At 37.3% G+C, this 72089-nt stretch overlaps 1 long non-coding RNA gene across 1 annotated transcript; it reads right to left on the bottom strand.

Moving 5' to 3' along the window:
- Positions 1–36599: 36599 nt before the first annotated feature.
- On the bottom strand, positions 36600–66999 carry LOC136991687 (uncharacterized). Its single transcript, XR_010883907.1, has 3 exons — positions 66962–66999; positions 62548–62644; positions 36600–36629 (listed from the first exon to the last, which is right to left on the bottom strand). It is a non-coding gene; the product is annotated as an uncharacterized lncRNA (long non-coding RNA).
- Positions 67000–72089: the final 5090 nt, after the last annotated feature.

Here is a 72089-nt window from a genome sequence, read left to right as displayed (position 1 = left end):
CTTCTTAGCTCATCCTAAGCTCCTGAATCTCTCCCATTCTTTTGCTTCTCACTCATTCCCTTTTCCACCCTCTTATGCTCTATATTAGGACATAAACCCCATTCACCTTTATGTCTTTCTTTTCTTCAGCAGCTTTGACCATTTCTTCTTAAAATCCTTTCCACTATATATTGCCTCTACTGGACTCATCCAGATTGTCTTGTATTAGAATTATTCTGTTAGAATGCCCTTGGTGAGAATATTTCCTTTCCCTTTCTCTCTTCACTTTTTCCCAGCTTCTTCTGAAAGTCTTTTAGTGCTCTATCTTTGATGTCCTTCTATTCTCAATTCCTTAAAAATAGATATTCAGCCACCATCTTCATGCAGCCAGTCCATTCATAAAGTTCTCAGCTTCAGAAAGAGGTGTCCATTGGTTCAAAGTGAGATTTTGATTGCTCTCTCTGACATCTTTACATTTTAAGCTCTAGCCAGTAAAAATCTGTTGTTCCCTTCCTTTGAATCCTCGCTCCCTGTGGCCAGTTTTCACTTCTGGTACTCTTTTTCAGTAACTAGATAAAATTATCATATTGTATGTGCCTTGTTTATGGATTGCATCCCACATACTTTTATAGGGATTAAATAATGCAGACTCACTCAAAGAAGAAGAGAAAGATCACCAGTCACCCTGCCAGAAACAACCGTGCTTCATATCTTCCTAAATTATTTTTGTTTTTACATAAGTACGAAATAACAAGTACACTCATACATGAAAGTAATTAAAAACTGGTTATTTTCCAATTTTTTCTCTTTATTAATATGCATCACTCACTGACTCTTTGATCAATGTGTAGGAGCTGTCATTACACATCAATTGCTAGCATAGTTTACAAGATGTTGATTTTTCTGGTAAAGCTTTTCACTGTATGTGAAAACCTTTTCACTGTATGTGTGTAGGATTGACTTTAAGTATCAGCACTTTTAAAATTGATATAGGCTTAATTGTATATTCTATCTTGGATGTCAGAAAAAACTGTGTTCACTGACTTTGCAGTTATATAGGAAACCATCTGATTTATAAGATAGTTGACCATTCTGCCTATTTTAAAGCATGACTTTTTGACATTTTTATCTTTTTTGTTTTGGTAGCCCTGAACTAACCAAGTCATCCTATGATTGCTCCTGGAAAGTGATAATTTAATTTCTGTTGCTCACTAATCCTGGATATGTAGTAAGCATGTTTCTTTCCTGATACTCCAGTAGTTTGTGTGTGTGTGCATACATGCGCACATAGAGAGAGGGAAAGAAACAGTATGAGCAAACTTACTGGTTATCATCTCTTATGCTGTATTTTTCTCACAAATCTACTTGTTTTTTCCCATGTGTGCAAACATTAGGATATTACTTCTGTTCCCACTTGAATATCATCTTATGTTTTCAAACGTTTTAAATTTTGAACACATTTTTTGGTTTGTTGGTAACAGCTCTTCTGGGTAGCATTCAGTGCTTGCCTAGCTCCGTGCCCTGTCTCTGATAGAGACATGTAGGAGGTACTTAGGGAAGAGCATAACAACAGGGCAATCATACAGTGATCTTCCTCATGGAGTACCTTGGCATTTTTAGGCATCTGAAGACTAAGAACTTACTGTGCCAGAGTTTTTGCCAGTTTTCAATAGTCCTTGGTGCAATTTTATTCCTTTAATCATCTCTTGAACTCTCTAAGCTTTCAACTTCATAAATGTCCTGCAGGAATGAGTTGCACAGTGTCTGTGTCTTCTTTTAAAAAGCAAAAAAGAAATTAGGCAGCCCGATAGCATTCTTTTTTCTTTATGAGTCTGCTTTCAAAAGATTTTGTTTAACTCTCCAAGTCCTGTTGTTCTGGACAGTATAAAATAGTTGCATTTTATTAACTTCATTCATGATCATATTTATGATTTTATTGCCATCTGTAATATCCTCCCTCAGCTATCTCTTTCTTAAGCTGAAGAATTCTTGGCTGTTTAATTTTTCCTGAGCTGTTTCATACCATTGATCGGCTTTGCTGCCATTCTTTGTACCTTTACTGTCCAACTATATTTTTTCCTGAGAAAGTATTCAATGCAGTATTCAAGATGCAAAGACACCAGAAATTTATTTATTTATTTATTTATTTATTTATTTATTTATTACTGCTGCTGAGCACTAACATTTTCATAGAATTATTTCTCTCATGAACAGTAACAGGTAACTTAGAGGTCATCATATCATAGATATCGTTCACTTGTTTATTTATTTCCCCCATGTGCAGTGCTTTTTGTATATTGACTTTGGGTTTCTTTTCCCTTCCCGCGGACTGTGTAGCTACTTATTCCCAGCAAATGTTGAGAAAAGTGGAGCTGCAATAGAGATAGGTGTAAATAGCTAATGGAGTGAAATAAAAGAGTCTCCTACTAAAATAACTCAGCTTTTTTCTTCTGGGAACCACCTGCATAGAGAGGGAAAAAAAAAAAAAAGAAAGTATTATCCTACCTGTTTTAAGAGTTATCTTTCCTTCTTTAATGTTTTAATCCTCAGTGTATCTCAACTATATACAACATATAGATGGAGCTTTGAAAAATTCAGTTTACATTCCGTGCAGTGAAACATTTCAGATAGTATATGAGTGTGGGTTTCTGCTGTGTTTTTCACTAACTCTTTAATCACGTTTATTTAAAATCCTTACAGCTTTTTGCCCACACCTGCTTCACTTTTCAAACATTATCTAGTTTGGCCTAAATTTCTTCAATGATTCATACCTCCAAAATTGCCCATGTGTCATTTCTTCAAAGACTGCAGCTTTGCTGAATTTTTCTTGTTAAAACAACCTAAACCTTCCAGTTTTAATATAAGACCAAGCAAAATATATTGATTTCACCTGAACTGCACTTTGGCATTTCATTTGCTGCTGAACACAAAATTAATATCAGAGCTGATGTGAACATCCAAGTACAAAAAGCTTGACAGAAAAGGCTCTATAACCTCTTGCAGACTAAAAGCATCAAGTTGCACACTGATTTATGCACACTAAGTGCTGAGCACCTGCAGTATACCTTGGGCCCAGTATGGGGTAGAGTCTTTTCTTTCGGCTGCTTCTGTTTCAGAGTTTCAAAGCAGTCATTGTTTCTTGAGAGCAGGTATCTTTTTCTGCCTCCTCCACCATCAATCACAAAGCAGGATAGAGACCTGTCTCTTTCAAGTTCTCTTCTAAAGTAGCACAAATAAATAATTGAAATAGGAAAGAAAATGAAACACAGAGTGTTGCCAAAGAGCTTTGCCTTCCATATTCTGAATTGGCACAAAGCTACTGCAGAGTGGGTCCATGCATGGTAGCGCTGTCCCTGGTCAGCAGAGGTCCCCACCGCTGGCACTGGGGAGAGGAGTGTGTGGTTTTGGAGAGGTTTATAATCTGTGCTGAAAAGCAGGAACCTGAGATGAATTTTATTGTCGAAAAGGTATCTGTGATTCATTGAACTCTTGTACCTCAGAAAGAGTCACCATTTCAAGTTATAAAGGACATCCACACTTAAAAATGTATGGGAAGTGCCAGCTACTTCTGTGCAATTTGTTGGGGACTATTTTTTCAGATCCTGCTGAAAATAATTCCTTCATTGGGGAATAACTCTTTTTTCCTTCTATAACAGCTTTTCTCTGTTGAGGATGGCAGGTTCTGTTTGACTTGTAAGAACTTTCTGAATGGACTAGAAGTAGTGGGCACTGTTTCGCCGTAAGGAGGATGTGCTTCTAGGCTTCTGGAAGAAACTCCCTCCCTTAGAAGCAAATACTATATATATAGTTTAAGGAACAGATTTTACAGTGAGACTTAGCCCTCCATTCCTCCTAAATCCAGTAGGGTTACAAAGACTTAATTAAGAACAAAAGGGACCAAAGAGTATATTTTAGAGTCCAGTGTATCATCCTGGTATACCAGTATGAACATTTTGTACTCAAAATTAAAGGAATCAAACTTCAAAAGAATGGCAAGTTAAAGAAAGCAGAAAATAGATTCATTACACAGAAACAAGACATTGTTAAAATGAAAGAGGTATTATAATTGTGAACCAATTTGGAACTAGAATACTGTATGCACTGCTTGGATGAAAAATGATCTACAAATAAAGGAATTTCAGCAAATGTACAAGACGTTATAGAGAATCAAAGGAGAGAGGAATAAAAAAAAATGAAGCAGAACAGAAATATATTCTAATACAATGAAATTAATTTTACATTTTGATTTTGCTGACTAATGTGTTTGGTTCAAAGAGTTCCTGCATTTCTAGCATTTCCTGCATTTGCTGAATCAAATATTTTTCTTTATTTGAGAGTGCTGTGTTTATAACAGATAAATGTAGTTATTTGGATAAAATGAGAACTGGCCCGAATATTTGCCTGTCCTTCCATACCAGAAAAAAAAACTCAGAACTTTTTGAAGAAATACTGTTGTTTATTTTTACCTTTAATCTTTGTATATGTCAACATTTTGGGAAACATTTTAGAAAGGAACATTTCGGAACCATGGTTTTGTTTTAATGTTCTCATTAAACTTCTATATACTTATGTATAGATTCACTTTTCTGGCATAAGCATGGCATTTTTGTTCCTGATCTTTTCTGAGTAACAGAATAAGCCTTTAGATACAAACAAATATGACTTTAGACACAAACAAGTCCATGCAACATTCAAAATCTCTTTAAGTAAATCAACATTTTATTAACAAATAAGTCTCCTGTAATTTAAAAACTAACACATGCTGTACATCTTTTGTCATTAAATTACTATGAGATATCTGGTGATATTCAATTGGTGATTGACCCCAAACCATAAAAATCAGTGAAAAATCAATTGAGTCATGACTCAAATCTTCTATGGTTAAAAAAAGTACTTTTTAAAGCCTTTCAAGTTTTGTACTGGCAAAGGAGAAAAAAATGTTGTAAAGATACAAACAGAAAAGCATTGTGGACTTAACTTTCTGTCTAATTAGTTTTTAATGTGGCTTTTAAAGAAAGGTACTTCTCATTTTTGTAGAATGAAAGCCTACCACTTCAGGAAGAGGAAATACCTCCTTTCACTGCACCGTCACAAAGTAGGTGAATTTGTATTTAGTAATATGGTTTCTGTTAAGTCTAATAGTTTCAAAATGAGAATCTCCAAACTTTAATCAATAGGAGACAAAAAATATGCAAACAAATGTAGTTAAATATTGTGGCAAGTGTGTTTTTAGTTATTATTTATTTTTCATAACTCAAGTTAAATACATTTTAATAGTTAATTGAATTACATCAATTCATTTGATAATGAAAGATAAACAAAGAGAGGCTATAGAGTTTACAAAGCTCCTCAGTTTCATTGAGAGTTTTGATAATGTAATGTTAGCTTGAGCTTATTCCTAAGATAACATCATGGATCTATCTACACTAGTAAATAAAAAAAAAAAAAAAAAAAAGGAAACATTCTCTCACCCTGAAGCTAAGTAGCAAAGCACGACTGGTTTCCATACCACTAAACTCTCTTACACCTTCTCTGCTCCCACGCAAATGTGCATGTACGCACAATAGGGTAGCTGCATCCAAAGCACATACTGAATAAATTTTCTAGCTCCTATTATCCATGTTCAGGCATTATCCAGGATAGTGTTAGATGGCATGGATTAAAGCCAGGTAGGGCCATTACTAACAATTTTAACAGAATAGAAGATTGGGGGTCACATTACTCCTGTCTGTGCCCTGGTCCTATTTAGTTTATTATCATAGATGTAGCCTTAGAATCTGTGGACTATAGATTGGAAAACACTGAGCTAGACAGCTTTGCTTTCACATCAAGTGTGTGCTGGACATACTTTTTAAACTGGAGTTGATTCCTGGAAGTATTGCTGATGAGAAGTAAACCTTTAACTCTACAAGAGTATACCAAGGACCTTCTCAGCAGACAATATGATTAACAAACAAATATTCAATTATGTATTTCTATGCAGCACAGAAAGTCACAAATCGTAGCATACTGGCCTTATGGTGTATTTGTGCTTTTGATTTAATATTAGTATTTTAGACTTTTTGTAACAGTAATAGGCTTGAAAATGTGTAAGCAAGCAAGCACATCTAACTGAATATGAAATAGAAAAGTTACCAGGGGCATATAACATGCATCTCCAGGTACTTTTGTGTGAAAGGAATGGGAATGAGACCTTTTTAAAGGTTAGTCTCTCTCAGGCAGGTTGAGATTTTAAGTACCCATCTATCTCTCACTTCTACTTCTCTGTCTACAGTAGCCAAAGGCTAAGACTCCAATTGGCTTCCAGTTTCTAATATGAGCTAGATCTTTTCTTCACCTTAAACCAGTTGTCACCACTTTCCATACTTGAAAAATCTATCACCAACTGAATGTGGAGATATCTATTAAGAACTGATGAATGAGCTGATCATGAGCTGATTTAGAGGCCAAAAATTTTCAGGAGAAGAACTGGTTTGAGATTACCCTTCTCTTGTTAGGTTAAGCTGACCCAACAGTTGAGATTTTGCAAGTTTTACCTTAATTGCTCCAGCTTTAAATGCCTCTTTTAGTGGAAATAAAGTTCAGAAATTTATTAAGGAGCCTTTGCTGATTTCTTTCTCAAATTTTTCCCAATAACATTCCTATGTATTTTCCTGACATATGTCTGAATGTCTTGCTGGACATCTTGTTTGTTCAGTCTCTAGTGATATTCCTCATGCTACATCCCAGAAGGTTTTCTTCTTTGTGACTTTTGGCATGTTCAGAATTAAGCAAATCAGAATTAAATTCAGTTCATTCTGGAAAAGTTGGTTCAGGTATTAGAAGCAGTATACACACATTGGCCTGCAGAGATTAAGAAAACAGTCTGTTTCTTAGCAGGCTAATAATCCTGACCAGAGTGCTGCAGAACAGTATTTTGTGTTCCAGAGCTAGAGTGTTCAAAGACACTCTTTGATTCTGTATCCTTATCCTATTTTCTGTGAATGAATCCCCAGAGTCACAAGAATGCCTTGCCAACTCTAACCAAGAATGGTATGTAAACCACTTGACAGTGTAACTTTGACAGTCAGCCCCACTATCGCTGTTCAAGTGTTCACAGCCTTGTACCAATGCTGTGTTTGGAAATACTGAAATGTATCTTCTTCCATTTGACTATGCTGTACAACCTTCCAATGCCTGAAATATTTTTAAATAAATATGGCAATGTTTCATCAAAAATTAGTATAGATAGACACAGATCGTCCCTCACAATCAATCCATGCCATCCCAGTATAACTTAAAAGGCAGCCCAAATCCTTACTTCAACTTAAATTTCTAGGCTTTGTATTTGACCAACATCTAAACATTGAATGTGGATTTGAATCACCTCCTCTTTCCTACCTCACTTGTCCATGTCTCCCTCATAATTCAAAAATGATTGGAACCTACTGTGCTTCTCTACTCTGCATGATACTTCATGATAGTCAAAGTGCTACCTTCTAGATCTGTAAACTATTCTTCTGCCATAAAATGTGCTTATTGAGTAGTAATTATTACTGAGTAGTAAATATTACAGGAATCCTTCACTAGTGTACCTAATATTTTCCATATTATTTTTCATAAACATGATTCTAATACTGTTATCTTCGTGGTAGGAAAGCAGATTTCTAATGTCTTTTTTTCCTGCTGAAAACTTGCTCACTACTTAAATCATAAACTGAATATTCATATAATTAATAGGAAAATACATAATATAGCAATTTATCAAAAATAGGAATATGAGATTCAAAAGAAGTAATTCTAATTATATATATACATACATGCATATGTATACATACATATATACATATGCACACACACAGAAGCACTTAAGGGTCCTATTCAATCAAATGTCCACTCTAAGACTATGTGGTTCAGCACATTAACATGATTAGTGCAACGCAGAATCCACCTCTGCAGTCAGTGATACAAGAAAGTCATTATATCCAACTGCCATTGACTGCTCTGTGTGACCATCTAGTAATCACTTATAACTAGATTGTTTACAAGTAGTCTTTTCCAGTGAACAGACCAAAGCATGAATTCATGGTTTAGGATAAGTGACAAATAATTCAACAATTTAGCCATTGTTCCTTTAAAATAACAATGGTTAAAGCAACACACAGAGATAATTGATTCTGAGCTTAAGATAAAATACATTGCAAAGTGCAGCACAGATGAAATGAATTAAAGCTGCTAGCAAAGAGAACATATACCTATGTGATTTCACATATTTATTATCCTACTTAGCAATCTCTGTAAATTGCAATTTTTTATGATATAGTATCTCTCATATCAGTGTTTCCAGAACATTAGATACAATTAATGATGGGCTTTGATTGGTAGTACTCATGTAACATTTGGATCCTTTACTTACATGATAAATTACCTTAGCTGCTTATGGTGAATCCCTTGGTCTCTTCCTTTTTCATCCTCAGCTAAATATCTAATCCAGAAATGTTCCTGTTGCTTGTTGCAAAGTTTCTTGGAGATGTCCAGGAGGTGATTTATCCTGGGCTGGTACTACGTCAGTTTTAAATAGGTCTAATTTCCTAACTCCCTGCTTCATCAGGATCATAAAGCTTTTTAGCATTTCACTTGCTTCACCAGGAAAATTTATCCCAGGCTGTGGAATATGACCTTCAAATTCTTTCATGCATATACTAGCAAAGAATTCATTCAGCCTCTTGGCAATATGAACCTCATTTGTCATTAACATCTCACTTTTGTCCTTCAATAGTTCAGCTGACTCCTTGTCTACCTTCCGGCTGATATTGTAATTGCAGCATTTTAATCCATTTATTATTTCAGTTGTCATAAGTGTTAGAACCAGGAAACCTAGCTTGCTTTCTTAGGGTTTTTGTTTTGTTTTTTTGTTTTGTTTTTGTTTTGTTTTTTGCAGACTTATCTTGCCTCAAAGGAATTTTTCCTCCAACACTTTGAGAACACCTATTTTCTTGCACTATATTAGTAACTGTGCAAAATAAAATTATGCAACTTGTTTGCTTCCTACAATACTGTCCTTTCTGACCTCTGTATCTTTCTTATTTTCCTTCCTTTCTTCTTTCTTTCTTCCAGTTCCTTCATTTTATCTGAGACCATATCATTTTTCAAAACAGACAAAATAAACTCTCTAGTATTATTCTGGACTCTATTATTTCAATATGCATATTTCTCTCTTCCTTTCTATTCCCAAATCTTCTCAGATTACTTTAAATGGTCAGCCTTAGATTTCTATCTTTTTCTCCAAGAATGACATTCTGATAAATACGAACTCAATGTGAGTTTTGCCATTAGCTTCATTAGAGACAAGTTTTCACTGAAAGTATTCTTTGTTTGTAAAGGTTTATTCGTTAAGGTGTGTGTTGCTTGAAACACAAAGACTCTAAAGGTTATATGCCTCCTATCTGTGTGTGATAGTGGCAGCAGCTAGATATTTTCTACATCAATAGGAGACACCAGCTTCTTGCCCCCAGAACTTAACAGACAAGCATGACAAGGTCAAATAAAATGAGAAGTCATTAAAAGCACATTTGGATTTACTCTTCCTTCTGAATTGTCTTGTAACATATATATATATATGTAAAATACCTTCATTTTCTTTCATTGTATAGTAAATTCAAACATTACTCTTTCACTCCTGTGGTTACCAAGGAAAAACTTAAGCCTTTTTTCCTAATATTTCCACACACATTTTTAGTTTTGAAATTAATAGCTCAGTAGTGACCTGTACTATAACTATACCCAACACAGTCTTCTTCCTTTAAGCACAGGAAGAATGACTACCTCAGAATATGCATTCCCTACATGTACTCTACACAGCACAACAAACCTCTTATTTGCAGTAAATATGCTGCTTCTTGGTGGTATATTCCAGCTTGTCTGTTCAAAACCACATAAAACCTTTAATATTAATCTGGGATAATTTCCCTTTCCCAAGCAAGTTTTGATAATTTTTCCCAAATCTTTTTTCCCCCCACTATTTCTACTTCTAAAGATCATCCCTTATCAGCTGTGTCATTCCATTTTCTATTATTTTGGCCATGTGGAGATGTGTTGCTGAATGGCTGTAATAGACTGATTTTGGACTGCCACAGTTTGCCACCCTTGGTTACCTGGCCAACTAACACAGACAGACAGAATTTTTTCAATTATACTTTTACAGAGACTTTCAGTTATAGGAAGGGAGTAATATCTCTTTGCAGAAAATTTTGGTAGCAACATGGTCCCATTAAAGGATATTAAAAAAAAAAAAAACCTCGCACAGGAGAAGTGATATGATTTGTGCTTTCCTAGAAGTTTAAGTAATTTAAGGCATAAGTAATGAGTAATGAGTGCTATAAGGCATAATGTAAGGCAGTAACAGAAGGCATAAGATAAGGCAGTAATATAAGGCATCATAAAAGGCATCATACAAGGCATCATACAACGGCAGCTCAAACCTAATACAGACCTGCTAAGCAATAAATGCATGACAGAAAACAACACAGAATATATTCACAATATTATGAGGAGAAAATGTTATTTCTGCAGCTCTCATTCAGTACAATTCAGATATGAGAGACTAACAGAGGGCTAACAGCAATTAGAGATGTTAGGAATACAAAAGTTTTATCCATCCTCTTCAAAGGTAATTTTTATTTCAGGGATGGAAGGTGGGGAAGGGAGGAGAGAGTGAGAGAAAAATATCGAGTTGCCAATTAGGCAAGAACTAATGGTTAAGGGTATTCAGCTGGCACATGGAGATCTGATTGAAGTCACTAGTCTGAATTAAGCAGAGAGAGAAAAGACCATTCCAGTGCTTGGGGCACAGTCTACTAAGTAGAGGCTGTGCATTCCTTTTCTGATTTTGCCTAGAAGTTTCATCCTTATTATACAAAAACCTGAAAAGAGTTTTATTTTTTATTAATGTTTTGTAAATGGTATTCAAAAAAAAGATATCTGCAAGTCCAATTTGTGAACCAGATGTCCTATGCTGCACATTAAACATTAGAGTAAGTAGACAAAGGGAATTATGTAGTTGTTACTTAAAGGAAATGAGACCAAATGACGGATGATGCCAAGATGAATTATTCTATCTCTTCTTTGCTTGAGTCTTCACAGAAAAGTTAATTTGACCAGATATGTAGCCCATTTTAAGTAACGGGAGAAGACCACAGGTCAAGATATAGGAAAAGAGATTAAAGAATGTTCCAAAAGTTCATACGAGATGTATTCATCAAGTCAACTCAGTCTAATGAAATCCACCTAAGAATATGTTAAGAGCTTCCTACAGCACAGACATATTTCAGCAGGAATCAAGTGGTAGAACAAACATTATTTATTTCTAAAACCAAAGCATCTGTTTGCCAAAGAAACAACCTGAATTATATCTTTTATATCTCATTTCATCTACTTTGCATATTAATTCCCTAGCATTTCTTAACTGCATTAATGAATGTTTTAGGGAGTTATGTGGATTAAAATTATTTATGTAGCAAATAAATTATCACTTATTGCTATATTACCATGGTTATATTATTCCTGCAAATACAATGCCAAAGAACGGCTGTTCCAGTATACAGCACAAACATTCAAGCTTAACAGAAATACCATGGTTGAAGTCAATGGTCTGAATCAAACAAGGCAGGAATAGAATATCCTGTCCCCTGTGCTAGGGACTATTCTGTAAAAAGCTTCCATTTCACGTCTCTGATTTTGGCAAGAAATTCTATTCTCACCAAATCGGTCACATACAAAGTTGCAGAAAGATTATTTTCATTATTCAGTTCTAAAAGATGTTTGAGAAAGTTATTTGCAAATCTTAATCATGAATTATATCTAATAAATAGATCGATAAATTCTTGTGATAGTTTTAGTTCTATTTTTCAGTTTGGTTCATGTAGATCACACAAACTACTTTGAGCAAAAGGTTTTTCTGTGAGCTGTTTTGAATTTGTAGAAAATAAGTTAGGTCACACTCCAACAAACAGGGACTAGTGATAGTCAGACCCATAAAGTCTACCAGATTTGGGAATTTTTTTGCTTTTCTTCATCTGCCTCAAAAAGCTTTGTCACAATTTCAACTGACTGCAACATAAACTTTAAAATTTGTACCCATGCTGCCTTAGATTCTTGTGGGAGTTAGTTATCCATGTGTCTTTGAATGCATATTTTTAGCTGATAAAGGGCCTGAATACTGTGGGAATTGTGGGGAAACATATGAACATTTAAGAGACCAGGGTGAGAGCCACTTAGAACTAATTGTTGTATTATATAGAGTCTTATCTTAAACAATGCTGATCTGCTAATACTAAAATCATGAATAAAGTACTTTTGAGTGACTTCTGAGCACAAGATGGATCAGGAGTAAAACATGGATACTAAAAAGTACATCATTTGGATGAGAGAGCAAGAAAGGAAATCCAGCTCCTAAGGAACTTCTTGAACAAATGGAAGAGATTTAAGCAACGTTTTACTGAATGTTGAAAAAATACAGAGCTGACAATAGCTTATTCCAAAGTATTTGATGTATTCAATATGCAAGTGAGGAAGAGAAAATGAAAATACAGATGAAGGGAACTTCATTCATTCTAAAATGGCATATATGAGTGCTATATATTTTAAGTACATAGTGAAAAGAAAGGTGAAAACAAAGTTTGCCATGAAGCTAGTGTTTGACTAACAAAGGATGCTTCAGCCAATCTAAACCCACTGCAAGACCCGGCTAATTTGTTTTTAAGATAAGAGGCCTCCCATTTGCTTTTACATCTTGTGAAATATGGGAAGTATTCTGACAATGTGAATATTGGTTCACATTTTAAATAAAAACAGAAAATAAATTTGAGGCAGAAAAGAATATATAGAACCAAGTTACAGTTTACCAAAGGAAAAGAAAGCAAATGTAACTGCATGGTGATGGAAATGGTACAAATGAAGACAATGTCCATCAGCAAAGGCAGTGAGAACTGCAGTGGTGATTTACTGCTCTTTGCAAGAATTTGCAAGTGCCATGAGACTTTGGCAAAGAGGATGTAACTGGCACCATTAGATCAGACAAGTAATCTGCAGCAACAGTACATAACATCTCCCCATAAGATGAATAGACTATCAGCCTGAAAGAAAATGGAATATTTGTTGGTTTTAAAGTTGGACACATGCATATATTAGTGTGGTACCAGAAACAATGATATTAGCAATAAATGCAACAGAGAGAAGGTAAAATTCTTGCTAAAAGAACCTGTGAATTAATGGGTGTATAAAACCTTAATTATGAAAAAGGTTTTTAGAGGATCAAGGGACCTAACAGAATGAGGAAGATAGGAAAGTTCTCAGCATAGCGCAGGGCTAAAGAAAAACAAGTCTTTTACATTTACTAACTTATTCTTACCTTACTACAAAGGTTATCTTGCTACAAAAGAAGGAATGAAGGTGTTTCTTACTCCAGCTTATCATAGAGCAAGAAGAGACCATTAGCTACTACAAGAGGAAAATATCAAGAGATTTACTTATGTAGACTCAAGAGAAGATATTCTAAGAAATATACTTGTTGCCAATTTTGTGTGTGTGTGTGTGTGTGTGTGTGTGTGTGTGTACACACAGACTTTTGCTTTGTATATCAGCACATGCATTTTTAAAGATACAATATGCATTTATGCACATTGAACACATACTTTGAGAGAACCTGTCTTGAGAGACTGGCATTTGAGTTGCATTCTGAGCATAGGATACTTAAATAGAAACTACATTTTGGATGATATAAGTGGCTCGAAGATTTGTGTAGATTTTTTGTGGGTGCTCTGGCAAAAACAGAGAAAATGAAGAGCTGTTTCAGACTGATTTGAAAAGAACTGGGGGTGGAAAGGAGTGAACTCACCAAAGTGAGGAAGATGATCAAAGTTAGACTCAGAGCATTACCAGCCTGCTTTCTGAAAGAGATAAAGGGGTAATGAGTTTCCTCTGTATGGGGAAGTAAGTAGGGTTAGTTGTATCTCACCTATCTGGCTGAACCTACAGGCTGAGGACAATGTAATACAGAACTTGTTAAATAGACAGGAGATGGCATTTTTAATATGGATTTTAAAAATAAAAGTATTTAATTAAGTAAATTACAATGGAAGCTAGCAAAAACCTGAATGTCAATAGGCTTAATACAAGATTAATTTTTGGCTTTAATTCTTAGATATAAAAAGTTCAAGATCTTTGTGTGTGTGTGTGTGTGTGTGTGTGTGTGTGTGAAATCTATGTTTCCTGAAACTGATTCCAAAAAACTACTGTTATAAAAAGATGTTTAACAAACAAGCAGAGATTACTTTTTCCAGCACTGTGCTTGACTCTTTACCCAGGAAACAGTTGTGGACTGAAAATACTCTTTGTGGCATTACATGAAACTACAGTGGAGTGAAGTACAGACCTAAATGTGTACATACCGGTGTAAGGAGAGACCTCTCTTGGGTTTTGGATTTGATGTGAACTGTGATTGCCAGATCTACTCTGGAATATGACACTTAGAAGAAAGTTATTAGGGCTTATTACAGAGTGGTTAAATGGCATAGTCTCATTAAAGAAGTAACTTTTAAAGAGAATAGAATGGCAATTGCTAAGAAAAATGTATGGAATAAAATATACAGCGGTTATTTACGGAATAGTTAGGTGAAAAAGTCCATTTTGATGGCAGTGGAAAATGATTCCTTGAAGCAAAATAAACATGAATTGTTTGTAATAGCAGGAGAAAAAGAAAAATAAATTTATGTGCTACCTCTTGTTTCCAATTTTCACTTCCTTGAAATAACCGGAATACTAACTGATGCATCTCTTGGTCTATGGAAATTCATCTTTCCCAAGCAAGGAAAAATGTTTGCATGTTTGGCACAGTGACATACAGTCATAGGAGATTTTATTGAGCTTGAATTTCAGTAATTTATAATGTGTAATGGATTTAGATATATCATTAATAATCTTTCCTATTCTTAATCCAAAAATATGGTTAAACACAAAATGAAAATAACAAAATGCCTATGGAAATGTACTGTAGAACCAACTTCCTTTTCAATGCAGTTAAATTACAGAATGGCTCTAATGAAGTGTGGCATTTTGGTAAACTGGCAACTGTGAATAGGTGTGCCAATAACATTAGGAACTGATGTCACATTCACTGGAGACTTCGAGTTGCATAAAACAAACAAACTTGTACAAAACTGAATTCCAGGCAGTTACAGCAACAACGAGATAGGAACTAATGGCTTAAAAAGGACAATGGGGGCAGCTGGGCTCAGGTAGGACCACAGAGAGAACAGGGTGTTCAGAGTAGGTCCATCCTGGTAAATTAAACGGCGCCAGGCACTGGCATGCGCCTGTGCGTTGCAGCTCTGTGTCGGCTCTCTTTAGTTGCTGGAGGGGGCCTGGTCCTGGTCTTGGTCAGCTGACAGCCTCGCAGGCAGACCCTGTGCACAGTTCAGCAGTCTGGCAAGGGGCAAATCCAAACAGGCATTTTGTATGTGATTTATCCTTGCTCTAAGGGTGTGAGACTATTTCCCATATGGTTTCCTCTAAGAAATTTCCTTTGCATTTTTTTTCCATTTTTAAGAACTTAGGTATGACAGAGCCTGTATAATGCTGCATATATTACTACATTATAGATTACTGTATTAATGTTATGTTAATAATAATGTATTCAAATACATTATATATATTACTGTATAATACAGAACCCATTGTCCTTTGATAGCAGAAGGTCATTACGGCAAGGAAAGGGAGGAGACCTTTATCATATTAAGGACAAAGATGGTCCAATGATAGCTATCTAGGTACCTATATTAGGTTAAAGAAAAGGATTTTAGATTTGATTTTTACTTTAGATTATATGTATATTTGCTTTTTTTTTCTAAATGGATAAGCATTCAGTACTTCCTGTAACAATCATCTGGCGTGCAAAACTGCCTTCAAAAGAAGTTCATTAATTAGACCACAGGAACAACTGAAATCATCACATCTAACATTCTGTCGAGCACAGGTCAGAGTTTTATGTAGATTTGGATATAACACTTCACACAAAGCTTGCAAGGAGAACAATTTTCTTTGATGAACACATGCAAAATAGAGATTGGATACTTGCACACTTGCACACAGCTGGTAGAACATTTTATTTTGCTTGCAGTGCTTATTTAGGCAGCTCATAATCCCATAGTCTGTTTCTTCAAAGTTCTAACTTTGTCTGCCTTTTTTTTGCAAGATGTAATTAGATGAAATAAACATTGCTGATCAGTCGATCTTCTCTTTACCCATCTCCCAAAAGAAGATGTTGACGTTACAGGCTAACCAGAAAGCAGGTAGCTAACAATCACAGTAAAGGTGCTGCTGCTTTAAAACTGAATCCAAATGCCTTTTCCATAAAATTCAGCCTATGAAAAATAAAATATTTCTACACAGTCCAGTACCTAAATTTGTAAAGCACCTGGAAAAGGAACATGGATAAATGACTCGTGATTACAATTGTATCACCTTCTCTATCATAGCATTTTTTCCCATTTCTACGGAAATTACTCAGACCCCACACTGTTCCATTTTCCTCCTTCACATGAGCCAAACATATTTATCTGCCTTGTTGTTATATCATGCCTATGTACTGTAGCTGTAAAATTATCGTTCTCTTTAAAGTGTAATTTCTTTTGCAGTCAAGTGGAATAATTAGTTCCTTTTCTTCAACAGATGAAGCTTGTCTCATCTTCACTGTTTTCAAATGGAGCTCTCTCTAGCTGAAAATGCCTTCTTGACTGATATGAGGGTCCTTGGTTGTGCCACAGCTCTGTAGGAACTCATAATATGATGATTTCTCACCTCACTGAATACAAGGAGTTTGTTTTTAATTTTTTATTTTATTTTTTTGCCAATAGCATTTTAGAGATCTTAAGAATTAATATATTCTTACTGGATATAAGTAGAAAACTTTAATTTGGAATATTCATACAATGATTTCAGCTGGGATTGTCAATAAGCTCTAGCTTAGCTTTGTTGCTACTGATTCCTATCATTCCTTCCTTATTCTCCAGAGTTAGCTTGCACTTCGAACAATATGTTATTTACACCTATCACCCCACTTAAATCAGTTGCATGTCTCATTGGGATAAAATCCTGCACAATTTTGTTAGAAGTGGAAGAATGTGTTTTTACATCCAACATAAGGACTGCTGCTGAAAATCTTTGTTATATTACAATTAATTTTCAAGCCAGAACCATTACTGAGATCAAAAGTTCCACTCATATAAGTAAAGATTTGTTGATTCTTGTCTAAATCCAGTCGGCATCTACTTTGTTTCAAGAAAGGTTTTTTGGTGGTTTTATTTTTTCAGCTTTACTGTCCCTGAATTAAGTTTAGGCTCTACAAATAGATAAAGATGAAACAATTGTCTGAATTTAGAAGTTATTGGGCTTTTAGCATGTATTGTAGGCAGAAGAACAACTTGACTGGGACAAGTTCTGATCACTGAAGAAAATACTAATACTACCTTAGCAATGTCTTTTTCAAGATACTGTGAAATGTGAAAACTGTACAAGAGATTGCACTGTGTAATTTTCTAAAATCTCCATAACTTCACTATACTGCAATCACAGAAAGAGGTGGAACTAGACCTCCCTCTCCTCTCCTCTCCTCTCCTCTCCTCTCCTCTCCTCTCCTCTCCTCTCCTCTCCTCTCCTCTCCTCTCCTCTCCTCTCCTCTCCTCTCCTCTCCTCTCCTCTCCTCTCCTCTCCTCTCCTCTCCTCTCCTCTCCTCTCCTCTCCTCTCCTCTCCTCTCCTCTCCTCCTCCCTTCCCCCAAGACCAGTGTTAACATTATGCAATAAGCAGAGGAAGCCAAAAATAAGGAAAAGAATATGAAAGCCAAATTTGATATTTTGAGAAAAAATCTTTTTCTACATACAAATTAAAGATTGCTGTTTGCAAATTCAGAGACAGATTCTCTTCTCTCAGGAGGAAAAACACACCAAACAAATCTCAGAAAGAATTCAACTCAGCTGAAGACATGCTAAGGATATGACCTCCAGTTTACCAATTTTTAGTTCACCTATAACGTGAATATTTGGAAAGATCTCACTAAAGGAAAAACTTCAATGTATATTTCTGAAGTAAAATAATGTCATTTTTAAATCAGTGTGAATTGTGAATGGCATTGACTTCATTTTCAAACATGCCAAAATAAACTAAAATAACAATAACTATATTTAACATTTAGTCAGATTCCATCATAAATTCTTCAATTATAGTAACAATTTATCAACAAAGAGGTGGAATGCAGTAGACCAGGGGAGATATTAATTAAAAGCCATCTCTTAATTGTACACTAAAAAGTATAAGGCAGACACGATTTTCCTGAAGGCAAACAGAGGATTGTATTTACAATTCAGCTATGGACAGGTGCCCAGATTTTAGCTTATCTATCATTTGCTACCTGCTGGGTTTGTTGCATACAAGCTGCCATTACTAATAGTTTGGGATAGAGCCATGAAATTTCAAGTACTGTGTATTTCAGGTCAAAGCACAATCTAGTTAGTGTCACATGAAATACATTCACCATTCCTCTGCTTAATAAAGACTCCTAGGGACCCTCTGAACTGCAACATACATTTACTTCTCTATGCTCTTTTTTGGTGTGTGCTAAAAGTATTCTTTGTCTATGATGCAGAATCATAGCTCTATTTCTCATCTAAAATCCTTTAATTTCTAGTATGCTTGTCCTTCCTTCCTCTATACTGTTCTTTATCCATACTATCCAGGTTACATACACTATGCAGATGGCAGAATGAATAGCTTTCGTTTCAAATAACATATCATGTAAAGAAAAAAATTGTTCTCTGTTCAGTATCAAATCTTCCTAAATATAAGTTAGAGCATATCTAGTCTTTGGCTTTTTATGTATACTGCATAAGAGTGAAGGAACTTTGCAATGGATCACTGTAAGGAGGACTGGATGCTACAAATAATGTATTTTACTATGCACTTCAGAATTTTCATTTGAGGTTTAAGGTCAGTGGGCTGCTGGCTTGTCTAGTAAGTGCAGATCTGGTATTACTGTAAATGGCAATTTCAGCATAGAGAGTTGAAATTTAGATACTTTTATCTGAAAAAGCAGGTTTTTTTGTGGAAGAGCATTCACAAAGCCATAACAGTACACTGTAGAAATGAGATTATTTCTTTACATATTTTCTCTAGATTGTAAAGCATGTTTTTTCAATAGCAATTTTGCTACAGTTGAATCTATCAGATTTGAAAGCCAAGAGCTGGGAGCCTAAAGATTGGGAATAGTTTCAAGTTTTCACATACATTGTTTTAAGCTTTTATTTGTTATTTATAGTTTAGCAGACTAGAAGCAGCAAATGTTCATTTAAACTAGCAACTGGAATAATTTAAAAAAAAGTATTAGCAACCTTGATTAAAAAACAAAAGCAGCTTGCATGTCAGGGATTTTTTTACCAAGAACTGGAATTACTGGGGATGCTGGGGAGAGATGGGATCCACCTCACGAGGCAGGGCACGCGGGTCTTTGCCAACAGGTTGGCCAACCTATTAAGGAGGGCTTTAAACTAGGAAAGATGGGGGAAGGGGAGAGTTACAGTGCCAGGGTAGCTGGCAAAAGACAGCTCAAGTCGGGACGCCTCCAGCAGGTGAATGCAGCCAGGGAAGTGCGCATGGGATGTGGCTATGGAGGATCCTCTTGTACCCCTCCTGGGAAACCTGCATGCTCGATCACCTCCCTGAAATGCCTGTACACCAATGCACACAGCATGGGGAACAAACAGGAAGAACTAGAGATCTGTGTGCAGTCGCAGGGCCATGATCTCATTGCCATTACAGAGACATGGTGAGATAGCTCTCATGCTGGAGTGCTGTCATTGACAGCTACGTGCTTTTTAGGAAAGACAGGTCAGGAAAGCGAGGTGGTGGAGTTGCTCTTTATGTGAGAGAGCAACTGGAATGTATTGAGCTGTGCCTAGGGGTGGATGAAGAGCGAGCTGAGAGCTTATGGGTAAGGATTAAAGGGCAGGCTAGCATGGGTGACACTGTTGTGGGTGTTTACTACAGGCCACCTGATCAGGATGAGGAAGTCGATGAGGCCTTCTACAGACAGCTGGAAGTAACCTCACGATCCCAGGCCCTGGTTCCCATGGGGGACTTCAACCACCCTGATATCTGCTGGAAAGACAACACAGCTAGGCACAAACAGTCCTGGAGGTTCCTGCAGAGCATTGGTGACAACTTCTTGACACAGGTGGTGGAGGAGCCAACAGGGAGAGGTGTGCTGCTAGACCTCGTATGAAGGACTGGTGGAAGATGTGAAGGTTGGGGGCAGCCTTGGCTGCAGTGACCGTGAGATGGTGGAGTTCAGGATCCTGCGAGGAGGAGGCAGGGCACTAAGTAGGATCGCAACCCTGGACTTCAGGAGAGCAAACTTTGGCCTCTTCAGGGACCTTCTTGGAGGAATCCCATGGGTTCGAGCCCTAGAAGGAAGGGGGGTCCAAGAGAGCTGGTTAATATTCAAACATCACCTCCTCCAGGCTCAAGAGCGGTGCATCCCTATGAGTAGGAAGTCAAGCAAAGGAGGTAGGAGACCTGCATGGATGAGCAAGGAGCTCCTGGCAAAACTCAACCAGAAGAAGGAAGTCTACAGAAAGTGGAAAGGGGGACAGGCCACTTGGGAGGAATATAGGAACGTTGTCAGAGTATGCAGGGATGCAACAAGGAAGGCTAAGGACCGTTTGGAATTAAATCTGGCAAGAGATGTCAAGCACAACAAGAAGGGCTTCTTCAAATACATCAGTAGCAAGAGGAAGACTAGGGAAAGTGTGGGCCCTTTGCTGAATGGGGTGGGTGCCCTGGTGATGAAGGATGCAGAGAAGGCAGAGTTACTGAATGCCTTCTTTGCTTCAGTCTTTACTGCTCAGGCCAGCCCTCAGGAACCCCAGACCCTGGAGGCAAGAGAGAAAGTCTGGAGGAAGGAAGACTTTCCCTTGGTGGAGGAGGAGTGGGTTAAAGATCATTTAAGCAAACTTGACACCCACAAATCCATGGGCCCTGATGGGATGCACCCACGAGTGCTGAGGGAGCTGGTGGACATTATTGCTAAGCCACTCTCCATCATCTTTGAAAGGTCATGGAGAACAGGAGAGGTGCCCGAGGACTGGAAGAAAGCCAATGTCACCCCAGTCTTCAAAAAGGGCAAGAAGGAGGACCCAGGGAACTACAGGCCAGTCAGCCTCACCTGCATCCCTGGAAAGGTGATGGAGCAGCTCATGCTGGAGGCCATCTCCACGCATGTGGAGGAAAAGAAGGTGATCAGGAGTAGTCAGCATGGCTTCCCCAAGGGGAAATCATGCCTAACCAATCTGATAGCCTTCTCTGATGGAATGACTGGCTGGGTAGATGAGGGGAGAGCAGTGGATGTTGTCTACCTTGACTTCAGCAAGGCTTTTGACACTGTCTCCCATAACATCCTCATAGGCAAGCTCAGGAAGTGTGGTTTAGATGAGTGGACAGTGAGGTGGCTTGAGAACTGGCTGAATGGCAGAGCTCAGAGGGTTGTGATCAGCGGCGCAGAGTCTAGTTGGAGGCCTGTAGCTAGCGGTGTCCCCCAGGGGTCAGTACTGGGTCCAGCCCTGTTCAACTTCTTCATCAGTGACCTGGATGAAGGCACAGAGTGCACCCTCACCAGGTTTGCTGATGATACAAAACTGGGAGCAGTGGCAGATACACCAGAGGGCTGTGCTGCCATTCAGAGAGACCTGGACAGGCTGGAGAGGTGGGCGGAGAGGAACCTCATGAAGTTCAACAAAGGCAAGTGCAGGGTCCTGCACCTGGGGAGGAATAACCCCAGGCACCAGTACAGGTTGGGGGTTGACCTGCTGGAAAGCAGCTCTGCGGAGAAGGACCTGGGAGTGCTGGTGGACACCAAGTTAAGCATGAGGCAGCAATGTGCCCTTGTGGCCAAGAAGGCCAATGGTCTCCTGGGGTGCATCAGGAAGAGTGTTGCCAGCAGGTCGAGGGAGGTGATTCTCCCCCTCTACTCAGCCCTGCTGAGGCTGCATCTGGAGTACTGCGTCCAGTTCTGGGCTCCCCAGTACAAGAGGGATGTGGCACTACTGGAGCAAGTCCAGCGAAGGGCTACAAAGATGATTAGGGGACTGGAGCATCTCTCTTATGAGGAAAGGCTGAGAGAGCTGGGCCTGTTCAGCCTGGAGAAGAGAAGGCTGAGGGGGGATCTTATCAATGTGTACAAGTATCTGAAGGGAAGGTGTCAAGAGGATGGGACCAGACTCTTTTCAGTGGTGCCCAGCAACAGGACTCGAGGCAACGGGCACAAACTGAAACACAGACACTTCCATGTGAACATGAGGAAAAACTTTTTCACTGTGAGGGTGACAGAGCACTGGCACAGGTTGCCCAGAGAGGTTGTGGAGTCTCCTTCTCTGGAGATATTCAAAACGCACCTGGATGCAATCCTGTGCAATGTGCTCTAGGTGACCCTGCTTGAGCAGGGGGGTTGGACTAGATGATCTCCAGAGGTCCCTTCCAACCTCAGCGATTCTGTGATTCTGTGATTCTGTGATTCTGTGTTTATTCTTAAGATTTGTAACTTTTATTCTTTAATGTTGACTAAACATCTTTTATTTGGGGGCTTCTGGTCCCTCACTAAAAAGAGAACAGATCTGGGATTCTTTTACAATGACTATTAAATTTCTCTGCACATTTATTCAATTAAAATTAAAAACTCCTAAATTATCCTGGTAAGAGACATGAAGTTATGGCCATCCAGGTTCTCAATGAGACTGTTTAACGTTAGTGGTAGGATTTCTCTCCCTTGAGAGAAGTTTAGCTGTCTGAAAGTTTATCATTTAAACTTGAATTAGTCAGCATAAACTACCTTTAAAATTAATAGAAAGAAACGTACATCTCCAAAGTTTGACTCATCTCTCTATCATAATGTCCCTATCTTAGAACTGAATTTTTTTAAAGGAGGTGAATTGCTCTCTGAATTTCCTGTTTCTCCATCAATTAAAAAAAGTCACTGGTCATGATGCTGCTGTATTCACTATGATTAAGGTTATATGTGAACTTAAGGGATTGTCTGTGTCAGTGCTTTCTTACCCAAAATCAAGTGAAAGGAGTAGCCACTGGCCTAGTAAGTTAATTATTGAGTGCTGATTAACTAATAAGCACTGTAGTCAAAGGGAACTGCGGGAACTGGGCTGAAAGGCCTTCACTAAGCTTTTGTGCACTTTTCTATTGCTCCTTTACATGCCAGTGGAGGCTGACATTCTTCCACAGTTCTCAGGAACTGTGTCTGCATATGGTTATTTCTCAAGTGAATTGAGGAAGGCACTAATTTTCCCTTTCTGTCTTTCAGGGTCCAGGGAGAGCAATGTGGAACAGAAGATCCTGTGTCGGTGGGTCAGAAGGACCCGAATTAGCTGCAAAGGTTCTGCTTCATCCTCTGTTGTCTGGTGATCTACTTAGTGACTAGGCAAGGACTGATTTAATTACTTAAGCTTAGCTCATTATCAGTGTGGTCCAATGCCTCTAGTATCTATTACCCTCTAAACATTTCACCAATAATACTGTAACTGTCATTCCTTGTCTAGAGAAAAAATTTCAACATACTGAATTCTGTATAAAAATCTGTCTCAATGGCAAAGGATATTTTACAGTTAATATCCTTTAAGACTGTGAAACAGTTCCCTAGTATGGACTAATGGCCAAATTAATTTCCTAGAGGCCTGCAGATTAAACAAATCATAGTTTCAAATGTGAAAGGCCATGTTGTTCAACCACAAGGCCTCAGTTCAAAATGCAACTTTATGACTTCAAACATTTCTTTCCACTCTGAATTATTCATCAATATAATATTTTACTATCAAAAGTTTTCTTACCCTGTAAATGTACAAAACAAAGTTTGTGCATTAGGTTTCAGATGGGGTACAAATTTTGTCAATCCAAATATTGTTGAAAGTGAATAAAATTTGTGCTTCAGATTTCTCATATTTTTCACAGAATCATAGAACAGTTGAGGTTGGAAGGGACCTCTGGAAATGTCCAGCCTCCCTGCTCAAAGCAGGATCACCTGGAGCAGGTTGCTCAGGCCTGTGTCCAGCCAGGTTCTGAATATCTCCAAGGATGGAGACTCCATAACCTCTCTGAGCAATCTGTCCTAGTGTTTGATCACCCTCACAGTAAAAAAAAAAATCAAAAAAAAATCATATGTTTAAGTGGAATTTCCTTTGTTTCTGTTTGTGCCCATTGCCTCTTGCCCTCTCACCAAGCATCACTGAGAAGAGTCCTACTCCATCTTCTCTACTCCCTCCCCCATCAGGTTTTTATACACATTGCTTTAAACTGCATATATTTAAACTAAAGTATGCATTTTTATAATATTAACAAATGAAATAATTTGTTTGGTGACTACAGAATATTTTAACATTTTATGTTCTACAGTTTATCAGAGAAAGTTTTACTGTGTCTAATATTAATTAATTTTGTACATTAGAAAGATAGAAAATACAGTAGAGATGCATGGATCAAATATATAGTATTTTTCATTGCTCATATCTCATCTTTCTAAGGAATATGTTCCCTTAAGAAATTGTGAAAAAAAAATCCATTATGATTTTCATAATTCCTATCATAGATGAAAAAGAATAAATAGAAATGATTGCTTTGACTATAAAACTATTTCTCCCATTTCAGAATGTGGTGATGTAGTCATTAATTATTTAAAACCTTTGTTAAGCTGAAACAAGATAATTTTAATAGATACTCTAACAAAACTATATTGCTGTAGATAAACAAGAAAGAGACTACCTGGGAAAACTAAATACATATAGATAAGTAAACTTAATAGATCCAAGATGAGATATGGCCAGGTTATTGAAAACATTAGATAATTAACTCACTGTACAAATATCCATCATTTAAAAAATGAACATTTAGCATATATCCAGTACACTGCTATTAAAAGTGCTCTAGGAACTTCTAAGTGACCTTCCAACAGTGATTACACCAATACCCAATTACTACTGATGGCTATAGGATGAAAATTTCACCTCTAAACTTTTTGAACTACTAAATGAGTTATAAATAGTAGTCCCATTAAATGAGCAACCCAGTATTCAATTAATGGTTAATGATGCATAGGGAAATAGCTTCAAACACTCTGAAACGGACTTGAGATGATTTGCAAATTTCACATGAAACTTCTGAATACTGATTTGTGACTAATGTCTAGTGATAATACTTTTATACTTTTCCATCATGTATTTATTCTATTTTATGCAAAATGAACTCTGGAAAGGATCAGTAGAGATAACTCACTGGATAGTCCCAGAATCTTCTGAAAGATTAAAACAGAGTAGTAGTGTAAGTGTTTTGATTTCTTGTGTAGTTTTGATTATTTTGGAGTCATAAGTCCCTGAACACTTTTTATTATGTCTTGTCATACTTTATTCCATCTGACTCTTACTCTGCTGTAATTAGGAACACTTTCTGATGAATATTTGAATGTTTATTCAATGCAGTTTTTCATGTGATTCTTAAGTACTCAGGAAAAAAATATAGAAATATAAGAAAGGAGGTTGAAATGTCACTTATTCTGTTCCCAACCCATGGCTAAATACATGCCATTCCTGGGAGATAATCTGTAATATACTGCATGACAGTCAGTGATGGATACATCACTATTTCTCTAAACCATTTCAATGTCTCAGTATAGCTATCATCATATAAAATTTGTAGAATGTTTTAATTAAGTTTTTTTTTTATCTAAGCTAGTTCAGTTCTGATACAAATTAAGCACATTATTCCTTATCCTACTTATCATAAACATCTTTTTCTTTTTATAGTACTCTTTGCATATTCAAATACTGTTATTGTGTCTTCTACCAATCTCCTCTCTCATAAACTAACAGCTCCAGGTCTAATCTTTCGCTGTGGGTCTTTGTTTCTAGACCTTTCATTATTCTTGATGCTCTTATTTAGACTCTATCTGGCTGATTTGTACCTTTTGTAATATTCAGTGCCCAAGTCTGAAAACAGGATCCAGCTGAGATCTTGCTAATACTAAGAACAGTAGAAAAGGGAATTCACCTGATATTGAGAATATGCTCTTGTTTATAATAGCAGTACTATGATTGTCTTTTTCTCAATGTGACATTATTGCTGCCTCAAGTTCAGCTTAAGCTCTTAAAAAATAACTTCAAAATTCTTCTTGACAGAACTCTCATCTAGATACTTGTTTCCTATTTTTTATTCAGGCATCTGGTTCCTGTGGAAGTAAAGAACTTTTGAACTTCTCTTTACTGTATTGAATCATATATTTTCAGACCATTCTACAGTTTCTGGAGACTACTTTGATTTTTAAACCTGTTCTTTATTGATATATTTAATAAGAATATTCTCTATGTCATTATCCAAGTCATCATATGAAATATTCAATAGTTTTGTAATCAGGAGAGACCTGTGTAGAACCTTAGGACATTTCCTGGGAGAGAGCAGGCAAAGGTCACTTTTAACCCTCACTTTTCCCTTTTGCACATACACTCTGGTATCACAGGACTTATGGTTGCATCAGTAAACAGCTTATTCACTTACATTATTTCCACCATCATGAGAGGCACCATTCCATTTTTACAGAGAGTCGTTTATGATTACTTGTTTTATTTCCTTCCTTGCTTATGAGAATGTCAGAAGGAAAACAGAAAAAAAATCAAAAGAGGAAAGAAAACAAAAGATAACAACAGCATGGAGAGAGGAAACATGAAATTCATCCTACGATCTCAGCTGCAAACCATGTTATCCTTTCCCCTACCGTTCCTCCATCTGCTATCATTTGTGAATTCTGTGTCTAATTTTAGACTGAAAATGGTTCAGCAGAATGTGTGTTTTTTGTATGTAGCAAAAATGCCAACATAGTTTTGGTCATTGTTTAAACAACTCGTATAAATTAATACAGAGCAGTGTATGTTCTTAATAGGTATTAACACTATAAAAAAAAGAGTTGAATACAGGTTCATCTTTATCAGAAAATATATCTATCCTTGAGCATAGCCTATGATTGTCCAATTTAGGTTATAGATTAAGGATAATTGTTATAGAAGACTTGTAAGACTCTGAATCCGTTAATCTAGTGTTTCATGTTTAATGAAATTGTCAGCAATTTTTTGTTAAAAATGTAAGATCATTTAATAGCATTTGAGTCATCACTTCTCTGCTACAGATTTGGTATATAAATATTCCCTCCCTTCATCAGCAAGTTTTCAATTTTTTTTTAATATTACCAACCATATTGTCATGAACTTCTTAGTTCGAAAGCATTAACATAAAACAGGTATTATTGTGGCAATAAGTATCAGCAAGGAAACAAAGCAATATTTAGTCTCAGACCTTCTGAATTTATTATCAAAAGGTAAACCCTTTTACAAGTTCTTTTCTGTCCCCTAAGTGTCAATGTTAATTTGGCAGAACACTGAATGTTAGATCTAGGACTGGAAAATAATTTCAATAATCTATTTGGGAATATCACTGTTTGCAAAAATATTTTTGCTTCTTTAACCAAGTAAAAGAATGCCTCTGTGCTCAAGAACCACATCAAAGATATTGGGAGATATATTTTAGAAAGGGAAAATATATAATCTTTGGTATCATTTGGCAAAGAACTTCACAGTTCGCTGATACAGACCACCCACTGCAAGTATGACTGATTCCTGACCCCTGGCATGGAGTCAATAATGAGTTTAGAACAGGTCACTGGATTGTTCTCAGAAATACATTCAGATGATTTATTTTATGTGAGCATGTAATGAGGGCAGGATTGTTTGGTTTCGCTTTTCATATCTTTTGTGTTCTGTCAAAATAGCCTATAAAATAGTATATCTATGACCGCTTTGCTTATAGTGCCAATAATCTATATCAACAGATCTTCCTGTTTCCGTACTTCAGCGCTCCTTTGCTTTATGCATCTTATAGGTTTTATCAACACAGATTTTTGGAATAAGGTTCACAGTCAGATGTCAACTACAAACTCGTGTATGGAAATTGCTGCTGTGAAGTGATTCATAAAAATGGGAGATTACTGTGGTGCTTTTTCTTTTCAAAACAGTGTCCAGAGCCACATGTTTTCTCACATCACGCGATATGACTGAAGCAATGCAGTTGCACAGCCTCTGAAATTAGGCATACAAAAGCACCCTGATCTCAGAGATGCCAGCCACTATTCAGTTCCCATTAACTGGAATTTTAAAAGGAACTGGAGTTCCCTCGATTATCAAAACATATAATTAATTGGCTAGCTAAAGACATCTGATGTAAATGCTTGACCTGAGGCTCTCATCTAAAGTTGCAGAGCAGGGCAACCTTTAGATAAACGTAGAAAAAATGGGCTGATGCCTATAGGGGCAACTAATAGAGGGGTAACAAAATTAAAAATCTAGGAGACAGGATCTATTCATGGCTCTGTTCCAGCTGTTAGCAATGGCAAAATAGTCTCTCTGAGCACAATCTTTGCTGAGTGAGTCAGGACAAAACAACCTCTTTAGCCTGGTAAAGGATATGCATGCCTCACTGCCTGGGTTTCTTTTACATTGATTTCTGTAGTTCTGAGGGAGTGTGCCACTATGCTCCCCTTAGCCGTCGAGAAGGAAAGGAGCTGGAAGGCTGGAAGGGAGCAATGCTCTCCTTCGCATCTCTTCCCTGTAGCAAACCCTGTAGCCACCATGGGGCTAAGTGTAGCATTTGCACTAGCAAGGGGAAGAAAGCACCAGGCACGGCAAGGCTGCTCATTTCCAGGCCTGGGGAGTTCACTTGGTCTCAGTTCCCTGAGCTGCTTAGGGGGGGATGGTTCCCGGGGAGAACAGCATTTAGCCACAAAAGGATGAAGATAAAGAGTTTAAGGCAACAAATTCAAATTAGTCTACCTTGGGACAGGCCTTGAATTAGTCCTTCTATCAAGTTGATGGCTGTTAGTGTTACAGCAAAGAACAGAAGTCTGATATTTTCAGAACTGGATTCCTTAAGCTTTCCTTAAAAAGACACACATGGGCACTGAAATCAGTAGCTTAACTTTTAGAAAATCTGAGAACTTTGAATGCTTCCTCTAGAATCAAATTTCAGACTGACCATAAGCAACTCTTTTGAAAAAATTGGCTTACAGTTCTGAAAATTGCAACTCTATATGCTTATGAGCAGATGAAATCCTGAAACCTCATGCTAATTAACTGAGAATCTGATGTGGCAGCACCAAAGGTGCAGGAGTTTTAACCATTGACATCGATGGAAGAGAGGCCCATCTTCTAACAGCGAATGGCAGGCATAATGAAATAGGTCAGACAGGTGCATCTAATGATTGCCACCTGCATAATCAGTAACCTATTAAGATTTATGAGGCTCTTGTAGGATATTCTATACTTCATCTGAGCACACATTAAAATCAGATTAATCAGAGAGGTCTATATATCTTCTTTCATATTTTAAAATATCAAATTCAAACCTTATTTATTAAAGTAAGGTTAAATCATTATAACAATAATACCTTATGCAAATCAGTTTTTAATTTTATTGTTCATACATTATTATGTGCTGAAGTAGCATCTCAGTAAGGGAAAAGTCAATTTTGAAAAAGTAATTCTAAGCAACATTACACATATTCCAAGTTCCCAGTCCTGTATTTCTGAGTAAGACCTTATACAGTCACCCAAGCTTATTCATGGTGTGATGGTGCAGATGTACCTGTAGCTGTAGGAATTAGATCTTACCATTAGCTTTTCCACTTCATTTCTTTGCAGAGTTAGTAGTAGTACTACTAGTAGGAGTAAATAAAGAAGAAAATATAGGCTAACTTACTGTTAGTATATGAAAGCAAAAAACTGTTAATACTATTTATAAAATCAAAATTCTTACCAAATCCTTAATTAAGATTTTTCATTTCAAAAAGCAATGATCCGTTTAAGGTTCTGTTAACTGACGTTCACAAATATTAAGCAGAGAGTATAAATGGAAATACAATGGTGCTATGCTGCTAATCTATAGCAGGAGTAATCTTAGTGATGGAGATCAAAAAGAGGAACTCAAGTATCTTCCCCTGCGCATGCGAAAGGTTGATAGAAGACAGGGGAAAGAAAAGGGTAACTGTGTTGGGTCCCATCCAAGTGTGCAGAGCTGACTGTGTCTGATGGAAATAGTGTTATTTGTGGTGTTGGGTGAATGAAGCAAACAGTAATTGTTTACAGGCTGGCCTGTTTATAGATGTTTCTTGAGAGCTCACTCATGAATTGTTTGTTGCTCTTGTGGCTCTCCACTTATATACTTATTCCTTTTATCCTAATTATGATATGAAAAGAGTATAATGCATTTTTGTTATGTCTATTCATTTGATCTATTATTATTATGAATTATTGACAAGTGCTTACAAGGTACCTGACATACAGATAAATCACCATTTTTCTTAGAAAAATGAAATATTTAACCCCCTTTTTCCTGTAGGAGTATCTAAATCTCATTAGACAAGTTGATTTGAGCATTGGTTTATTTAATCTGCTCATTATTAAACATTTTGCTTGCTTGAGAGACACAGTTGGCATGTGTTTCATTGCATTCCTTGATCACGTCCAATGTTTGTCATACCAGACGGATGACTAAACTGTGTTTAAAGTCCATCTACGCAAAAGAACAGTTAAATAACACATACAAATCCACTTAAAAATTATCTTTTCTTAAAGTATCCTAGAGTATTTCTTATTCTTTCCTTTTTCTTTTTTTTTGAGGGGGGTTGCATTTATAAAATTTTGTACTTTAACAGTTTAAGTACTTCTGTGTACGTCATGGTTGACTAATTGTTTGCTGTATGTAAACACTTTATAGATGAGATGTACTTCACCCACCTTTCATCACGTAAAATTACACATCTGCTGTAAGGTTCGTCTATAACTGGGAGGGATAGATGCCTCTGAAGACCAGTCAATCTTGTCTGTTTTAGACTCACATTTTAAAATACAATGACTCACCTTCCAGAGATTCCAATCTCTGTTTGCTGATTATAGAGGGAATCTAGGGTGCTATTAGCTTAGAGATCTATTTCTCAGAAGGATGATGTTATGTGAAATAAATCCTAAACTATGTTTTCCTTCGTGTTTCTGTTCAGATAAATGGAAACCAAACAGTTCAGCTGTGCCCAAACACTGGATGGAAAAATACAAATCTCTTGAAAACTAGAAGTTTTTTTCCTCTAAAGATTCTTTTTTTGTTGTTGTTTAATTCCCTCATTTTAGAAAGAAGTCCTTCAGAGAAAATTTAGTCACACCATGTGTAAAAAATATAAAGAGTTGGTAGTGCGCTGCAGCAATTTTTTTCTCATAGTTTTCTGTTGGAAAACATTTGAGTAAAACAAATGAAATGTTTATAAACTGTGGCAATTTCTTTAGGAAAAAAAAACTTAAAATAATCCTTTGGTACAGTTAAAACATAAAGTTTTAACATGCTGAGTTCTAGTTGCATTGTTCCAGTTATTTGCCCATTAGTAGTTTTCACTTAAGCACGTAAGTAAATTATAAGATATTGTAATATCAAAATCAAATTGAAACAGATTGTTTGATTATCTTTAGAAATGGTTTTAGATATCTAATTTCATGGGAAAGTCTGAATTCGGACATTTTGTTCTGGTCTGCAATTAAGAAAAACTTCAAAATAGTAGAATTTCCCTCAAGATGAACAATTTCATTCAAGGTTATTGAATAACTCCATATTTTTTCTATGTATTTTAAAGAAAAATATATTTTTTAATTTTATTTAGTCTGATAATAAGTCTTTCTCTCATTTTCCTCCAGCAAGTTCCAGAGGATGACAACCTTAATCCTTCCAATGGATTTTTCCATTCAAATCAGTTTTCTCTAGCTATATCAAGCCAGCGTAGGTTATATCCATGAAACCTATTCAAAGGGAGTTACCTCTGACAATTAATCAAATAACCTTTAATAAACTTTAATAAGTACACTAAATGCATGTATGTGCTTAAAAGGATATCTAAGGTTTTGTCATCTGGACAGAAACATTTTCATTTGTCTAAGTAAAAAATACGTTTAGATTAATCAGGCAGTTTATCTCTCTGAGAGATATACTGTCATTCTATATTTCAGCTCAGAAAAGGAACAACCTGCTGATTTTATACAAACAATGTATTTTACAAAACAGAATTCCTTTTGAAAAAAAAAAAAAGTTAAAATACCACATTCCAAGGAGGTGCTGAATCCATTGTATGGTGTCAAATATAGATATTCATACTTCAGTTGGTTGTTTCTATAAGAATTTAAAGTTAATATATATACATGCATATTTACTACATATATAAATTACTTTTATAATTATGTTCATAGAAATGACTGAATTACAGATTAGCTTAAAAATTAATTGAAATTGACTTAACAAACTAACAGACAAAAAAATATAGCTACCAAAACAGAAAGCCTGTCTGGCCATTTAAAGTTTCTAGATGATCTATACTCTTGCTTAAAAATGTGGTTTCCTTTCACTGAATTATTTTCCTTTTTCAAGCATACAGCATATATTGTTGTTTTAGTAGTATCCATCAACATTCTAAATGAGAGTTTGAATATTCTGACTCTGAATCATCCTTTTCCTTCCTACCCCTTTCTTTTACATTTTGTATTTCACTATGAATGATCTTTGCTTGATTCTCAGTGACATCATTGCCTCTACTGTTTAATTTGAACTCTCTTGAGCACATCTATAAAAACATTTTTGGTTGCATTTCATCCCCACTTTACACAATGCCTTCTCCCTCTCCTCTCACAACTTTGGAATGTTTTTTTAAATATCTTCAAGTACACCAGAAGTACAGGCAGGGATGATATTCAGTGCCAGGTACACTGGCACATTCTTCTGCATTTCTACACTGATTCTGGTTTGAGGTATGTAGTAAGTCCAAAGTCTCTGCAATCAAGTCAGTGGCCATAAACAAATATCAGACAGGTAAGAGTGAAAGTAGTATCAATTCTACTGCCCATTTTGTTACTAGACAGTGGATTAAATACTATTGGGCATGGAAAAAAAGTTGCAAAATCAAGCCATAATAAATTACCAATGCACTTAACTTTTTCTCTGCTATGAATTCATGAAAACATTGACTTCCAAGTTCACCAGCTAAATGTCTTTTATCAAGAAGAAAATACCATATATACAAATTGCCAAAGTGTTTTTCTCACAGGACAAAAATCACACAAGCTTTCCTACTTAGGGTTATTCTTCAAGCTCTTAATATCTGCAGATGCAACAGCTTTTGATTTCATCTTCAACAGCCAAAAGGCATGAGCAGATGGGACTCAAAGAGCAGCTAGATAAGAATTAAACCCAGCAACTGATTTGTAGAATTCTTGAATTGAACAGAGTGCCTAGTGACTACTACTTTTGTTTTTCAATGTTTTTTACAGAACAATATGAGAAAGCTGCCCCACTTGTTAAAGAAGTTTAGGATGGCTTGATAAATACACCATTGGATTCTTTATTTCACTGCAGCCTTCCAGTGAGGTTTAGGGCTGCCTGTTAAAGGTCTAGATCCGCATGCAGAGCCAGGCTCAGTTTTGTATTTTTGTCTGTAGATATCCTTCCAGTCCATTAATTTCTTAATTCATTGCAAGTCACAGAATCACAGAATCACAGAATCACAGAATCGCTGAGGTTGGAAGGGACCTCTGGAGATCATCTAGTCCAACCCCACTGATCAAGCAGGGTCACCTAGAGCACATTGCACAGGATTGCATCCAGGTGCGTTTTGAATATCTCCAGAGAAGGAGACTCCACAACCTCTCTGGGCAACCTGTGCCAGTGCTCTGTCACCCTCACAGTGAAAAAGTTTTTCCTCATGTTCACATGGAAGTGTCTGTGTTTCAGTTTGTGCCCGTTGCCTTGCGTCCTGTCGCTCGGCGCCACTGAAAAGAGTCTGGTCCCATCCTCTCGACACCCTCCCTTCAGATACTTGTACACACTGATAAGATCTCCTCTCAGCCTTCTCTTCTCCAAGCTAAACAGGCCCAGCTCTCTCAGCCTTTCCTCATAAGAGAGATGCTCCAGTCCCCTAATCATCTTTGTGGCCCTTCGCTGGACTTGCTCCAGTAGTGCCACATCCCTCTTGTACTGGGGAGCCCAGAACTGGACGCAGTACTCCAGATGCGGCCTCACCAGGGCTGAGTAGAGGGGGAGAATCACCTCCCTCGACCTGCTGGCAACACTCTTCCTGATGCACCCCAGGAGACCATTGGCCTTCTTGGCCACAAGGGCACATTGCTGCCTCATGCTTAACTTGGTGTCCACCAGCACTCCCAGGTCCTTCTCCGCAGAGCTGCTTTCCAGCAGGTCAACCCCCAACCTGTACTGGTGCATGGGGTTATTCCTCCCTAGGTGCAGGACCCTGCACTTGCCTTTGTTGAACCTCATGAGGTTCCTCTCCGCCCACCTCTCCAGCCTGTCCAGGTCTCTCTGAATGGCAGCACAGCCCTCTGGTGTATCCGCCACTCCTCCCAGTTTTGTATCATCGGCAAACTTGCTGAGGGTGCACTCTGTGCCTTCATCCAGGTCACTGATGAAGAAGTTGAACAGGGCTGGACCCAGTACTGACCCCTGGGGGACACCACTAGCTACAAGCCTCCAACTAGACTCTGTGCCACTGATCACAGCTCTCTGAGCTCTGCCATTCAGCCACTTCCCAATCCACCTCACTGTCCACTCATCTAACCCACACTTCCTGAGCTTGTCTATGAGGATGTTATGGGAGACAGTGTCAAAAGCCTTGCTGAAGTCTAGGTAGACAACATCCACTGCTCTCCCCTCATCTACCCAGCCAGTCATTCCATCAGAGAAGGCTATCAGATTGGTTAGGCATGATTTCCCCTTGGGGAAGCCATGCTGACTACTCCTGATCACCTTCTTTTCCTCCACATGCGTGGAGATGGCCTCCAGCATGAGCTGCTCCATCACCTTTCCAGGGATGCAGGTGAGGCTGACTGGCCTGTAGTTCCCTGGGTCCTCCTTCTTGCCCTTTTTGAAGACTGGGGTGACATTGGCTTTCTTCCAGTCCTCGGGCACCTCTCCTGTCCTCCATGACCTTTCAAAGATGATGGAGAGTGGCTTAGCAATAATGTCCGCCAGCTCCCTCAGCACTCGTGGGTGCATCCCATCAGGGCCCATGGATTTGTGGGTGTCAAGTTTGCTTAAATGATCTCTAACCCACTCCTCCTCCACCAAGGGAAAGTCTTCCTCTCTCCAGACTTTCTCTCTTGCCTCCAGGATCTGGGGTTCCTGAGGGCTGAAAGTCATTCAGACATCCCCCACTGTGCACTTAAGAAGGAACTCAAAAGATTTGTTACACCAAGAAATACTTAAACTAGATCGTGGTGAGAAGGGTATTACACCCAAATTATAGTGAAACCTCAAGAACATGGTACTAGACCAAACACTTTGTGTAATTTATGTAGACCTAAAAAACACACCTTATATACAGAGCCAATTAAAGTATTAGCAATCTAATCAAAGAGTTATTTTTAAACCAGTTAAAATGATGCCAACAATTACAGTCCAAAGTATCCAATTATTACAGCTTATTTCCAGTAATGACACAGTTAAAATTGATATACATGAAGTTTCTAGTATACACATTTCTCTGTGTTATGCTCATCCTTCCAATGTGTTGTTACAGCAAGCTGTCAGCAAAAAGGTTCTTTGCTGGAAGGAATATGATGTTGACAGTGGGGGTTTCTTCCTCTTTATTCTTGAGTCCCTTTGTTGTTAATTTTATATGCTTGATAATGAAGTTCACTTACTTTGCATTTCTTCACTGGTCCACAAATCCCCTGTTTTATGACAGCTGTAATGTGGTATGTTTTATGTATGTTGGATGTCTGTTCTTTCTTCATTACCCCAAGGCCTGTTCTGTGCAGCTCCCAGGGCTACACTCCCTTCATGACCAGGAACTGTCCATTTGTGGTTTGTGTCATCTCTGGTATCAGCCTGTGTTCGCAATTACAAGGCTTCTGCTGTCATCTTGTGCTTGTGCTTTTGGGGGTACCCTGTAACAATCCTTTTTTTTTTTTTTCCAACAGCCTTCAAGCTGTTTTTTCCTAGTAACACAACTAATGTTTTATTAGCACAGCCTAGTCACACATCTTTGCTTTAGGGTTACTGAACAGTTCATTCTACATACATAACAATGCAGTAGAAGATGTACATTTATCTGGAGATACATATAATGCTTTGGTAACTCCTTTTTATGAACTTGTGCTAGTTGCAGTAAATACACTGGTATATGATCAAAATCTCTTTACAGCAAGACAGATGTGTCTCAAAATACAATTTCCAGAGGAAGTTCAGCTTATTCGATCTCAGAGCAGGATATGTAGACCCTCTCCTGGTTAAGCGTAATGCAGGGCAGGTGACAATGAATCTTAGCCTCATAAGTCATTTGTTTAAGAATTACCAGCCTCACTAGGTATGTCAGAGGTTGAGTTTATCTCCTTCCTCTTTTCTCTTCAGTCTTCTCTTCCTCTTTTCTTCCTCAGTCTCTTCTGAATGCTGCATCTAGTTCTGGGCATCGCAATACGGGAAGGTGTTGATAAACTGGAGGGAGTTGAGCACAGAGCCATCAAGATGGTCAGGAACTGGGAGATGCTGAGTACTGGTGTACTGGAGTACTTGCCCTGTGAAGAGAAGCTGAGGGAGCTGGGCTGGGGCAGCCTGGAGAAGGGACGGCTTTGGGGGGCCCTAACAGCAGCCCTCAGTGCCTATGGGGGGGGTTAGCGAACAGAAGGAGACAGTATCTTCATGTTGGTGCGTGGCGGGATGATGAGAGACAACAGACATAAGTTGAAACAGGAGAGGTTCAGCCTGGATATAAGGAAAAACTTTTTCCCCAAGAGGACTGTCTGGCAATGGAGCAGGATGCACAGAGAGGCTGTGCAGTCTCTATCCTTGGAGGTTTTCAAGACCCCACCGGATAAAGCCCTGAACAACCTGGTCTGACCCCATAGCTGACCTAGCTTTGAGCAGGAGGTTAGACTAGAAACCTCCTGAGGTCTGTTCCAGCCTGAATTATCCTATGATCCCGTAATCATATGAAAGGGTTCTTTTTTTTTTTTTTTCTTTGCTGTTCTTAGTTAATGTGACTTGAAACCTGGATGTTCTAGGATCATGCTATGGGGTTATCCTCGTGCTTTCTCTCAATTAATAAACACATCTGATATCTTTTAAACTTTTCAGCAGGAAAGAGTAACTAGTGTCAAGAATAAGTAATAGCGAAGTAAAAAAGCTTCTGCTGGAGTAATGTGTAAAACTGATCTTTTCCTCCTTTGAGTTCTGTAAGAAAGATGTGCCTATTACCAAATGTCAAACTACTTTAATTGCTACTGAATATTCCAAGTTTCTTGGTTTCTGTAGATTCCCTTCCTAGACAAGGCACTCAGAAACGTGATTTCTTTGGATCTTTTGTGAATCTAATTCTTTTAGTGCGTCTGTGATTCAGATCTATAATATAAATGTTTATACTACTCTCTTTTCCCAGGCTGAAATGACGATTAAGTACTTTAAAAGGATGGAAGATGTTAATACAAAGCTACATTAAGGCAGTTACTTAGGAACATCTTTTTTTCATGAAGTGTTTTTTGTGCAAATTACAAATCAGAAGCACGATGAAAAATGCTGTTTCCGTTATTGGTGAAAGTTTTCTACTAGATGAGTAATACACTTATACAGGTTACACTTAAACCTAAAGCTATTACTTAGCTCAATCCATTCATCTTACAGAAATATTTCATGTGAATATATGTACTTTAAGCCAATGCTGAAAGAGCAGAGTTGCCATTTCTAATATGCCATGAACCTGAATGGCATATTTAGATAGTATGGTGTGGTTTGCTGACATAAGCCACATAATCAATATGTATAAACGTGTTTTTAATGATAATACCAGGAAAATAGTAAAATTATATAAAATGTCATTTTGAAAACCTGCTATTAAATTTCTTGTCCAAGTTTTGTCCAAGTATTAGTGGAAACACATGCTAAGAACATATATGTGCGTATATATATATGTGCGTATAAATATGATTAACATTCCAAAATCCTACTGCTAATTTAACATGCTTGTTCATGCTGATAGAGATATACAGTTTTCTTTTCAGTCATTTTCTTGATCTAGTTACTATTTAGCTTCCTGAATGGTTTTCATGCTTTCCATTTGGAAATAGTGTCAGAGAATTAATATTCAATTCTATTTATTCAGCAAATTAAATTTACATAAGGCTTGGTTTCTTATCTACTATGAAAAAAAGTTTAGACAGAACCGGCTACTAACATATTAAAACTCAGAAGTTACTAGGCTGGAAAAAAATGAGATGCAAAGCTTCTCAAGAGGCTTTTAAATATATGTGAATATTATCTACAAAGGGTGAAAGAGATAGGTGTCACTGAAAACCTCTGTGACACAAAATCCAGCAAGCTTTCAAATGTTCAGCCAGGTGCCAGAAAGCGATTGACAATTTTAAGTGCAAGCTGTATGACCTTGACAAAAGATAAAACCAGAAACAGAAAACAAAAACAACCTAACAACCTCATGCTGCTCCTGTGCCATCAAGAAAGAAGCACAGAAACATCATCTGGCAAATCCAGACCTTTCAACTTCTATGTTTATTGTGGACTACTTCCTACAAATGTTTCTAAAGACACATTTTATCACCACATTACCATATATTGTAAGGGGAAAATTATGATTAGCTACTTAACATCTTTGGCAGATGTGTATGAGAACATTTTAAATGACTATATAAAATTTTCAGCATTAAAAACCATGTCTCAAATATAATTTGTTTCATTTTTCTGTTTAATGAAGTGTAAAACAGTGATAAATTGTAAAATGCTTTGTAAAGACTGTTCATATTATTTGTATAATGCAGTTGGTGAACTTACTGTGTTTCAAAAAGCAAATTAGTTGATGGGATGGAAATGCAATTTGCAGCTTAAAGATCAAAAAGCAAAGCAATAACGTGGCACCATTGATACTTAATTAAATTAGTGTATAGTTCACTTAAAGAGGCAGCTTCTGAGCTTTAGCATCAATAACCCTTTTAGCAAGTCCAGGGTGGTGGACTTTTACTTTAGGCACTTAAAGAAAGGAGACTACAGTCTGATCTCCATAGGGAATTGCTTGTGCCCCCACAGAGCTCCACTGCCTTTAGCAGGGTCTAGCGGGCAAAGGGACAAACACAGGGAAAATAATGACAGAGAATCAGTTAAAGGATTGGGGCTTCTCAACTTCAACTTTATTACTTTTTTAACAGGGATAAATGCAGAATATGAAGAAGCAAGCTCTCTGGGCTTTTATTTAGACTTTGCAGTAATTTCTTCATCTGGATGTCACATGAGAAATTGTGAGGGCGAATGTATTTTCGGAAAATGTGAACAGGTAAAATTGCATAAATTGTAGCTGATTTTAGTAAGCAGTTGTACCTCCATGTGCTTTCACTCATTATGAAACTTCCATAAACTAAGAGAGTCTGTGTCATACATCTTACAGATTTCATAAGCAAGGTACAACAGGAACAAGTTAAGATATGTTACTTAAAAGGGTCTCTACGCAGGTGTAACAGTAAGACAGTTGTAGTTTAGGCAAAGACAGCTTTTCCTCTGCATGCTACAGCAGGCACTGGAGCTACAGAAAGTTGAAAGAAATTTTGAAAGTTAAAACATATGAAGTCTGTTTGTGGTAGGAATCAGGGAAAGAGGAGAATGAACAATAAATATGAGCCAGGAAGAGGGATGGGGTCCCTTGAAAGCTGTTAAGTGAAAGTAACATGCCACATAGAAGAACATATAGAGATATATAAAAAATGAGTATTATTTTCTCTGATGATTATTTTATTTGGTAACCAAAAGTTAAAATAATAATATGGTATTCTCCTAGTTATCCCAAACATCTATTTAATAAATAAACTATGAAACTTTAAAAAGGAATTATGTTGTTCTCCAAGCATCATGGAATATAATTGTATTAGCAAGAATTGTCTAGAACTGAGAAAGCATTCAGGCATGCTGGCAGCAACATAACTTTATTAAAAACAGTTCAACATCTTTATTAATATACTTTTTTTCTGTAGCTGCACTGTAACTACAGATACATTCAAGAAGAAGGATTTCTTTCCTTTTACCACCTTTTTCTAGATGTTCAAGAAAAATAAGGCTCCTGATCCTGTTTGAGGCCTTGATATTCTAATAATTAACCTTAATCTGCTAAAAGTTTTACTCCTTTGAATGGCTATCATGGTAATTATTTGGGGTAATTTTTCAGCTTGTGTACTTAGGAAGACAGCTTTAATGTGTTGGATAATGTTTCCTATGATGACCTACAGAATATATCTGCAATACAGTGATTGAGATACAAATTTCGTAAGGCCTTGTGAGTGGCTGCTGAAAAGCGTGCAGTCTCCTACGCATATAAACAAACAGGAGGAGACCATTTTATTTTTAAGCTCTTCCTCACCCAGAAATCATTTTGACAACATACAGAGTGTTCATTTTGCTTATCTACCACATATGCACTATCTACATTCCCAAGAGTGAATCACAATCAAGTCCATTCAAACTAGAGACAGAAAAATTATCAGCTTAGAAATGCACTCTCTCCCAGGCCTCATTAGAGGCAGATGCCAAGATACTCCTTATGCCTTTAAAAAATGCTGTTAATATTAACAGCAAGACTGATAAAAATGTCATAAAAATGTAACAAACATCTCTTTCCCAATCTATAGAACAAACAACCTTAGTTACTAAGGACAAATTATAGCCCCAAGAGGAAAACCGTATGCAAGTGGTAACATAATTTCATAATTGTGAAAAGGCCAAATATTGATTCCCTGAGAGTTCGTGCTTTGTTTGCTGCTACACAGATGGTAGAGAACGATTCCTTTCATTCATAGCCAGTAAACAGAAAGGCCAATCTATCAGCTTACATGTGTTTAACGCAGAGGAGGAATTTGACCCAGTTTGTCCTTGTCTTCCTGTTGCTGAAAGATTAAGACTGATACTTCATAACAGATGAAAATGCTATTGTGGCTTCAAGGAAAAGGACTCCAGAATGGCCATTAATCTTTTCACCCTGATCCAAATTTATAAAAAATCATGAAAAAAAAGAAACATCTTTAATGCACTCCGGCATGATTTTCTTCTACAACAGAAAGAAGCCACTTGAAAGGCCACTTCAACATTATTCTGTATCTGTTCCAAGATACACCCAAAACTTAGTACAAACCAATCTCTGCTCAGAGCCATAGAAATGACAAGTGACTAAACAGATAAAATGCCCATTTTTATTAACATAAAATCAATATTTTGAACATGAAACATTTGAATTACTATTTTGTAATTCAGGTCATTGATCTCCCTTATCTCCTCTCCTGTACTTGTTATGACATGCAGTATATATGTTGAATATAGGCTCTAAGTCTGTGTAGTTAGAGTCATACCTTTACTTGTTTTTGTGAATGACCCAGTGCATCTTTGGTCACTGAAGGTGTAGAAACAAAACAGTAGTAAAAATAGAAATCAAACACCATTAGTCAGAATAATTATGCTAAATAAGGTTTAAATTTTAATTTAAATTTCAAGCTTAAATTTCAATTGCAAAACTGTTTTTCATTCACCAAAGGAAAAGGAGACCATCTGCCGAACAAGCAACAGCAAGGTAGTGCTAAGAACTTCTTGAGGTATAATAAAATTGCAGTGTCAATCTGCTTTAATTCTGGGATGATATTCAGGCCAAATTTCATATAAAACAGTTTCTTCCAGTTTTGCCTTTTCTCACAGTGCATTCAGTTTCCATTCAGTTCTTGCCTTAACTGTTTCTGTATCTTTCATGTCCCTGTTAGAACTTCAGACAGTCATGACGACCACGGCTGGACGGAGAAAGATTGTATAGGAAAACTAAGTAAATGAATGTCTGGAGCATTTAGATAAACTAAGTCCTAAGCTAAAAAGCAGATATGTAATTGCTGCATGATCTGAATAGACATGTCAGACTTCAGCCTGTATCTGTGGCTTGCTTTATTTAGGAAAGCATATAAAGTTTACATTAAATTCTTTGAATACCAATCTTTTAAGTACATTTCCAACCTCTGTGAATGCAATTTGCTTTGCATATATCGCTCATATGCTTATGAATGCCAAACATATGAGATCACTAATATACTGAAAATTATTTCCGTAGTAATAAATATTATTGATTAGGAAACTAAGTGAAGATTGAAAATTGCATATCTATATGGAAGTTGATATCTATTCCTCCTTTCTATTCAAATAAAACTTGTGAAATATGTTTGAGTTGAGAACTCTATATCTTTGTATTCTGGAATAATTTGAATGGTAGCAAAGTTCTACTCCCTAGCATTTATGAAACACAGCCCAATGGATGAGAAAGGACAGTTTTAATCAAATATAGTCACAAAAAAGTTACTCATAATGTTGTTGGTTAAACCTTTATCAACATCTAAAACGGAGATACGACATAAAATAATTGATATATATTGTAAATTTGTTAATTTTTTAAAACATGAAGGCACTGGAATACGGTCCCTCATAAATCAGAGGAAGTGTACTTGAATATGCATATATAAGCACTTAATATTTTTTATTTTTCCACCGTCTTTTACACCAATACGATTTAAAAATTACTGTTTACTAGGGAAAAAGACCCAGGTTATCATCATGCAAATGAAAAAAAAAAGTACTTATACAAGCAAGAAAGTGTTAGGAGTAAAATATGTGTCAGGGATGAAGATTCAAAACCTTGATCTAATTTCAAAAGCTCTACCTTTTAGGATGACTGGTTTCAGGAATTGCTAATGGTCTATAGGGTCTTTTTGCAAAACATTAACACCATCCATTGACCTCATCATTAGTAGACATGAATTACTTGGGACTCTAGCTCCTGCTGTGAAGTTGTCCACATTACAATGTTCATGCTTGTGGTTGTCTTAGCAGCCAGATCTGGTACTAAATGGGCCATAAAATGTACTAACATATGTTAGATAGGACTTCTCCAGAAAAAGAGAGAGGAAAAGGAAAAAACAAGGCACTTTCAAGATTATTAATCTTGAAGCAAGGGAGATAAGAGCATGACACACTGTACTTGCCCATACTGTATTTATTCTAAAATACTTACTATATGCGAACATATTGAGTTTAATTCTACTATTAAAAAATGTTATCAGCAAATATGGAATTTAGTCACTTCATAGCTAATTGCAAGTTTTCTGTTCAAGACTGAGGAAATGGCAGGGCTCCATTCATTTAATTTTAAAAGCATTTAATGTGTTTCATAAAAAATTGCATTTAAATTTTGAAAGACCTGCAGGAAAAGAAGAAGGAAGTATGGAAAAAAATACTCTGAAAAATTACTCTTTCTTTACATTTCTGTGTTACATTTTCTTTCTTTACATTTCATTTTTAGGAAGTCAAGCAAAGGAGGCAGGAGACCTGCATGGATGAGCAAGGAGCTCCTGGCAAAACTCAACCAGAAGAAGGAAGTCTACAGAAAGTGGAAAGGGGGACAGGCCACTTGGGAGGAATATAGGAACGTTGTCAGAGTATGCAGGGATGCAACAAGGAAGGCTAAGGCCCGTTTGGAATTAAATCTGGCAAGAGATGTCAAGCACAACAAGAAGGGCTTCTTCAAATACATCATCAGCAAGAGGAAGACTAGGGAAAATGTGGGCCCTTTGCTGAATGGGGTGGGTGCCCTGGTGACGAAGGATGCAGAGAAGGCAGAGTTACTGAATGCCTTCTTTGCTTCAGTCTTTACTGCTCAGGCCAGCCCTCAGGAACCCCAGACCCTGGAGGCAAGAGAGAAAGTCTGGAGAAAGGAAGACTTTCCCTTGGTGGAGGAGGAGTGGGTTAGAGATCATTTAAGCAAACTTGACACCCACAAATCCATGGGCCCTGATGGGATGCACCCACGAGTGCTGAGGGAGCTGGCGGACATTATTGCTAAGCCACTCTCCATCATCTTTGAAAGGTCATGGAGAACAGGAGAGGTGCCCGAGGACTGGAAGAAAGCCAATGTCACCCCAGTCTTCAAAAAGGGCAAGAAGGAGGACCCAGGGAACTACAGGCCAGTCAGCCTCACCTGCATCCCTGGAAAGGTGATGGAGCAGCTCATGCTGGAGGCCATCTCCACGCATGTGGAGGAAAAGAAGGTGATCAGGAGTAGTCAGCATGGCTTCCCCAAGGGGAAATCATGCCTAACCAATCTGATAGCCTTCTCTGATGGAATGACTGGCTGGGTAGATGAGGGGAGAGCAGTGGATGTTGTCTACCTAGACTTCAGCAAGGCTTTTGACACTGTCTCCCATAACATCCTCATAGGCAAGCTCAGGAAGTGTGGTTTAGATGAGTGGACAGTGAGGTGGCTTGAGAACTGGCTGAATGGCAGAGCTCAGAGAGTTGTGATCAGTGGTGCAGAGTCTAGTTGGAGGCCTGTAGCTAGCGGTGTCCCCCAGGGGTCAGTACTGGGTCCAGCCCTGTTCAACTTCTTCATCAGTGACCTGGATGAAGGCACAGAGTGCACCCTCAGCAGGTTTGCTGATGATACAAAACTGGGAGCAGTGGCGGATACACCAGAGGGCTGTGCTGCCATTCAGAGAGACCTGGACAGGCTGGAGAGGTGGGCGGAGAGGAACCTCATGAAGTTCAACAAAGGCAAGTGCAGGGTCCTGCACCTAGGGAGGAATAACCCCATGCACCAGTACAGGTTGGGGGTTGGCCTGCTGGAGAGCAGCTCTGCGGAGAAGGACCTGGGAGTGCTGGTGGACACCAAGTTAAGCATGAGGCAGCAATGTGCCCTTGTGGCCAAGAAGGCCAATGGTCTCCTGGGGTGCATCAGGAAGAGTGTTGCCAGCAGGTCGAGGGAGGTGATTCTCCCCCTCTACTTAGCCCTGGTGAGGCTGCATCTGGAGTACTGCGTCCAGTTCTGGGCTCCCCAGTACAAGAGGGATGTGGCACTACTGGAGCAAGTCCAGCGAAGGGCCACAAAGATGATTAGGGGACTGGAGCATCTCTCTTATGAGGAAAGGCTGAGAGAGCTGGGCCTGTTTAGCTTGGAGAAGAGAAGGCTGAGAGGAGATCTTATCAGTGTGTACAAGTATCTGAAGGGAGGGTGTCGAGAGGATGGGACCAGACTCTTTTCAGTGGTGCCGAGCGACAGGACACGAGGCAATGGGCACAAACTGAAACACAGACACTTCCGTCTTAACATGAGGAAAAACTTTTTCACTGTGAGGGTGACAGAGCACTGGAACAGGTTGCCCCGAGAGGTGGTGGAGTCTCCTTCTCTGGAGATATTCAAAACACGCCTGGATGCAATCCTGTGCAATGTGCTCTAGGTGACCCTGCTTGATCAGTGGGGTTGGACTAGATGATCTCCAGAGGTCCCTTCCAACCTCAGTGATTCTGTGATTCTGTGATTCTGTGATGACTTTGGATTAAGAAGACAATTAAGGTCTTGTTAATGAAAAATGTTCAGATTCATTAATCAAACTTTGTGTTTACTGTGTTTAAGAAATACATTGTATCCTCTATTCCTGTGCTTATACTTTGTTTAATATTTATATTCCTGTTTTATTTTGTTAACATTGCCTGCTTCTACAGTTACTTGTTTTTTAACATTGATAAAATCTATATCAGATACGATCATTTTACAACAAAGTATTGATATTCATTCAGAGCATTTATAAAAATGCATCACAAGTTCAAAACTATACATGACAGAGCTATAACCTTTGGAAACAAAGGTGAAAAGTTAGATATTTTTAATTAGTTTAATCATTCCGTACAAGGATAATGACTTCCAAATAAAGGCATTTTACTTAACATTTCAGAATTAATGAAGTGCCCAAAATAGCAGTTATCATTGTAAGCATTTGTTACCATTTGAAAGCAGACAAACAATAGTTATAATTAATGTTCAACTGTGGAAATTTTGCTAGAAAAATATGCTGTTGTTTATTCCTTTTTACATGCCCATATGAGACACAGCTGATGCTCAAAATGGTTAGAAAGAGCTGTCTAACCTAGAATGCTAGTAGTTAATTAGACTGTTTTGACAGCACCTCAAAGATAAATGGAGCTATGTACTTGTAAAATTTTTCACTGTAACCATCAGAATGGAAGCCTTCCTGTTCATTCCTTGTTTGGTCTCTAATCTTGATTTCAGAAAGACAGATGCACTGAAACAGTCCCTGTCAGTAACTGAGCACAGTAAGGAATTTTAGGCTTCCAAGAAAACTTTCAAGGACATTTGAGTTTTCATTTTCTGGGGTGTAAAAGTTGTGATAAAAGGCTGTGAATGGCTAACACTTTTTGCTAAAACACTTTTCTTCCCTCCTGGTCTTAAATGACAGCTGTACAAATGGAGTTAGAGCAACCCTATATATACATTTTAGAAGTGGTTGTCTTTCTCTAGTACTTAATTCAGAAGAAATGAGCTGTGATTCATAACTTTATTAACTCTAATACAGATTTTACTATTGATGTTAGATTGGAAAGATGGGCTTATAGTCAAGGCATTAGACTGATAGAGACACAATGTGTTACAACAGATTAGCATTTTTTTAGTGTCTTTTCATTAGATAGCTTTTATCCTCAGGTATCCTCAGGACCTCAAATCTCATACAGCCTCACATATCTCATTATGCTTTAGAATAAACTTTAGAAACTTTTTTGGACACCTTTTTTATTTGTGAGGCATCTTATAGCCAACCAGTTTTTCTAGAATTGCTCTCCTTGTGCTTGTGTAGCACTTAGTACAATACAGCCATGACATTGCCTGCCTCATTTAGACATTATTGTAACAACAAAAATCTGACTCTAGATTTAGAAATTGTCTTTAATATGTTATCCAAAGTCTGCAATCTTTGGCTTTTTTTTTTCCTTTTTAAAAATTCTTCAGTGGTTGTTGTATAACTTTTATTTTGTATTTTAATTACCATATCAAAAGTGCACTGTTCTAATAACCTTATTAAATCTGAGAATTACCTCACTGCGTAGGCAGACCTGTTGAAATGAATGAGAATATTCAGTGTGGATAATGTTGTCAGAGCCTTCATTAAAAAGAAATATTACTGTTGGGAATAAGGAAAAATTACCAATAACTATTAGCTGTAGAAGGTATTAAAAATGCACTCTTTTGTTTATAGCCCTTGTAAAAGCCATATAGTTGTTGCTACAGATAATATTGCTAAAAGTGACAACCAAAGAAAATATTAACAAAAGAGAAATCAAATCAATGTCAAGAATAGTGCACGCTAGCTCACATGATGGGAAATTCAGTCACAGTTCTGCACAGGCTTAGAGAAGGGCTAATCCTATAAAGTAACCTGCCAAACTCAGTTTCATTTACACTTGCCTAATGTTCAAGTTTGAGTCAGACAGCCTGCCTTTAAAGTCAAGTGTCTGGGTTAAACTGCACACTGGACCGTAAATAGTCTGGGTTGCTTCGCTCGCTTGCAGCATACAAATTAGTGGATCCCCTAGAGTGACGTGTAAAGCAAGCATGGGATGGACAGATCTGTGTGGCTGTGGATACCAGTATAGCAGGAGCCTAAAAAGCAGGTAGAGCAGGTTTCCAAGCCACTCAATTTGTTCTTTAAAACACAAAGAAGAGGTAAAATATCTTTTTAAGGGAAGCAACTTAAAAAGTATTAGAGAAAAAAAAGTTACTATTTCATAATAGCTCATATCCATTATCTACATTCTGAGATCAATCCTAAGGCTATTCTGGGTAAAGAGCAGCCCAGCTGTAAGCAGGAGGTAAGCTTAAACATTATGACAGTCCCTCTGGGCTTAAAATTTAGGAGTGCAAGAATTATGTTGGTTTGGAGACCAATCAAAAGCTTAAATAGTGAATTGCACATATTATGCTAGTGACTGAATATTCTTCTATAGTTCATAAAAAATCCCAAAGCTTGAATATATTTGCAGTAACTAGTGGAGCAGTTCTGAGAAACAAATGTATACAAATTTCCATCTGTTCACAGAGACAGTATAGTAGGCTACATTCAGCACATAAATGTCTTGTGATGAATAGTTCAATCAGCTAAGAATAACAAAGCAGTTCCAAATGTCTCGTAATCTTTCCTACAGATTTTTCTTTGAACAAGATGTGGACTCCAGCCTGATCCTGAGATTCCTAAAACCAGGTTGGCTATATTTACCTACCAGCACCTGAATGTGAGTGAGTTGACCATATGAACAAAAAACAGTCCAAACCACATGAAGAACCTTCCAAAGCTAGGAAGTCTTGGTAAGAGATGAAAATATTGCAGGAAGACTATCAAAATGATAATACACTGCAAATCAAATCCATCTGAATTCTCCTTGACAACAAAAAGTCTCTATAATGAAGATTTTGCGGACAGGATTTTGAGGGAAAATGAAATAAAGAAATAAAGACATCCAGGCTGGTACTCCCAAAGTACAAAATTACCTCTGAACACCAAATGTAACTGGAAGACACATGTAAAGTTATACAAGGTACCAAAATCTAAGGTATTGTGAGTACAAAAATTATACTTACACAATATTATCCATTTAAAAAGCTTTTTTAACTGATCTGAAACTACAGATTTTTACAGAGCAACATCTTATTTATTTTATCTTTTGGGGAAAACAGAAATAGTGTAACAATAATATAGATCCCTGTTTTCATTGCCTTATATAACTTCCTGTTAACTGTCAGTATGTGTGAAGCTATTATTACTTCATCGCATTACTGGTTTGACACATGCATTAAATCCACTGTGAACAGACACAAAGCAGAAAAAGCACAAGTAAGTAGCAAGATTCACTTTTAATCATATTTCATGGAGAAAATCATTATACCTCTATACGATAACATTAAGCTGCTTTGTGACATTCCAAAACAATGGGTCTTATGGTTGTTTTGAGTGACTTTCAGTAAGGGTTGAGAATCTCCTTGCTTAGGGATTATGACGTATTTAATTATAACTGTGTGAAAAAAAGCACAGGCATTTATACAGCAGATTGCTTGAGTGTTGCTTCAAAAATGTTGAAAGACATGACCACAGCATCCATAGGTTTGTATTAATATTTAGGATAACTTTTTTGAAAAGCCTAGACAGGATTGAGGAAACTAAGCCCTGTTTTTCAAAGAGATTTCTTTTTTCCTTTAGTAAGAAAGAGCAATTTAGGTTGAAATTCATCTAATCCTGCTTACTCTGGTAAAATTAGACATCTAATCTGATTTAGTCATCTAGGACTACAGGACTAACTAGTCCTCTAGACCCTAGAGACTAGTCTTCAGGGGTCTCTGTAACAAATGGTTAGAGAAAAGCACCTTGCAGAGTGAGATTTATTCTCCCTGTCTCAGACACTGATTTTGGAAGGAATGAATCATCACTGCAGGTGCCTGTTTATCTTCACAGACCATGGAGGAAATAGGAGGCCTAACAGCGGCCAGATGTCTAACCTTTAGATGGCAAGAGGTAAGAGAAATGAGTTCCACCCTTTGATAATGTTACTTCTAAACTGTTTTTCTTCAGAGGAATATGCTCTTGTACTATCTTTTTTTTCCACATGAGAAATCCACATGCAGGTGTGTTGAAGACAAAGGACATCAACAGCGCTCTGAGAAGCTATTTTTTCACCTACACACACACAAAAAAAATCCCTGTAGGGCTGGAGTGTTGCTGTTATTGAAACTGATGGTAGAGCAAAGGAAGGTAGTTTTTAGGATATCTTCTTCCCTATTTCTCTCCCTCCCCTCTCATTGTTTTGTTGAGGAAGTGATCTTTTCCAGGACTGGAATAGGTAACACCTCTCTGAAGATCCTATAGGATCTTCAGGCAAACGTCCTCCAATCTGGACACATTCTGTCTGCCCTCTGATAGGACAACACGAGGCTTCACTATTACAGATTTATCAACTGTGACACAGTTAGAATGGGAAACAAGGAGTCAAGGACGTTTGTACCTCATACAAACTAGGAGTTTTCATGTGGCTTTTTTCCCTTGTCCTCACTCAGCATTTTCTTAACAGAACATTTTAAGTGTTCAGAGAACATTTTAAATGCAAGTTCAAATGAGGAAATTATTTAGGCTGCTAATTACACTGCCTTTGTTTCTGAGGATTTCTATACAGATTACAGATGAGGAACACCTACTTGTAGTTTCGGTGTTGGTTTGTCAGGGGGAAGGATAGGGGATGAGCAATCTCCAATGAAACCAGGTGAAACTGTGCTTCCAAGATCTCTTGACATTGCTTCAGCCCAGAGCAAGACAAGGCAGACTCCTTCCCCACTCCACAAGCCACACAGTCAGAGAACTTTTATTACTGGGCAAGGTGGACTTTGCTCTGAAGCAATACTTGCTTTCACAGGCCTTTTTGAGGAAAGAATTTGTCTCTGTCTGCTTATAACATGAGTCTGCTTACCTTTGAGTAATAAATAGTAACTTAGTAATATGTAATCTATTTCATTTCTGGGATTACAAAAGGCATTTTGATAAAAATCTTTTCCCTCTTATGAAGACTGGATAGACCAATGGAAGCAGATTGTCAAAACTCCAGTTTGAGGAATTTTATCCTTTTTCATTTAAATGCTTCTTATTTGCCTAAGTAAAACTATGAACAAGCTTAAATTTGATAGTATTTTGGCATATGACTAGATCTTGACCTGTTCTCTTTATTTTCAAAAGCTTGTACTTCAATCTACTACTACTACCACCCAGCCAATTAGGCTAACCAGCTTTTGATCACATTGTGTTAAGTAAAGATAAGAAAGATCTTTAAGTAAGATATTCCAGCTGACAATTTGACTTGCTAACAAAGAATTATATAAGTGGGTGTCACAGAAATTACAGATGTTACATTTGAAATATGAAATATGACTTCTACCAGGAATGGCTTCATATGACTTCTTCCTACAGTTTTCATCCTTTCTGTAGTTTATTAACTTCACATTACACTTCTATTGGAATGTAAATATTCATTTAGATATATTAGAGTGTAAATATCAGTCAATATGATTTCTTATTTTAATGATCTGTTATTGTTTGCTTGCCTTATTACATTTATTTCAGAATTGTATAAAACAAAATTCTAATTAAAACACTTAGAAAAAGTTAATAATACATATCTCCTATTCAGGAGAGACAGTCATTTATCTCCACAATGGATATCTAAAGTTTAAGCATTAGTATGCCAAGTTAATTCAATGTCATTAGTGTATTTTCAAATATTCAGAAGTACTATTACCTTTGTTTCACTCTACATTTTAAATGTTTTGAAAATGGATTGCAAACAATCACAAACCTGGAAGCTGTAATATATTCTAGTCAGAGCCCAAACACTGCTGCACAAACTGCTGCATCTGTTCACAGCACTCTGGGCCTGGCTCTTATCTAGGCCTCTCCCTAGCACTGACTCACAGGGTGCTTGACCCACCCTAATGAAGGGCCACCTGGATCAAAGGCCCCCAACTCCCTCTGCTCAGGGGCAACCAAGAGAGGTCATCAGCTACTCCTAGCTAAAGCTTCTCCCAGGAGAAGTTAAGGCCTCCTGCAGTTGTCCTTGCCTAGCTTCTCCTTTTCTGTTTGCAGCAATCACCTTTTAGTTCCTTGGGGGTCCTCAGAAGACCCACAACTTCCAACAAGGTCCTCAAGTTCTAGTCAGAGCCCAAACACTGCTGCAGAAACTGCTGCATCTGTTTGCTGCCTCTGTTAGCTGCGCTCTACCCGCCTGGACGTGATCCCATACAGTGTGCTCTAGGTGTCCCTGCTTGAGCAGGGGGGTTGGACTAGATGATCTCCTGAGGTCCCTTCCAACCTCAACCATTCTGTGATTCTGTGATTCTGAAATGAGAGTTTACAGAAAAAAAAACCAACAGTAAGTGTAACAATATATTAATTAATCATGCTTAAGTTATTCTGTATAGTTAATTTTACTCATATTTTGTAGTTGTAGGTAAAAAGAAAATAAGGTTAAAACTGAACTACTTCCAGAGGTTTTTTTAAAAAAGTGTAGGCAAGCAAAGAATGTGGCCACTAGAGTGAATTGGCCTGCATGTTCAGTGCCACAGCAACCAGCAAAATAAAAGTACATGTCATAAGTTAAGTGTAAAGTCATTTACACTTTAGAGCTTGAGCCACTCATTCCCAATGCAATCTTCCATTGAGGACTGTCATCCTCAGCTATGATGGATTTAAGATGATGATGACAACTATGGCAGTAGGAAAAAACTGCCTTTACTTTAAGGACCTATTGGAGGAAATAGGTTTTCTATTGAAGTTATATAGTGTCCACTGTGGTCAGAGAAACCTTCATAGTATCTGCTGCATTAAGCATTTTAAGAATGAGAAAAAAAGGAAAAAAAAAAAACAGATTCCATTCTCATGTAAATTTTTTGCCACATTGAAAAAAAGAAAAAAAGAGAAATCAATAAACTTTCCAGTTTTCTCAGTAGTTTACCACATCTGAGAGAGGGTATAAGGATTCGAATCATCACTGCAAAAATAGTTCTATTGATTTTTGTGTGATGTGGCATAAAGGCTTCATTGGTGTTCATCTTAAATGATACACTCTGATGACTCTAACCTCACCATTATGAAGACTATGACTATTCAGAACCTACATTGATAAAACTTTCATAATACATTGTTTCTTTCTCTCTCTCTCTTCTCACTCTCTGTTGGCTTTAATTCCCATCCTTTTTTTTTTCCCCATATATTTTGTTTTTATAGTGTTTTGTTTACATATTTTGAGCTTGATTTACCACATGGAATTATATTTCATATTATTTAACTCCACCAGGCTCACTGAAGCACTTCAGCAGAGGACATGTGAAACAAGGCATGACAAATAAGAACTAAAATGCACAAGAGATCAAGTGTATGGTGTAACACTGTAGTACACATACCGAGGAACTGATACTTTGGCAGTAGTTGCCTGTGTTAGCAACAGCAGTGAGCGGTATTGAGCTGGTAGCCACAAATTATAAAGCCAGGATTGTGTTATTTGGGGTTTCTAAATGTGACCCATGTTGTGTTTTACACAAAGCTTACGCTTTTGGCATGCTTGTCATGCTTCCTCTCAGCTTGGTATAACGCTGTATTTGGGGTTTGCAGACCTTGAATGGGGCCACAAGATACCACTGTAGAGCTTGTTGTCAGGTAGCCGGAGGGCTGCTTCTCCTCCCAGCTAATATCCGCAGCCATGAGCAGGGAGAAGTCAGGAGGTATGACAGTGGCGATGGTAGCATTAGCCATTAAAGACATCAGCTACACCTCTGAACAGACCCGGACTACCCAGACTTCCATTTTATCAGTGCTCTTGGTTATCCATATAGTCAGGTTACTATAGCCTCTTAACGCTGGGAATCAAACCGAACAATTCTTTGTAAGAAAGAACTTACTGAAATGATCACTGGGCTTAAAACCTGTCTGCAACCTGGGTGCTCACCCTGAAACTCAGACCACAGAAAATCATAGCGGGGACATTATATCTCAAGTGGTTAAAAAGGAAGCATGATTTCAAAATAACGTCTATTGAGGCTGGGGAAACCAGAATGTAAGAAGAGCAGTAGGCCCACAGGGATGGAATCGTGTTCAGGGGGATAGTCACAGCTGATTCAGGGTTCACAGCTGCACAAGAAATATATATGGCTATATACTGTATTTGTATCTACAGCTCTGATCTTTAGCACATGATCACATTGTATTTATTTATGTGATTATAAATTATAATTAATATATAAAATAATATAATATAAATCATTATAAATTATATTATTTATATTATATTTATTTTATTAAAAAAGTGTGTTGTCTTTGTTGAAATTCTTCATTTATTACTCTACAATGCTGGGTCTTTTTATAAATTGTCTGAGATAGTCTGAGGGCTATGTTAATATCTCTCTATTTCACTTATTAGAACCACAAATTTTGCTTGAAGCAAACAAGCAAACGAACAAAAAACCCAAGCACAAGAAAAGAAGCTCCATATATTTGAATAAGATTTTAGATAATATTTGGAAAATGTTCTAATATACTTTTAAAAAAAAGAATATTTAGGCCTAGATTCACTATAGTAACCTTAAGTACTTAGCTGAGACACCAAAGTTCAGACTCCACTTGGCTGGGACTTCCTTTACTGCAGAGAATACCTCCAGAGAAAGATCTTAACCAGGTTAACAATTCCAGAGATGACAGTGAGGCACCTGCTCAGACCTCCTCCCAGCTAGTCCTTTGCCAGTTTCTCATGAATATCACCACAGCACTGGAAAGTGCATCCCTCCCTCTTTTCCAAAGATTTGAGAGGAACTCTGCTGAGGCAAGGCTCTTAACTTAAGTATAATGAATCTGTCATACACTTTCATTCTACAAACATGTCTCCAGGGTCTGAGTTCCTTACTCCCTTCCCTCGGTTCCTTGCAGCCAGCTATTTGTACATTGTGACTCTAACAACCCGTATGAGTAGGGATAATCAGATATGGCTCATTTAGAGTTCATATTCAGTTTGCCACATTTTGATCACCATTCAGTCTTAAGGAGCAAAGCTTTCTTTTTCTTTTTCTTTTTTTTTTTTTTTGGTATGGTTTACCATGTAACTACTGAATCTTCATAAAAGTTGTAATAATGATCTATCCTTAATTATGCAAAACATTTGAATTTCAAATATTTTTGCATACTGAAATCCAACACAATGTATTATTATTTTAGAATGGGCTTAGAAGTTAATTATAAAAAATCACTGCATCTGCAAAATGCATACATATGTATTTGTCTTGCATACATTCGGAAAATCAGATTAAAATATGCATGCTATTAGATAGGTATGCTATAAATACATGAATGTGTTACTTCTGAAAAAAATGAAATAATAAACTTTCATAATTTTGAGTGGGGAAACCTACTTCTGCAGTCACTTTTCCTGGTCATATCCATAAATATTTATGATCTCACAAAACTAAACGGTCATTGTTGGCTAGACTCAGAAAGATCAAAATCTTGAAAATAGTTAATATGCCCTGAAATCTAAATTCTGAACTAGAACGATGTTGCAATGCGCTATTTTGAGGTAAGTAGTATCTGGAGGGGTCCCTCATGACATTATTTTTTCTTGTTAAAACAGTAGTTGGTAGTTCTGATTTCATGTTAGATCCTGCAGTATGATGCAGGTGCTTTGCACACCTACTGAACTACAAGTTGTATAAGTGGCCTCCGTAGAAGGATTCTGCAGTGACGCAAAACTAAACAATCTCCAAAGGCCACTCTCACAATTTCTTGTCACTGCCGAGTTATTACCTGTGAAAATGCCTGGTGGGCCCATAGTTATGCCAATCCCCAACTGACATTTTAGACTCTTTCACTACCATCTTATGCCATCACAAGTTTCAGCATCACGCAGCATCATCAAAATACTGTTAGACAACTACCAAGTAACAATATGAGGATTGGAGGTGCGTAATATCTGGCTACAAACAGCTATTACAGCACTTCCATTTTGTACTTTTGACAATAGATGGAAAAGCAGGTGCATTGAATTTGGGTAATAAGAACTCAAAATAATACTTCATTTTCCTTTCTCTTTAGCTTTCTTGCTATTCATAATCCAAGACATCATTTTATTGCTTATTAACACATAAAATTCCATTATATTAATTCATTTTTTCCATGTTCAGTGGAATGCTTCACTTCACTGTTCAATAAAAACAGTCCAACAGATAAAATTTTAATTCCATACAGAGAAAAAAAGTATTTGTATATTTTGCCCAGACTGTTTGACACTGTACATGAGCTACAGTAAATATAAGCAAATACCTGCGGGCATATATGCTGATCTTTACTTCTGTACTTTATAGGTAGAAAGCTTGAGACAGGAACATCAAAAAATATTAAGAATGATGTGTTCAGGTTTTGCCATCCATATATCTATATATAGGTGAATAACTTTGTTTAGAAGCCACATGTATGGATATATAAATCCCAAACATTAAAAATCATTGTAGTTGTCAAGTTTCAGTAGCAAAATCTGAAGAGAATGGAATTATTATTATACTCTAACTCCTGAAACTGCCAGTTAAGAAAAGCTGTTTTTATGAAAGTTGCTTGAGACATGAGCAACTGAGAAAGCTGAACTTTCAAAGTTTCTTTTTTATTTCACCTCACAATGGAAACACAACTACTATTTTAGAAAACTTCAGACTTTTTTAGTGAAGAAAAGGAATTTTTATAAAAACAAATCACTATTTAAGTTGAAACTGAATAAGCTCTTACTCAGTTTTGCATAATTGTTTCTGGTAAATAAAATACATAGATAATTATTGGTGTATGTTTTTATTAAAAGTTAGGAATAACAAACAAAATTCAACTGCTAAGATGAATGAAAAATGTTGACAACATTGGTTTTCACAAAAAAAATCCTTTTGTTCAAAGTATTTCAACCAGCTACACTACTTTTTCTGCTCTTCACATAATGGACCACATGCTAAAATTATCCAGCTCAAGATAAGTCAGTAATAGTCTTCCTATTGACTTTGATGAGAGCTGGATCAGACCCACTGTGAAAAGCTGTTGATGCATTTGCAGGACTCTGACAACACTGCAGAGTAAAAACAACGCACAAAATATGGCTCAACACAGTACGGAGGAGGTAAGATCAGCCTATATCCTCTGTGTTTTCTCCCCGATGACCTACCAGTGGTTCTCAGTGCACTGTTAGCTTCCTAGTATGTCAAATTAGGTAAAGTCAAAGTCTCAACTTTCACTTCCATTTTTCGGACTTTTCCTGTCCATAAGTGATATAAAGGTGAAGCTGCTGGGACCTCTGGGATAATGTGATTGAAACAACTTCTTTTTTTCTTCTCCTCTCAAACATAAATAACAAGTACCAGATGCACTCTGTAATGAACATAAAGAAATGCTGGAGAGGAAAAGAGCTAGAAAACTTGTCTTTTATATGTGTTAGTTCAGCCTAGTCTTCCTGCTTTGTTACTGTCTTTAATTCCCCCTCTAGTTCTATAAAAACTTCTAGCTGTCTCTTAAATTCATTTATAGTATGTGCTTCAGTGGGCTTACCTGACAACTTATTCCTCACGTTTATTACTTTTAGAATGAAATACTTGTGCTTGAATTCTGCTGCTGTTTCCACTTAAAGGAATATTGTCTACTTATCAGGTTTTGTTTTGTTTTAAATTGACTAATTTTTAAGAAACAGACTTTTTTACTGACATATCCCCCTTTAAACCTTGTACCCAGATCTCACTATCTATAATTGTATCTCTGCTACTCCGCTGAGGTATGGAACAGTCTTATGGATAGGTTAGAAAGATTCAACTACCTCTGCTGAGTCAATGCGCTGTTACAGTAGTACAATCTTGCAGGCCCGCCCTATAACTGTGTGTTATCTTTTCGAAAAGCAAGTCATAGAGATGACATCACATTTGGCACGATGCAGTAACTGTCTAAATGTCAGCAGAAGCAGAATAGCAATGTTTTCCAGGCACCCAACACTCGAAAAGAAATTGACTGACACATTAAATCCATATGTCTTTGAGCATTAATAATGCTAGTGGTCATTTGCAGCATGAGTTGAATTTCTTCCCTACCACTTTTCTCTAAAAAAATAAAAAATGATTGTTTACTGACCTTTTATGAAATAATCCATAAACAGGACTAAAAATGGGGAGAGATTTCAGCAAAACATTGTAGTAAAGGATTGCTTTGAAAGCTATATTGTGTGTTTTTAACCAAATAGTTCCTTTAAGTACCTTAAACTTTGCGAAAATGGAAATTACTTGTTAGCTTGTTTATTTATGGTGGAAACACTAATGAAATGATTTTTGTTTGTGGTTGAATGTCTGAAAAGTACACAACAGAGCTGGCAAAAAGGAGATCTCATAGTTTTGTATTATAGTGTGATGCACTCTGAAATGATGAAATCCCATGTGAATGCTCTTTCAATGCTAACAGTAAACTGAAAAAGCACACAGCATGGAGCAAAACTATTCAAATTTTATATACTAGAAAGAAATAGAAGATTTACAGCATAATTTCTTTACCAAAATCTAACATTGGGAGCAGAACTTGAGAAGAAACCAGCTGACATAAGAGAAAGGAGTAAAAGTGAGCCATTACCTGACAATAATTTAGTCAAAAAGGATTTCCTCAAGGCTCACAGAAATGACTAACATGACCAGTTCAACCTGTAATTCTAGGTTTGTTTCAAAGGTCTGTCATGAATTGACATCTGCTTTTAGTGGAGGGTGTCACACTGATACTATTTGTTGCTGACCAGTTGTTGACCAAGATTGTGACAATCAGCCTCTTTCTTTCACAGTTTGTTACTGCTCCGTGTTTTCATGTACTACATGTAGGGTAATAACATGAAGATAGTTCACCCTTTGGTAAAATAAACCAGTTTCTCATTTAAGGAGTGATTATGTCTGGCATTCTGGCCAAGTGCATAGGATCAACTTTTTAGCACATCCTCCATATTCTTTCTTTCTGTAGTCTGTACTTTCCAAGCCCAATTCAGGTTATTACATCAAAGAGTAACTGGACTGGTGAACTGGTAATCTACTACTGATACAGATATACTACTTCTACTATAGTCAAAAGAGTAGAAGGAGGAATTAAGTTCTCTCTGCTGCATCCCCTCTTTCTTGTCAAGCTATAGTTGATATTATGCACAGTGCAGACAGGGAGAAAAAGGCACTTTATTCCTACTCCTGCTTTGTGCTTCTGCACAAGCCATGGCAGCACTACGTACAATTTGTTTTCACAGTTTCAAAAAATCAGGACAGATCCCAATAACTCACTGAAGTAGCTCTAAGTGAAAAACAAGCTTTCAATTCAGCACCACTGCAGGGCTGGAGGTCAACAGGATTATATGAACCTTCCAGAAATGACATCAAAATGAGACCAAACAGGATAAACTCTTAAAGATAATTAAAAAAGCTCCTCTCCTAAAATGGACAATGTCTCATTTTGTCTAGTAGAGAAGCCAATGAAGCATTTCATCTGATTTTACAGAACAATACTATAAAGTTGCAGTTCCCTCCCCCCTCCCCAAATTATATAGACTTTATCTGTGAATTAAAATGAGAGCTTTATGAGTTAGATTGGCTCCTGATTTATTAAGATGCTTTACATGTAAGCATAGCTGCAATGACCAATCAGTGATGATGTTAATCTATTAAAAATAAAGGTAAAGCAAAGAAAATGCATCTATTGTACAGTTACTGAAAGTATGGCTTTATTACTCTTTATAATCTGATTAGTTTATAGAAAGAGAGAGAAAAGTTTTTCCAAAAGGACCCTTTATTTACATATTCTCCATTCCTCTGAAGAGCTGACTTTATTGCACTTCTAAATCTGAAGTAAGTGGGATGTACACAGTGAATATACTCACTACAGCTTCTGTGTAACATTCTCTCTGCTTTTTGTGATAATCTAACAGCTTTCTACAAGAACTAGCTTTGAAGTTTACTCTACGGTATTTAAATTCAAGACAAAGATTCTAACAGAAAATATCATTTATCACTCTTCAAGATTATTGCTGATTTTAAGAATAATCATTTTTCATTGACATACAGACAATTTGTATATCCATTCTAGACATACTACTGCAAATTTCTAGAGCTCCTATATTCACAATATATTTATATGATCCCAACCTGCTTTAAAGACACGATGAGAAAACATTTCTTGTTTATGCATAGAAAACTGTGAGAAGGTGGACAGTCTTTCATTATTGGTGAATGCATCTTTCAAAACTGTACCCTTTCTGGGGAAAGTATGACGAAGCCAATTTCTCAAATTATTAAAGTGAATTTATCCATTCAGCCCAGCCAGCTACCTTCTGGGCTAGTTTCCAAATCTGGATGGCTTTAGACTGCACAAGGAACCATGTTCCCATCTAGTAATGAGTGCTAAGCATGTTATCATCTTAAAATGGATGTGTCCTCAGGCACCATCTCTACAGGATTGGTCTCATCATCTTTTAGAAGCTGTTGCCATGGAAAACTTTTATATTGCTCAAAGGACTCCTTCACACATTCTTATGCTGTGTGTCACTCCTCCTTCGAACATATGGAGGAAAACAGTACTCCCTTGGCTAAATATGGAATCCATCAGAATTTGAATTTCTAGTATGCACCTTGAATGAACAATGGTCACACTCTAATAGGATATTTTGTTTTGGAAGAAATAGTTCATGTAAGAAAACAAGTATTACTCCTGGATCTCAGGATGTGAGAAGATTTTTCATATAATTATTCCATATATGTTATTAATTGATAAAACCTGTGATCCTAGATCTGTTTATTGTACACTTCTGTGTGGAGACATGTATATAGCATTTTTAAAAAACAAAATCCTAGGGCATAAGTTTCAGCTCTGTCCTGTAACCCAGAGGCTATTGGTTTGGGGGAATAAGAAGTCTCCTGTCTTCAGTTAGGCTGTAATAAAAATTGGGCCTGATTATTTTTTCCTTCTCCCATACCTTTTACTGAAGGAAAAGAGAAAAATTAACAGTTTATTTAAGTCTTTGATGATGGCTTTTCAATGTTTGGACAGTGTTATGAGGCAGCTGTAGTCTAAAAAGTCTTTTGCGAGGAACTGTTAAAACATTTTTTTTGAAATTTAATTGTCCAAATATAAAAGAGTATTTATGCCCCACAATCAACAGCACTGAATCCAATAAAAGTAATCTTTCCTGTCTGAATTTTCCCTAATGTTCAAAGGACCCAAGAAAGAAAAATTCAGTATCGTGCTATTTCTTTTCTGAATGTACTAAGAACACTCAGCTGTGATGAGCAACATACTTGAAATTATAAATATCAACCTGACTCTTCTTCTTTCAAATTACCTTTATTCTGGAATTGTTGTAGCAGCATCAGTAGCGATATTAGTGATTTGCTATGCTATAAGGACCCAATTCAACAAAGTGTTTGAGAAACTGCTCAGTTTTAAGCAGGAGAGCAGATCAGTCAAGTTACTCATATCCTTAGAGTTTAAATACGCTAAAATGTTTTCATGAATTCCCATTCAAAAGAAAGAGTTAGGATCAAAGTTCTCTTAACATCCTTTGCAATCACCAGCTGCATTGGTGATGAGTGTTTGTAGCTGACTGGCAAACTTTTTTTTTCCTCCTCATATAAGGAATGCAGACATAAAGAAACAGTTTAAAAAGACTTTTTTTTTCATCTTGCATAGTTTTAGAAGATCTCTATTTCTGGTATCCTTTCTTATATTAGAGATCAAAACATACAAGATTATCTCATCAGAAACAGCAATTATGAGGGAAATTCAGAAGGCTTCCTTGAATACTTAAATAAATAAGAGTTTATTGCCTTCTGTATAGCTCTAATAGTCATATAGGCAGAGAAGACAGAACAAAGAAGCTGAGGCAACAGAAAAAAGGTCTTGCATTTTGTTTTTTTGTTATCTTTTGAAATTGATTCCTTATCAACATTTTTGTATTAATATGTTTTCCATATAAATAAATGAACATTCAAAAAGGGCTAAGAAGCTTTTACAAGATTAGTTTGGACCCTGAGAGTTTCTGACAATGAAGCCACATCTCATTCAGGAAATTGCAGCTACCACAGACATTGAACATCCAATCATTTTGAGAATTATCCTTTGAAATAAGTGAGAAAACACATTGGTGGGGCATTACTGTAACTCTTACTACCACAGCCAAACTGTTCACATTGGAGAATAATGGAAGAAAATTAATCTGCAGTCACAATGCAGGTATTATTAAAAAGATAAAACCAAAATTAATTCAGCAGTGCCATGTCTTCTAATGTTTCTAAAATTTCAGATCCAAACTTCCCCTAGCAGAACAGATCACTATTGTTCTACCCATCATTTAAAGATGGGATGACAGATACCTTGTATATTGATTGCTTTTCCCAATTCACTCTTCAACTTCTCCATGCTGCAACAACATGAGGATGAACTCGCAGTCAGGTTGTCAGCTTCTGATATCACTCATCTCTTTGTTAGCCTGTGCTAGTCAAATGTACTGCAGTGAATTGCAGGAGCAAGGGAACAACTATCAAATACTATTTTTAACCCTGTTATTTGCAATGTATCTTTCTTAAAAAGGTCAAAAAATATACTTGCTGTGGTATTGTTGGATGGAAGGCTTTGGAAGTCAATCACCTGAAACCTATTGTCCCTCCAAAATGATAGATTACTTCTATATCATATCTCAAACAATAATGAACTGTAAACACTTCTCCTAGTTAAATGCTTGAATCAAGTTCATTTATTAATCTATAGATCAATAGAAAATATATGGTTCAGCAGGTGAACTGGCAACAAAAGGGAAGAAATTGAATCCAAGAGTTTTTGTATGGCTAGACAATATCAGAGGACAATTCCTTATCTGACAGTTGTAATTGATTAGTTGCCTTTCCAAAGTAGTTAGGAAATGCTTAATTTGGTTATAGGAGCAGGAAGTTTCTCACCTGAATTCACTTGACAGAAACACACTTTTTTTCTCATGGAGAGGGAGGAGACAGGAGGGAAAGAGGGAGATTTAATCTGCCCAGATTTCCTAGAGACCTGCAAAGAGAGGAGTAACTATGATCTTCCCATCAGAGGAGAGGTTATCTTTAGTTAATTGAACTTGAAATGCTGCAAGGTATGTAAAAAGGCAAAATTCTGGAAAAGGCCATGTTGAGAAAACATCTACAATAAGTCAACTGGTTAGAGAAAGACTTTCCTACTGAATCTTGTTACAAATAGATCAAACATTTTCTTTCATTTTTTTTCTCTTTTATAAATAACAACTTTTATTTGCATTTTTCCTTATTTGCACTGCGTTAAGGGTTATTTCAGCATAACAATAAGACTTTTGCCATCTATGTGTATATAGAATTTGTAGATGAAAGAACTGGGTGTTTTCAATATGAGAATGTATCTAAAGAGTATAATATACTCCCACAGATGTTGTGCAAGCTAGCTTGCAGTATAAAGTATAAGACAATACAAAGGAGAAGGGGGAGCATTTTGCAGTGGCTGTGGATAACTAAAGCAGCTCTGTGGGATACAGCAAGATAGAGAGGAGCACACTGAATCTGAGAGGTCCTCAGAACACTTGTTAAAGGGCTAAGCCTAAATTAAAAAAGAAGAAGAAAAAAAAAAAAACCACCACCACCAAACCAAGCTACACACATTGCAGTGTCTTTGCTCTTCATTATAAACTATAACTTTCAATGAGAATTAGTGAGGAAGTTCCATTGTTCAGTCAGCAATATAATGCACAAGAACTTTGCTACACAACGGATATCTGTCTTACTAAATTTGTTCCTGTAGACTGAATAACATTTAAATGCCTACAGGGAATCATTTTTTCAACAATTTATGCTTATTTATAACCTATCATAATACAAAGTAAATGAATACATGAATATCTTGATAACTGGTATATTCAATCCACTGTAGTTCCCAAATTCAACTCTCCTACACAACTATTACAGAATTCACTATTCATACATGATGACACTGATCAAAAGAATGCAGAAATTTTGCTCTGAAACTGAGCATTGTTTTAATTCAGACACTCTTTCTTACCTGCTTATTCTTCTTTTCTATACTGATCATAACAAAGTCCTTACATGAAATTGCCACCCTTTTTATTACAGCAGATAATAATAAAAATTGTATTTATTTACCTAAAACGTTTTTAGGACAGTATTAAACCTTATCAAGCACATTTTCATCAGAATTTAGTTTAGAATTATTGTTTTTTATAAATTATTAATATGAAAATTTTCCCTATACAGTCAATTAATTTACTTACAGTCTTATTGTTTGCATATTATTCAAATCTGTCTTTTCAGAGAAGTTTCAATTCAGTTTCTCCATACTTGTTTTTCCTAATTTTATCTTCCCTTTTTTTCCAAATCCATAGTTCAGACATATGGATCAGAGAAGATTGCTCAGGTACAGCTTGTTCTATGAGCTGTTTTAAATTATCCCCATATATTTGCAGAGAATACACATGGTGTATGAATTTGAAGGTCTGGTTTGATAAAATCCCAATCAGTCAGATGCTTATTCATTTCCTTGCTGAAATAAAGTGTATTGAATACTATTTGAATAATGTGATAAACTTTATGGGTTTTTTATATAATACATGATGAATAAGTTATCAGGTGTTCATCCTGGTCTGATGTTACTTGTTAAGAAATAAAGAATATTGAATATTGGGTTGCAGATCTAATAAGGACAGATTTTCCTGTAATATTTCTGTGCTTATACTTTTGGTTCAAACTGAAATCTGAAAGTCTTGAAAAGCTAAAAAATAAAGCAAAACCAAACAAACAGAACATCCATTTTCAAAATCAGAAAAATTGTCCACATTCCAGGCAACGTCTGTTGTCCCATCTCTGGTACCCACTAATTTTAGTTTGTGATCTTGGGATTTGGAGATTCAATCAACAAGATTAAATTCCCTTTTTTGTCATGACAACCCTTTGTGACCTTGAATAAGTAAGCAAGTGCAGGAAGTCCCTAACAGATGGGCAACTCCCTTGAGGTGTAAATGGTTATGGGCTGTACCTTTGAGTAGGAGGTAAGATCTGATAGGCTTTGTCTTCTGCACCCAGTTTCCCCTCTCTTCTTCTCTCTGTTCTCTCTCAGCTGCCTCAGAACAAATCTCCCTGGCAGCCGCGTGGGAACAGGAGGAGGAGGAGGCTGTGGTTTCTCCATTAGCACAGCTAGTGTGCTAGTCCTGGGCAGACCCTCTAGTCAAGATTAGGCAGTGTCTTCCCATGCTCATGACCCAAGGCAGTTCTCTGCAGAGATATCTGGATTATTTCAGGTCCCAGGGAAAATGTTACCGTGATAGTGCAGTGCTTGGTCTAATTAGCTCAGGTTACCTCAGATACATCTCCATGGTGTTGAATTACTCTATATAAACATTCCACTAATGCTAAATCCCAAACCAGATCCACAAGTTATAGGGCTCTTCAGTTTCCTGACACCTGAATCCTGTGCTTGGGTAAGGAGAGTTATGCAGCTCAAAGAACATTGGCAAGAACCAGCATCTTAATCAGGAAGCTTTTGTTAGACAACATGGAAACGTGGAGAGGATATGTCATCAGTCATATCCTCCTGCCAAGGTTGACTGTCTTACTGAGAGTTCTTGTATAGAGAAAAGCTCCTAGATTGTATCAGGTTTTGTTGCAGGGTGCATGTTGAACTGGCCTTTCCGAACTTTACCTCCAGCTTACCTCCTTGGTGATCTGGAATACTAGCAATCCTTTGACAAAAATCACTTAAGTTATGCTGGACATTTCATGTTGGATGAGGCAGTGATGAAATAACATAGGAGAAAGCCTGTATTCCTGTATTTTCCACTAAAACAACAACAAAGATTTTGTTTGTTTATTTGTTTGTTTGTTTTAATGAGTGTCTCCCTCTGAGGTTAGAAATAGGCCATCCTTTGCCTGCTCTTCATGAGTCTCTGCTTCCAGCCTTCACATTTTCAACAGGAGAAGTAGGAGGTATATTCATGAAAAACACTACTTTGTTTGATCTGGCTGTGGAAGACAAGTGTTCGCATCACTTCAGGCTGAGGATGGCTTAGAATTTAACTCTTTAACTTCTAGGATAATCTCCCTTATCACTAGGCTATTTTGCCAAGTGAAAAACAGAGAGTTGAGACACAGCCGAGTCTCAACACTTCATCCTTTTAAGGACATAGGATCTGAAGCTCATGATAGTACTTTACGTTTTGAAACATGTATAGAGATAGACACTAGCTGCAGCTCTGAGACAGAGGTGTGACGTGCTGTTGAAGGGCACAGATTCACTCATTTATATCTAACCATAGCATGAATAAGATTTGGGGCCTGATTTATTATAGACTTAGCTTGGTCAAACAAAACAAACCCAAACAATGATTTTGAACCTCGATAAAATTCTGAATGGGGTTACTGGACTGTGTTACCTTTCACATAAAGATCTAAATGTAGATCTCTATGTTAAAAAGTATTTCACTAGAATAGTAGCAAAATTTCAGAATGTAGTAACTGAAGATAACTGTTCAGGCTGTGAGTAATAGGTTGTTTATATATTTCAGCATGTGAAAACACTAAATGGTATCAGTAAAAGAACAGAAAACATGTCAAACTATCCATTACCTTTTTCAGGTTTTCTTTCCTTTTAGAACTGTATCATCATTTCATGGCATTTTGCTAATTTTCATAAAAAAATTTTGGAAAATTTTCCAGTGCACATTAAACTGGATTACAAATGTATAGTATACATATTTACAGCTCATTCATAAATATAAACCATTTTCTACTTCATATACATCTGCTATTACAATAAATGTTTTCTTACTTTCACAGCAAGGATCCTTTTTTTACTAACCAGAAAAAAAAAAAAAAAGTTTGTTAGATGTGTTTTTACATTAGAAATATTAATGGAGCATTGCTTTCATCTTCCTTTGGAAATCTTCCAGTCAATAACGATTCAAGTCTTCTCTTACTTTGAAACATTTTAACTTCTTTTTATAGTCAACAGTATCTAACAGACCTGAGTTAAATATCCAAATGGAGGCAGGGGAGGAGAGTAACATGTGCTTTCCTGAACCAAGGTTTCCTTAAATTATGTTATTGTTTCTTAGGGAAAACAGAGGTAGATGGGAAATGGCTTAGCCAGGCAAAAACCATATTTGAGTTTACAGAAAAGTCCTCATTTTCTCTCAGAAGAAAGTCCTTCTCACAAACCTATGCATGTGTCAACTGAAAATAGCCAACCACTTTTTGGTAAAGCATTTACTTTTCTAGGGGGAAAAAAAAGTAATTTTGAAAAAGCTGTTTTTGTCTTATTCAGATCACAAATTGACCTTTATTCCCAAGATATTACCTTGGCCACCAGGTTTTTCTGTACTGAGTATCCCTCATGCTCTGGTCTTCTACTTCACATTGAACGTAAATTTCAGCAGGGGCTTCAGCAATGGCTTCTTCCATAACACCTGTTGGCAAGAGAGGGTTTGCTTCCCTTTTTTAGTCTCATCTTTTGGAGCAATTTTATCCTACAATGCATTATTAAATGCTAATTGAGCAACAGACAGTGACTGCAGCACTTGCTAGGGATGTTGAAGACAAGGGCCCAAACCCTCCTCCTTTATATGGTATAACCTCCGGCAGAAGGTGTTGCCAGGTGAGCAGGGGGCCTGGCCCACAACTCCCCAGAGGGAACGCCATCTGGGTTGTGAGCTGGATGCATGGGGCTGCATTTTGGTCAATCAATCAGCATGGAAAGAATTGGGGGAAAACTACCGTACCATAAAGGGCTGATGGGAAATAGGTGTAGAAAAGCAAAGAGGAAAGAACTTGACTTCAAAAGGTAGCTAGGCACCTAAAAATGCAGGTGGGCTTCCCGCGGGATTTTCAGCATGCCCGGTGCCTACCTGCTCCTGAAACCAGGGGCCATGCGGCAGCCAGAGATCCTGAAAATCCTACCCCACACTTATCTGTCTATTTAGGCAACTAAGTATCTTTTAACAAGTCTGGCCTAGAGGCGGTAACCGTAGGAACAGCATGATCTCTAGCTGTCTGTCATTAGTAATCAGACTTGGCACAGCAGTAAATTAAGTAAATCAGTTAGATGTCTTTAGACTTTTGATCTATTAATGTTCGTGAGGATTGCAGAAGTCACAATAAATATGAGTGTATACTCCACCTCTTAATCAGCATTCTTGATAGAAAATGCAGGCAATAGCACACTTAAACCGATATATGTATATGTTTGCTTTATAATCACACCTAAGCTCATCTCTATAATTTCTATTAATCTATGTCAGAGAATAAAAGAGAGGTGAAATGAAGTGTTAAAAGATACCATCTGTTCATCCATAAATGCTGAATAGTTTGATTTTCTCTTAAAACACATTTTTAAATGTTCAATCTTGAATTTAGGAATTTGGTGATCCACTTAATATTTGAGCATAATGTAAGGCATAGCGAATAAGAAATAGGGGAGGGGGGAAAAGAGAAAGTATTTCAAAAGCAGAGCTATATTCTCTGAAAAATACATGTCCTATTTCTATATTAAAGTTTTTGAAAATTCAATTATCATAGGATTTGCCTATCCTTACAAAAGTAAAGAGGAAAAAAGAGGGCAACAGAAAGGCAGAAAGAAAGAAAGAGAATTATCAACAATTCTAACTGGTGTTATGAGGGTCTTTGTGTTAAAGACCTGTAAGACCTTATTTGTCTGCTATTTCAGGTGTCAAAGATATCAGAGGTTTGTAGTTTAGGATGCAAAAAACTTTTTGAAGAAATCAATAGTGACTATCAATGAAGATCTACACTTTCTGCAAACTGAAAACATCACCTTCAACTAGAAGTTGTAGCGACCTAATGAAAGTTTTTAGCAAATATCTGATTATCAAAGACACTGTATATAATAAAGAAAATCCTTTGGTATTAAATGTTTTTTGATTATTTGATTTTAATATTCTGTAGTGTATACCAAAATGCTCTTAAGAGAGAAGCTGTAATGGATATTTAATATCAGATGTGATTCATGTTTATAAATAACCTGTAACCTAGTGCCCTGCAAGTTTATCAGATATTTGCCTTGTTTTCCTCTTAAGACTACTTGTAACAGAGGGTGCATGCAGGAATCCAGTTCCTTCAGTAGAACTGAGAACAAATAAACACTGTTGCTATAATGCTTGATATTTGCTGATATAAATTAGCACTGATGAAGTCAGTTCAACATAGAATTCAACTTTTGTGACTTCAATGGAGGAAAAAAATGTCCAGTTTCTGTACCACTATTCAAAGTTGCCACAGATATGGCGCTCTGTCCACAGTATACCAGTTTTCCTCTGGAGCCTTTTATCATTCTGATTTTGTTCAGAGGCTTTGATTTATTCAACATCACAGCATTTCTCAGTGTTTGAGATCTTATCTGGCCAGTTTATGTAGCAAGGGAATGAAAACAGTTCATGTGGGTTTGGTCTCCCCCCCCCCCCCCCCCAAACAATAAATCTTAAATTTTCACCTGCCTTTTATTTAGTAGCAGAAGATTAAAAAAAGTGATGAACACTAGATTCTCCACAGTATTCAGTGTCATACCTTGAATAACTTTCTCAGGTTAGCAACCTACTTTGATAGCATTCTTTTTCATGAAATATGTTTTTGATGGATGACATTCCAGTGACACAAGACACAACAATACTAAAAAATAAAATCTGTCTAATTGAGATTTACTTGATAAACCCTAAGAAACCTATGGTTTCTGTACAGGTAGAACCCATAGGAATATCTAGTATCAGCTTTCTCATGTACTATTTTGCTTTTTTCATTGTCTGACATGAAGAGACTGATATTCGCTAGTGACTATCAGCATATGGCAATATTCTTAGGAGGGAAAATTTCAGTGCAATATAAAATATGCAAAAAGTGTATAGAAATTTGAAATGGACTTGTTTGTACTGTTAGACTATTCCTGAGCTAATTTATTATCTCCAGTCAAGTGTAGAATACATACAACATATCCTCAGAAACTTTCAAAAGAATAGATAAGGATTCTTCTTCATTATCATAGACAGTAAACTGAAAAAACATGAAAACTAAAATATTAGAGAAGACTTGTTAGAGACAATTTCATGGATCCAAAGGAGCAGCATAGTTTGCATGCAGTTTTGCTTTAGTCCCACATGTATGTTTTTTTGTCTGGTGGGTATGATGTACCAACAGAGTGCCCACCATATTTAAACAAGTATTATGAAAAAAGTTTTAATGAAATTTAGAATGAGAATCTCAATTGATGTACTGATTTGTACCCACCAGGTATCTGGTCTTGAATTGTAAATATTATTTTGGTATTTCCTGTAAAGACAGCAAAGTACTTTAGTCATAAAAAAGCAGTCAATATCCTGGAGGGAAGCTATTCAAAGAGATTTCATCAGGCTGGAGAGCTGAGCAGAAAGAAACAACATAAAGTTCAACAGAAGCAAATGCATAGTCTTGCACCTGGGACAGAAACATGACAGCATGAAAGGCTGTGCATGGACCAGATAGAAAGCAGCTTTGCAAGAAAGGACCCAGATTCCCAGTGGACAACACTAAACAGGAGTCAGCAGCGCACCCTTGCAAAGGTGAAGATAAACCACGTATGGGGCTGCATTAATAGCAGCGTAGCCAAGAGTTTGAGGGATTATCCCCCTCTATCCAGCATGTGCGACACTGAATCTGAAATACGGTGTCCAGTTTGGAGCTCTACGTTACAAGAAAGACACCGGTAGATTGGAGAAAGTCCAGAGGAGGGCTGCCAGGACGAACAAGGGCCTGGGGCACAAAAGAGAGAAATGGGTTTGTTTAGCTCCAAGAGGAGGCTTGGGGGAATTTAATTTTCATGTTTGATTATCTAACAGCAGGCTATAGAAAAGACAGACCCAGACTTTTCTTAAAGAGGAACAACACGAGGATGAGTGGCAAAGGATGGATGTTGCAGCAAAGGAAATTCTAACTAGATTTTTAGAGAGAAAAAAAACCCAAAAAACTGCCACAATGAATGTGGTCAAATGCTGGAGTAGTTTGCACGGAAAGGCAATGAAACTTCTGTCCCTGAAGATATCCAAAACTCAACTGACCCTGAGCAAACTGATGTAACTTGTAAGCTGGCCTTGCTGTGAGCAAGAGATTGGACCAGATGACTCCCAGGGGTCCCTTCTAACTTAAATTATTCTGATTCTATGACATGTGCACTATCAAAGTTTGTTAAGACATATAGTCTTTGGTGGAACAATTATGCACTGATATTTGTTATGTAGGCTCTTCCAGATATACATATCCATACTTCCTTAAAATATAATTATGTGTCATTGTGCATGTATATGGGGATGTGTACACTTTTAAGTGATATATATGGACAATTGGTACACTTAAGCAACATGTAACATGCAGCCAAATATGGGATAAATATTGCAGTGATATAATAAGTCAGAAGGTGTTTTTTATCTTTCCATATGATCTGTGCTGAGCACTGCATCAATTCTGACTCTGTTCAAGCATCTAACCTCCATCTAACTTTAAACACATATACAGAAGAAAAATATTCAATTTACAGCAGATGTTTCACTTAGCTGAATTGCTCTGAAACCATCATCTCTTGTTAAAGGGCCAACAGTTGTCACAGATTTCTAGAGTTCAGGACTCCTTACTAGGGAAGGCGGTGGGTGTTCAACATAACCACCAGAATGACTGCCTTTTTTTTTTTTTTTTAATTCATCACTTACGTAACAACAACATGAAAAACACCGTGTAAAAAATAACAGAACTTCACAGTGGTAATACTGGAAGTGACCCAGAAAAAGATGATCAGTTTTGAAGTGTTATTCCTGTCTGATTTAATTTAAATATTTATGATCTGGGGAAGATATGTACTAGATGAAAGTATTCCAAGCCACATTGTTACACACAAAGTCATGTTATAGGCAAGAGCTTCATTAATAATACAGTTAAAATTGTTATATAAAAAGCCTTCCTAATATCTACCTCTCTCCTCTGGTGTTATGTTCACCCTTCCCGTGGCCCTCGACATCAAGTTGATTCCTCAAGAAGAACGGGAGATGGGTCACAATGAGGCGTCGGCGTCCTCAAGTCTCTGCCAGGACAAGTGATGTTGATGCTTTCCACCTCCTCAGCCTTGGGTGCACGGGGGTCTTCCTCACCCCCCTCCCCGCCCCCCCCAGGCCGCCTCCCTGGCCGGGGCTGCCAGCGGCAGTGTGACAGCGGCCCCGCCCCGCCCCGCGCACACAAAGGGCTATTGTTTGCCAGGCAGTGACTGCCGGGGGTGTCACCCCCTCCCCAGAGGGGCCCGGCCCGGCCCGGCCCGGCGCTGGCGCTGGCGCTGGAGCAGGGCAGCAGCAGCCCCGGGGCCCCGGCGCAGGCGCTCAAACCAGCCAGACAAGTCCTGAGCCCCGGCACGGCCACGGCAGCGCCCGGCCCGCCGCCGCCCGCTGGGAAGGGCAAAGGTC

This window comes from Apteryx mantelli, chromosome 3, assembly GCF_036417845.1.
Source record: "Apteryx mantelli isolate bAptMan1 chromosome 3, bAptMan1.hap1, whole genome shotgun sequence".
In the NCBI taxonomy this organism is placed as follows: domain Eukaryota; kingdom Metazoa; phylum Chordata; class Aves; order Apterygiformes; family Apterygidae; genus Apteryx; species Apteryx mantelli.
The sequence above is the reverse complement of the archived record's forward strand: the minus strand, read 5'-3'. Positions and strand labels throughout refer to the sequence as shown.